At 43.0% G+C, this 69,035-nt stretch overlaps 5 protein-coding genes and 1 long non-coding RNA gene across 17 annotated transcripts in view; 4 read left to right on the plus strand and 2 right to left on the minus strand.

Moving 5' to 3' along the window:
* TPM4 (tropomyosin 4) overlaps nt 1-1,864 on the plus strand; it is a 19,307-nt gene extending 17,443 nt beyond the window's left edge. Inside the window, exon 9 of the mRNA XM_019484742.2 lies at nt 1,643-1,864. Within this exon, the coding sequence (XP_019340287.1) occupies nt 1,643-1,725 (83 nt within the window). The 3' untranslated portion in view covers nt 1,726-1,864. The remainder of the gene's footprint in view (nt 1-1,642) is intronic.
* A 2,321-nt stretch (nt 1,865-4,185) lies between these two features.
* Nucleotides 4,186-24,810, plus strand: RAB8A (RAB8A, member RAS oncogene family). 7 transcript variants are annotated; one of them, XM_019484743.2, is made up of 9 exons: nt 4,187-4,344; nt 4,503-4,563; nt 4,746-4,806; nt 5,328-5,405; nt 6,324-6,413; nt 8,849-8,914; nt 10,086-10,136; nt 21,743-21,842; nt 24,305-24,810. In XM_019484743.2, the coding sequence occupies exons 1-9, from the start codon at nt 4,221-4,223 to the stop codon at nt 24,349-24,351; spliced, it is 678 nt and encodes a 225-aa protein (XP_019340288.1). In that variant the 5' UTR covers nt 4,187-4,220; the 3' UTR covers nt 24,352-24,810. The 7 variants fall into 7 exon arrangements, with proteins under 7 accessions (XP_019340292.1, XP_019340288.1, XP_019340290.1 ...); XM_019484745.2 differs by having other exon boundaries at nt 21,743-21,821; XM_019484744.2 differs by lacking the exon at nt 24,305-24,810 and adding an exon at nt 22,991-24,229.
* CIB3 (calcium and integrin binding family member 3) lies at nt 12,332-34,051 on the minus strand. 5 transcript variants are annotated; one of them, XM_059719790.1, is made up of 6 exons: nt 32,378-34,051; nt 31,987-32,021; nt 29,044-29,155; nt 28,453-28,600; nt 26,680-26,875; nt 12,332-16,162 (listed from the first exon to the last, which is right to left on the minus strand). In XM_059719790.1, the coding sequence occupies exons 1-6, from the start codon at nt 32,426-32,428 to the stop codon at nt 16,147-16,149; spliced, it is 558 nt and encodes a 185-aa protein (XP_059575773.1). In that variant the 5' UTR covers nt 32,429-34,051; the 3' UTR covers nt 12,332-16,146. The 5 variants fall into 5 exon arrangements, with proteins under 5 accessions (XP_059575773.1, XP_059575774.1, XP_059575772.1 ...); XM_059719791.1 differs by having other exon boundaries at nt 12,332-17,102; XM_059719789.1 differs by having other exon boundaries at nt 12,332-17,238.
* Nucleotides 34,052-34,138: 87 nt separating this feature from the next.
* On the plus strand, nt 34,139-36,846 carry FAM32A (family with sequence similarity 32 member A). The gene is made up of 4 exons (XM_006259502.4): nt 34,139-34,246; nt 34,337-34,475; nt 34,738-34,791; nt 36,568-36,846. Exons 1-4 carry the CDS (start codon nt 34,170-34,172, stop codon nt 36,634-36,636), a joined length of 339 nt encoding a protein of 112 aa, XP_006259564.2. The 5' UTR covers nt 34,139-34,169; the 3' UTR covers nt 36,637-36,846.
* An 801-nt stretch (nt 36,847-37,647) lies between these two features.
* AP1M1 (adaptor related protein complex 1 subunit mu 1) lies at nt 37,648-51,810 on the plus strand. The gene is made up of 12 exons (XM_006259501.4): nt 37,648-37,754; nt 38,844-39,000; nt 39,383-39,450; nt 42,758-42,888; nt 43,282-43,429; nt 44,249-44,375; nt 46,436-46,578; nt 48,110-48,181; nt 48,604-48,762; nt 49,466-49,591; nt 50,278-50,353; nt 51,217-51,810. Exons 1-12 carry the CDS (start codon nt 37,713-37,715, stop codon nt 51,237-51,239), a joined length of 1,272 nt encoding a protein of 423 aa, XP_006259563.1. The 5' UTR covers nt 37,648-37,712; the 3' UTR covers nt 51,240-51,810.
* LOC132246564 (uncharacterized) lies at nt 38,680-49,468 on the minus strand. Of its 2 annotated transcripts, none has more exons than XR_009457939.1 (2): nt 49,033-49,468; nt 38,680-39,537 (listed from the first exon to the last, which is right to left on the minus strand). It is a non-coding gene; the product is annotated as an uncharacterized LOC132246564 (long non-coding RNA). The 2 variants fall into 2 exon arrangements; XR_009457938.1 differs by lacking the exon at nt 49,033-49,468 and adding an exon at nt 42,122-42,759.
* Nucleotides 51,811-69,035: the final 17,225 nt, after the last annotated feature.

The following is a 69,035-nucleotide window of genomic DNA, read 5'->3' on the forward strand; positions in this document are numbered from 1 at the left end:
CAGTAAAGACAAAAAGTAACAAATCTCTTATAAACTGTGCAAGTATCTGAAGTAAAAGGAATTTCAAAGTCTCTCAAAGATTAAGTAGGAGTGCTGTCAAGCAGATTGAGGGAAGTGATTACTCTCCTCTATTTGGCACTGGTGAGACCACATTTGGAGTGCTGTGTCCAGTCTTGAGACTACCACCCCCTTTTGCTACAGAAAGGATATGGATAAAGAGTAGAGCAGAAGGCAGCAAAACTGGTTAAGGGGTTGGGGCACATCACTTCTGAGGAAACTGGGCTTATTTAGTCTGAAGAGAAGACTCAGGGGAGATTTAATAGCAGCCTTCAACTCCCTGAAGGGTGGTTCCAAAGAGGATGGAGCTGGACTGTTCTCAGCCGTGGCAGGTGACAAAACAAGGAGCAATGGGCTCAAGTTCCAGCAAGGGAAGCTGAGGTTAGATATGAAGAAAAACTCTCACCAGGAGGGTGGTGAAGCACTGGAACAAGCTACCCAGAGAGATTGTGGAATCTCTACCTGTAAAGGTTTTGAAGACCCAGTTAGACAAAGCCTTGGCTCGGACGATACTTGCGAATGGTCCTGCTTTGAGTAGGGAGTTGGACTAGATGATCTCCTAAGGGCCCTTCCAACCCTCATTTTCTATGACTTTACAAGTCTAACAACTATTTGATAATGAAGGAATTTAGGCACTCGACACTATGAACAGCCACATACCTACGTAAGATACTTATGTAGGAAATGGCTTTGTGCAAATATGTAATTATTTAGTCATATTACCCTCATGGTTAAACAGCGAGCTATGAACTGGCTCATGATGATACCATCATTGTTCATCTCTTTCTGTTCACTTCAGTAAGGGAACATTCCTCTATAAAGGGCTTAGTCAGTCTGTCTGTGATTGGTTAGTGAAACGGGGGGGGGGGGGGGGGGGGGGGGGGGAGTTGCATGTCCTCATGCAACAAACTCAAAGAAATACAATCCTCCTTCAGTAACATTTTATGCAAACAATTTCTTATTTAGTTTAAACTTTAAAAAAAAATGTATCAAGGTTGTGTCAGTTAATTCTACCCCTGCAACTAACATATAATCATCTCCTGCTCCCTTCTCTGCTCCTCCTTGTCCTTGTCTCTTTTGGGACTGAGCAATGACAATCAAAGCCATGCAGGCTCAAAGTCATGCAAAAAGATAGCAGAGCTATCCACAAAGATGAAGATTTATGGTATGACAACTGTTTGCCAAAATTTCACAAAGTTTTTCAATGTTTGCTTTCATTGTCAAAAGCCAAGGTAACTACTTACATACCAAATGCACTTAACCAAGGGGCCTTTAGTACTTAATTACTAGGAACAGAGTTCACCCGATTTATTGATGATCACTAGAAAAAGCCAACTTCTACATCTCCTAAAACTCTTAAAACTGTTTAAGTCGAAAAGGTTAATTTTAAGAATTTCTTACATGTGTATAGTCTGTGCTTCATATGACTATTCTTCTCACTTCCCCCGCCCCCCTTCTGTTATTTTCCACTGTTCATCTTCACTTGATACATTCTGACTTTATCCTTTTTCTCTACTCTGTACCTTTCGCTGTGGACTGTTTTACTGCATCTCTCCTTGAACCATCTTTGGGCCATCCTTTGTAGATGAGCTGTATGCTCAGAAGCTAAAATACAAAGCTATCAGCGAGGAACTTGACCATGCTCTTAATGATATGACCTCTTTGTAACTAGCAACTCTCCTAGCTTTGTTCGATGCTCTTTAAAAAATCTTCAGCCTGTAATACCGACCTCTGCGTGCAATCCTTAACATCAAACTTGTAGCTTGTTCTGTAAAAACTGACTGAAATAAAAACAAGTTTATCTTGCTGCCTGTGAACAATCAGATGGTTTTATTTCTTTCCCACCATTAATGACATAAGTATGCTTCCTAGAGCTTCTTATTCAACCACAGTAACAGACTGTAGCAAAGCCCTGTATTTTCACTAGGATACTTTAGAAAGAGTATTGCATTACCTCATGAAACTGTTTAAGTGACACGTGCACAGGCATACACTCACAGTGCATGCGTGCACACACACACACACCCTGACCAATTTATCTGTTACTTTAAAGTGTACCCGAAAAGAAAAAAAAAAAAAAAAAAAAAAAAAAAATCACATTACTGACTTGGAAGTAAAGATGGTGCGGCTGGAAAAGTAAGACCAGCCAAAGGCTGCTGATATCATTCACAGAACTTAAATTGGATTATAGCTAATTATGTTTATGAAACAAGTAACACCTATCCTGAGATAGCAAAAGCCAGCTAAAAGGTTTAAGCATACTTACTATTTTCCACTTCATTTGAGAAGCTAACCTATTTCATTTGAGCCTACTATATAGTGAAACAAATGCACATACTGGAAGGAATCTTAAATCTGAAATTTGACTGATGTAAAATAACCAGAAGAGAATCAACGGAAGGGAAAAGCAATAACTCTGACAGAAGCCTAGGCACAGAGACGACCTTAGGAGGGCGCAGGCCCTGGGGCAAGTCAGTCAGCCTGTGTGAGGCCCCTTTAACACTGTGAGGGGCGGGGCCACAGCCACTCCGCCCGGCTCTGCAGGGCCCCCACACAGCACAGGGCTCAGGCCCACCGCCTCCACTCGCCCCCCCCACCCCCAAGGACCGCCCTGCCTAGGCATCACGAAGGGCAGAAAAACAAAATCTGAAGTGAGACGTGCAAAAGGGCCGGTTCTTCTTATAAGCGGAACGTGTGCATGCATTATGGGTGATGAATAATCATCGCTCTGCATGGAGTATTATTCCAGCCATCAATGTGCATTTACTTGGGGGCATATCGTTACCAGAGAATGACAAGCGAGCCTGAATTCAGAGCCGAGCATTAGCATGACTGGCACGCTGAAAAGCAATGCATCAGGAAGTGAAAGCAGATGCATCTCAAGCTCTAGACACAGGCCAGCCTCTGACAACCCAACTAGAGAGAAAACAGAAAGAAGTCTGCAGGGAAAGAACAAGTGTGAAAACAGGATGGGTTGCGTCAGCAAGCACATCACTTACAAATCAAGGGGAGCAATTCTTTTGCTGTACTCAGCACTGCCGAGGCCCCGTACTTCAAGAAGGATACGGACAGACTGGAAACAGCCCGGCAGACAGCCGCAAACACTGCTAGCAGCCAGGGAAGCACAACTCACAAGGAAGGTCTGAAAGAGGCAGGGCTTTTTAGTCTGCAGAAGAGAAAGCTGAGGGGGGGAGGGTGGTCACGGTCTTCAAGTACCCGAAAGGTGCTTCCAGAGCGGGAGGAGATGGGCTCTGGGCTCTGGCAGCAGGGAGAGGACTAGGAGTAGAGGGCTCAACATGCAGCAGAGGGAAGTGAGGCTTGTGATCAGGAGCCGTGCCCGACACCGGGCGGCCTACCTCGAGGAGCGGCGCCGTCTCCGTGCCTGGAAGTTGCCGAGAGCAGGTTGGGCAGCGGCCCGGCTGCAACGGATCCACTTGCCACACCCGGTCTGCGGTGGCTGCTTCTCGCGCGCGCACTGTTGCCGACTCCGGTTTTGCCCGCGGGCTGTGCTGGAGTGCAGGCAGGCTCGGGGAGGCTGGAGCGATGCTCGGGACCGAAGGCCGCGCTGAACGCGAGGCACGGAGCGCCCGGGCCGGGGCGGAGCTGGTCCCGACACGAAGGCGGCGCCCCAGACCCGGCCCAGCGCGGAGCGCGGCCCCGAGCCCCGCCCGTCTCGCCTCAGCGCCAGGTGGGCGGCGTCGCAGAGCGGGAGCGCGGCCTCAGAGCCAGCCGCTGCCGCCGGCTAACGGGCCTCGGGCGCACCCGGCACCCGCCGCGAGCCGGCCGGAGCCACGGGCGGGGCGGGGCGGGGCGCGGCCAGACCTCCTCACAGCGCCAGGGCTCGACGCCTTGTCAGGAGAGAGGGGCAGTGCCCCGCCACAGCGCTCCTCCTCCGCTACCTCTGCCCGCCAATCGGCGCGGTTCCTCGCCCGGCCCGCGCAGCTGGCCAATAGGAGCACGAGTGGCCCGGCGGCGAGGCGGGCCCTCCGCGAGACGCGTCGCCTTCCTCTTCCTGCTCGGCTGCCGAATGAGCCGGGAGTTGTGACGCACGGCGCGGCCAGCCAATAAGAGTGCAGAGCAGGGGTGATGGGCAGGCGGGCCCTCCTGTGGGGCCACGAGCGACGCGAGCGCTTCCGGAGGGGGCGGGGCGGGACCCGGGGAACATGGCGAAGACCTACGATTACCTCTTCAAGCTGCTGCTGATCGGGGACTCGGGCGTAGGCAAGACGTGCGCGCTCTTCCGCTTTTCCGAGGATGCGTTCAACGCCACCTTCATCTCCACCATCGGTCAGCGCGAGCGCGGGGCAGGGCCCGGGGAGAGGGGCCGGAGCTGGGGGTAGGGAGCCGGAGCCGGGGCAGGGGCAGGGAACGGGGCCGGGGCCGGGGCAGAGGCAGAGGCAGGGCCCGGCGCCGGCGCAGGTACTTACACTGCGGCTCCCCCCCAGGCATCGACTTCAAAATCAGGACCATCGAGCTGGAGGGGAAGAGGATCAAGCTGCAGATCTGGTGAGCGCCCACCTGCCTGGCGCCGCGGCCCCCTTGGCTGCGCGGTCCGTGGGGGCGCGGCTCGGCAGCGGGCTGGTGGAGGGGCTGTGCGAGAGCGCGCCCGCGCAGCCGGGGGCAGGCTGCTGGCGGCTGTCCGGTCAGGAGACGGGTGCGCCGTTCTCATGCGCTAACGTGTGTTTCAGGGACACTGCCGGCCAGGAGCGGTTTCGAACGATCACCACGGCCTACTACAGAGGAGCCATGGTAAGGGCCGTGCGGGCTTGGACCACAACTTAGGACTGTTTGTGAGCATCCAGGGCTTGTCATGGAGCCTGTGTGACCGGTCCTCGTTGAACCGCGCTCGACCACATGTCCCTTCTGGCCGGGTCTTCCATCCCTTAGTAGTGCAGTTGGTGACGCGAGGAGACGGGTGACGCGGGAGTCCCGCAGTCAGAATGCCGATAAGACTTGCTACGTACATCCGTGTATAAAGGCTTGTTAGTGAGAGATGAATAAAGGACATGTCTTGCCAAAGAAAACCCAAGCTGCAAATAACTTTAATTATATCTAGCAAAATGGGTTAGTTTAGCACGTAGGGGATTTTTCTTTCCATGACACTGTCTCTGGCAAGTTAACTTGGCTTTAGAAGTAATGCGTGCATTTGTTTTTGTTCCGTTCAACATTGACATAACGAGTTACGTTCTTTCTGTACTGGGTTTATTTAGCATCCTTGCTGAAATAAGCATTAGTTAAAATTAACTAGTCAGGTTTTCTTTAATCTATAGGGCATCATGTTAGTGTATGACATCACCAATGAAAAATCATTTGAAAATATTCGGAATTGGGTCCGGAATATCGAAGAGGTAATTTCTTTGTACCTTTTTTGTTTTTATTAGTATCTACAAAAAATATAGCTTCCATGCAGACTTTGGAAAAATAGCTGGAGTTCACATTTTACGTTCGTTGTCTACTTGTGGTCTGAGAGAATCTTAAGGAGAGTGGGAAGGAATGTAATTTTCATTTTTGATGCCAACTTGGCAACCCTTTCTGGAATTTACTGCTAATAATTCACTCTATTCATATCTGAGGTCAAGCTGGACAAACCATGGCCTTTCCTCTTACTTGGGTATTTTAACTGATAAAGGTTTCTAATTAACAATATTCTAACTTGGGAGTGGCCAATCTGCATCATGGGCAGCCTCTGTGTGCAGTATGCAACACGTTGAACAAGGGACACGGGGCCACAGGCAGAAAACAGAGCAGCAGATGTGGCAGGGGGGAATTTTATAATTCCAACTTTGACAGGTTCAGAATGGGGAGAGGAGCGAGTACACTGGTGGGTCTCAACATTTTGAGACTTAAGGCACCACCCCTTCATAACTTCTGTGAATTGAATGACACCCCATTTCAAAAATTAATTTAATTTATTACAATGTTTACCCTCTTTGTAGAGGGGTTGGGCAATGGGGGCAGGGGAGCAGCCAGGCAGGGAGAGCCTGCTCTATCGGCTTGCTTCCTTCCTCACGCCTGGACCCTGAGCCTTCTCTTATCTACTCACATCTCCTGTAAATGATCTTGCAGCTTTCTGGGGTACTGCAGCATGCTGTTTGAGAATCACTGGATTAGGCTGTGGTCCTGGCCTGCCATCCTTAACTGTGTACAGAACATAATGTTCTTTTTTAAGATATAATGTGTATTAATATGTTGGGTAAATGTATTTGTAAGAACCAGCAAATGATTTACACAAATAATTCTTAGTATTAAACCAATTTCCATTACAGCATGCATCCCCAGATGTTGAAAAGATGATTCTTGGAAACAAATGTGATGCAAATGACAAAAGACAGGTTTCCAGAGAGCAAGGAGAGAAGGTAAGCACTGCAGTCTACCTGCATCCTGCTCTTAGCGTGGAGGCCATCTTGTGTTTGGGTACAACCACTGAATCCTGCGAGCTTCTGAGCTTCCTGGAGCTGGCCTCTGACTCTTTTGTTGTTCTCAATCTCTAAAATTCACTTTAGATGCAGACCCTGTAACGTATCTGCCCTCAACCCTGGAATCTCGGGTGTAGCACTGCTGAGCTTGTAATTACTTAGACATGTAACCATTTTCCAAGCCCAGCTGGCTACGGAAGCTCGGCCTTCTTAATGTTTTGGGGTCAACTTGGTAGTAAAAAGGAATGCAGATTTAGCATGGGAGTTTCTTAACTACAGACCTTTTTTTTTTTCTTTTTAATTGTATCTGTGAAAAATAAAATTCTGGGCTGCTTACAGATGAGATGTAAAAAACCAAACCAGTGCTTTATTTCCAGCTAGGCACACCCCTGCACTGAGTGCAGCACATGCCCAGAAGAGGCATCATGTAAGTTTGCTCTGGCTCACCCAACATCTGTGTAGATCAGGTGCTTCAGCGGGGCTTCTTGGCGCTTTTATCTAATAGCTCATTAAATCATCTTTGGATAAAAGCGCCAAAAAGCCCCACTGAAGTGCCTTATCTATACAACAGTAAAGCACTGGGTTTTGGGATTTGTTTGTTTTTGGCTTGTTTTTTGGGGGGGGAAACGGCGGGGTTGGAGCATAGTTTCCACATCTGTCAGCACCCCTGGATGCAGTTGCCCTTTAGCTTCACAGCGTGCAGCTTAGATTTGATCTGAGTCTCTGGGCTGGGTCTTTTGGCTTGGTCATCTTGCATATGGCAGTAGAATTGTGCTCCGTTCTTTAGGGGAACATCTCTTTTCCAAAAAAAAAAGTGCATGTTGCTCTTGTTACGTTTGTGTATTTTTGCAAAGAGAAATTCCAGATTCAAGTTAGTAGTACAGTATTCCAGGAGGAAGGAGTAGTTCCAGGCTGATTCTATCTGGCTGCTCCCTTACGGACTGTTAGAGAAACTGTGCATTAGGAGCCATGCTTAAACAGATGCTCTCATCCACAGAGATTTCAATTATAAATAGTATTCACACAAAAATGGAATTAAATCAACAAGCATACACCTAAAACTGTTTCAGTGAAAACAACAGTGGTCTTTCTTTTATTCATTTTTATTTCTAGAGCTAACATTTGCAAGATTGATGTGTGATTCACTAGCAGACAATCCTTCTGGATCATGGTGTATGCATGACAGGTCACCAGGACCTTCAACATGTATGCCTAGGTAGCCGTATGGAGGAATGGAGGCTGCCTAGACCTTCCATTTCCCCCTCTAGACCATTGAGACAGAACCCAAAGGCCAGACCAATTCCACATGTTCCATTCCTCGATGGCTGTAGTTATATGCACATCTGGGAATTGAACACTGGACTCCTGTGTGGCAGACAAGGATTCTACCACTGAATTACAACAGCAGTGTGTGATTTGGGGGGGAACTGTAGCAAGTGTGTGTTGTTATAGGAAGGCTAAAACAATTCTTGTTTTAGTATAAATAACTTATTTCATTTACTCTTTTAAGTACAGCACTGTAAAATAACATACAACAAAGCCTCCTACTACCTAAATTCATCATCTTTAAAACTGATTTCTCTCCCCGCCCCCCATATTGTTGAAAATGCGATAGAGAAAATACTAGCCTGTATAACGAAGTTCTATTTTCCAGGCATGTTAGCAAATGTTTTTGCAATCTAAACACTTATAAGATTAGTTAAAGGAAGAAAATCTACATTCTAAAGATTGAGAGGCTTGAAGATTTCCCACTTTGCTGCCGTGCAACCAAAAGGGGTACCATGGTACGCACAGGTGGAAAAGACTCCCGCTTGGTATTTCTCTTGCTTGCCAAAAGGGACACAGAGTTGGCACTTACTCTGTCAAAACAATCTGCAATATCAGGCAATTAATCGCACCAATTAGAAAAAATAAAACCCTCACTCTTAGTGCCTATTTTTACAGGTTTTGTTTTTCTAAATCACATTCCTTATGCAAAAACATGAAATCTGCCTTAAATCTTTTTCATTTATTTAGGTATCCTGTCAGGTTTGTAATGTCTACAATTAAAAAAAAATGTGCATTTAAAAAGTGACCTTAAATACAGTGCTATTAATATTTTAAGAAACATCGCAAGTTAAATCAGTGTAACGTAGTTGAAGATCAGTTTTATTTAAGGAGAATTTTTCGTGAACTTAAAAAAAAATATATATATATATTAGTAGTATTACAGCATCAGTAGTTTTTCAGCAGCATAAGAAGTTCGGCTTAAAGCTGCAATTCTGCTTTCGCATTTTCCTGCTCAGTGCTACAGTAGGTTCTGTTTTAAATGCAGAACTAATACTAGGTGTGGCCCAAATCTAGCTAACTAATGGCACATCTTTATTTTTGTTTAGCTTGCTGCCAGTTTTGGAATTAAGTTCATGGAAACCAGCGCAAAAGCAAATATTAATATAGAAAATGTAAGTACTGAGACTTTCTTTTTCTGTAGGCAGCTATTCTGTTTAGATTTGCCCGAGAGAGCAGTATGAGCACCATTCTTTTAACTACGCACAAAGTCCTATCCAGAAGTTACTGGTGATGGTTTTTTCACTGATGTAATCTACCTTGTGGAGGTAGTATTCAAAGAACATACCATGCTAAATGGCTTTACTTAAAATGTGTAGTGTTTGGATTGAAACGAATCATAAAGCCAGGAGGCAGAATTGGTACAAAATAAGCCAGATATGTGAGAGTGAGTGCATGTTTCTATTAATACTTGGGGAAAATTTCCTAGGGAAGAACACTTGGAGGAAGCAGGTAAGTGGGATAGAAAACAAATCAGGGTTATGGCAGAGCAAAATGGTTCTGCTCCCTCCCCTTTGCCTCTCTGCAACACCTAGCTTGTGAAGTGTGCAATAAAATCCTGCTATAGCTCTACAGCATGAGATGGGGTGATAAGGGAAAGTGGTTTGGGGGATTGAGGCCATGGATGGGAAGACCTGACGACGGTAGAACATTCTAAAATAGTATGTTATTTTAAGTGCTAGTTAAAATGATATGATTCTTACTGTTATGGCTGACTTTATCAGTAAGAACGTTGTATCAAAGACGACAGTTTCTGTCCTGATAAATGGCTTGCTTGGCTGAGGCCACTCTCTGCTGCCCTAGGGAATTAAATCTGTCACCTTACCATTTAAATATGGCAAGGATGTTTTAGGTGGTATTTTGCTGCAGTTTTTTGGGCCAATGAAAGTTTCACTTGGGAAGCGTCTTGAGATGGTGGCGTACATTAGTATCTTTCTACATAGCAGGTATCCTGTATTATACTGACACCAAGTCATCCTCAAGTGAACTGCAGTGCTTTGTGCATCAAAGCAGTGTTTTGTTGTCTAAGTCTGGATCGACAAGAATCACCCCACGCACCTTTCCTAGTTAAAATCTGCTTTATGTGAAAAATATCTGAACATTTAATTCCGTTTTAAAGTGCCAGATTTTAACCTGTTGTTAAAGGCACTACGTGACATCTTACAGAAGTATTACCCTGCTGTAAAAGCTGACTTCCAGCTGTAGTTCTATGAAAAAGCTTTTGTTAAACAAAATACTTAACACTTAGGTGTCTAACAAAAACATTTCTGTATACTTTACTTGTAGGCTTTTTTCACTCTTGCAAGAGATATCAAAGCAAAAATGGACAAGAAATTGGTGAGTAACTAATAGTACATATAAGTCATTTAAAAGGAAGCACCAACTACAGTATCTGTTTTGACTACAGCATCTATTTTTGGCAGGTTTTTTTTCAATTGCAACACAGTGGAGATAGTAGAAACTGTACCTTACCTTGCAACCAGTTCAGGATGAAATCTGAACACACAATGATGGTTTTAAACCCCAGGAATGAGTTGTGCCTGGGTTTAGAGGTTCTCTAAAGTGACCTCTAACATTTGCTTGACTGAAAATGTGGTGAGACACAGTCCAGTAATGATCCTCATTCTTACACTCAGAATCACTGAATCATAGATATTAGAAAGAAGGGAGGCCCAGCAGCTGGTGTTACATGCCCAGTATCCTCCAGAACACCATCTATTCAACCTTAATCCTGGGACCAGCTATTATTATCAAATTAGTTCACACTGTGCATGGCTAAGATCTGCCCTCATATAGCAGACGAGACCTTATGGATTTTGTTCTTTTATTTATGAAACTAAAACACACCTGGTTACTTTCATTAAGCTGACTCCTCAGTGCGTAGTTTGGTAGCCACCATCATCTATCAGATATAATTGGAACATTTGATTTTTAACAAGACATGCAGGAGTCTCACCTCAGTAGTTTTTGAGACCCTTTAGGACACTGGTTCTCAACTTTTTAGAGTCACTGCACCTCTCTTTTGAACATGGCACCATCCCATGTTAAGAACCACTGTTGGTGCTACTTCAGCTTAACTTAGCATTTCACAACCTGGTTCTGCTGCCCCTGAAAAATATTGCCCTGTGCTTGCTGCACAGACAACCTCAGAAGGACTTTGGCAACGTGTGCGCTCCTGCCATGGCCAGGTCAAACTGCCCTGTACACACTCTTGCTGGATGAAGACTGTGTTCAGTTTAAGGCTGAACAGGAGCTGTCTCATGCTGTGCAGCTTATGCTGGTCTGACCCCTCCTGTGCGCCTCCTGGAAATAAGCGTGCAGGTGAAACCATCCTGTGTGCTTGTTTCCAGGTGGAGTTGGGGGGGCTGGATTGGAAAGGGCTACAGCCAAGCCAGCTCCTGCCTGCTTTAGGGTGATCACAGCCCTCGTGAAGCAGGAGTGTGCAAAGAGCAGTTTTTTTGACTGGCCACTGCCACTATCACAGCAGCACCTACATCACAGCACCTCTGATGAGGGCTGGTGGCATGCCCACTGAGAACCACTGTTTTAGGAGTAAAGAGAATATGCACAGTCCATGTTTGTTTGAGCCAAATTTAGCAGAAAGTATTTTTATTGTGTAATACATTGGCCGACCCAAGGTCTGTTGAAGTCATTGGAAAAATTACCGTGAATTCAGTAGGCTTTTGAATCAAACCCCTAGTTCTGAAAAGCTGAGATGGAAGGTAATCATTAATCACACTAGATGCTGTTAAGTATAAATAAATAACCTTTTTAAATTCTTTGCATCTTTAGGAAGGCAATAGCCCACAAGGCAGCAACCAGGGAGTCAAAATCACTCCAGACCAACAAAAGAAAAGCAGCTTTTTCCGATGTGTTCTTCTGTGAGGGACACTGCCTTAATTTGAGCATCTGCTCAATTGAACTGGACTGTGCCTGTTCTGAGTGAGATTTCCTCTATCTGTGGATTTAACACCTTTCGACATACCCTGTCACACTGTGACCATCAAAATAAGACCGAAAAAAATGTTTATTTTAGTAATTGTCTGATTCTTCAATTTTGGAGATGAAACAAGCTTATTTTTGTCACATTGCCATTTGGCATCTACATTGTTTAGTGGAGGGGGTACAGATCAGATGCGACCTGCGATAGCACCTTTACTGACAGGCTTCATTCTTTGGGATGGGGTTTATATCTGTAATGTCTAACATAGAAAATTAAGTTATGATCAAAATAACTCTAAATGGCTTTACACTGAAATGCCAATATTAATGAACTAATTATGTGTACATGATACATGTGCATATAAATGTCTGTAGATGCATATAGAACAATCATTTTGAAACATCAAATAAATGCACTTCTGTAACATCATGGGCATACACGTTTCAAAAGCTATGCAGGAGGTGTCTGCATATCCCTCATTTGGCTGCCACAGAACATCCTTTGTCTGCCTATCTCTAGTTCAGTTCCTAAGTCTACAATTAAAATAAAATCTCTTCAAAAAGTTTTTGAAACCAAAGCATGATGTAAATATTGTACATCCTCAACATGAGGCATTTGGAGAGAAGCTTTATTTTCCTGTGGTAGATATGACCACACATAATACATTTGATTATTTAGGTATCTTTAACTGGAGAGAATATTTTACATCTGTGCAATCTACCTGTTGGAAATACAGGCCATGGTTCAGATCTGTAGACCACTACATCAAAAATCACATCATCATGATGGACAACATAAGGTGTGTGTTTTGTGCATGGTTCTTTTTTCCTTGTTTAATTTCATAGTTGAGAATGACCTCAAATCTCATAGAATTGTTATTTCCAGTTTCTAAAAAACAGAAGGTATCAAACTGCATTCCAATCATGCATGTACATGTGCACATTTGCTCACATATGCAAAAGCACACTGCCTACACATACTTCCTGAAAATTCATGTTTATAAATGACATTTTCTTCCTGCCCTGCAGTGGTTACTTTACAATTTAAAGCAGCAGTGAACTTCTTGAATTATGTGTAGCAGTGTAAATACTGGGATTTAAGAAGCAGGAGTTGACTCTTAAAACTATACTTCTCTATAATGCATATTTTATTCTTCCAACACGGTGCATAACGTTTCAGTGAATAGAATTTAGTAGCTAACTAATACAAGTTATTATGCAGCTAGTTGCTTTCAGGTTATTGGATATAAAAATCAATTTTCCCTAATTGGATTGGGGGAAAAGACAAGTCTAACCTACTTGGAAGCCTGCTGTCATCGTCAACCACTCGGCATAACAGTAAAATAGTATATTTGGAAAGAATGAACATATTGGCAATGTTCTGAATCTCCCTGGAACTGTTAATGTGCTTTGCTTACCTTGACAACTGCACCTAAAGGGAAATGATTAAAGTTAATGTTAAAATTAGTTAACTCCTTTATACTGTGTCCTTCAAATTTGTGTGAATATGCCCCAGCCTCATTTCTTGTAATAGTACTTGCAAGTCCTAGGTCTGTCAAGCAGCTTCTGTATAAAAAGTAACTCTGTAGGTATAGGTACCTAACAAGAGCTCTGTCAGGCTCAGATTGAATACATGAGGAAGAAACTTCATTCTTTGTTATGTCTACCATGTAACTGAAAGTAAGTTTACAGCTAATGGCATATAAAAGGGTTTTCTTTCTTAGGGCTAGTGGATTGAATGTTTTAAATGAGCTGTCTTGTTCATTAACAAATGTTTATGTACCAAACTGTTCTGCAGAAAAATCTCTCAGATTTTTTTTTTTTTTTTTTTGAATGAGTTTTTTTTGGTGAATGTGTGCAGCCATCTTCTGCAATGGGTCGAGATGGTTTTAAAAGTAAAACAATTCAATCATGCCAACATATTTAGGGACCCTTTCAGTCTGTGCATTTAATGTTATAGCTAATGCAAACTACAGCATAGGCAATAAAGATTTTTTTTTACTCTGTATATTTTGTACACTTGAGAGAGAAGGAGTTCAGTGAGATACAGGAATAGTTTTGATAAATATATTAAAATGTTTAGAGGCAATGGTTTGTGTGGATGATATCTTTTATTGGACCAACTGCATGGTTGGGATAGACATAAGACAGGCTTTCAGATATCACAGTACCCTTGCTCAGGTCTCTGGGAGAGAAGCAAACAGCAGAGCTAAGTAGCAGATGGAACAGAAGCTTGTGTAAAACTCCATGCGTAGACAGAAACAGGATGTAAGATAAAGTATCAGGTAGCCAACAGAAAAAAGAGAAGCAGTGAAAACTTGACAATGGAGGAACAAAGTCATTCAGGAGGATCAGTATCACCAGTGAAGTGCAGAAATTTAGCAAGTATCAGCTAGATCAGTGGTGGGGGGCAACTTTTTTGGCAGACATGCCACAGATTACCCACGCACCCTCTCCAAGTACCACTCCAATCCCCTTCCTCTTCCCTGATCTAGTACACTTTCTGCTTCCTGCCCCCATCTGTTACTGTGCTGCCTGCCCCCTCACAGTCTTCTGTGTGCCCCACACAGTGGTTGCCTATGCCACTTGTGGTACACATGCTCCAGGCTGGCCACCCTTGAGGTAGATTATAATGGACCATGAAATCATTTTCTGTGCTAAGTCCCTGGTGCTGAACATGTTTAGTTTTTGAATTGGCCGCAGATAATAAATGTTCACCCTCCAGTATCAGCACACCCGGTGGTATTGGATGTTGCAATCAATGTGTGTGTTTGTTTGGCAGGTAAGTGAAAAGTAGCTGGTAATCCAATATGCTGCACTACTAGATGGTCTCTTACTGACAGCATCCATCTTCAAATTAATTGTGATAAATCTGGGAGGGCAGGGAATATTTACTTGCAAATAGGAAGGTTTGAAGGATGGAATTCTGATCTTCACTATGCATATTATTGATACTAAGATAGCCCTCTTTAAATTAAAATTTTCTTGTGCCATGCCCTCCCCATGTGAATATCCTTTTTTTACATTTATGTTGGTGGTTGCACATGTTTATATGTCTATTTAATAGGATTGTGATTTCCTTTTCATAATGAAACCACTTTCCTTAACGAACAATTATTGTTGCCTATTTGGTGGAAGTGTTATCCAGTTATTGCAAATTTTATGTTAACATGAGTGCTATGAAAGCATAATGACCAAAATTTGAGTTCTGCTACATCAAGTTTTGGAACAATGAAAAATGTATTAGACTTCCTAAGAGGAATAAAGTGCAAATGAGTATCTTGTAACTGTAAGAATGGTTTAGTAACAAGGTTGGTCTTACTTCAGAACCGAGTGGACTGCTTCACTTTTTATTATTTTATACATTCCCTTGTTCTGAGCACCCTGTTTTAGCTTCTTGGAGAAACTTGTCATAATGTCTGTTAATTTTGCCAGTTCCACCAATAGCATTAAAACTACAAATCTTGCAATTTAACTGACTTCTATATTAAATTATAGCTGTTTTGTTAAATACTGTTTGATTCAGTCCATGACTTCAGGTGCTTGTTTACTGCACCATCATTTTAAAATCTAATTAACAGGATATGAAATAACTTCATAAACTGAAATTAATATTTGAAATCAAAACTTTAGTTATGCACCTGATATTTATAGACTAATTACCAACTTGGTGCTAAATTTCATAAAACTGTCCCCCAGTAGTGTTGTGGAAGATGTCATTCCAGTCAGTCTCCACTTTGTTACTGGTCTTTCCTTTTTGCACTCCCTTCTGTTTTGTAATATAACCCTGTGTCCACCTCAGTCTGTGTACCTGACATGTCAAAGTAAAAACTGATACCTACTAACTCAACAACAGTTGGTATTTCTTAATCATAAAATGACTTTGTTTCAAATTTGTAAATAATAGGACTACAGACTTCCATGCATCTGCTACTGTACAAAGTACTGGTTCAAAAAATTATTCTGTAACTAAATGTATTAAGATGGCATCAATATGTAAAATCTAGTTGCTTATAATTGCAGGAAGTGAACCATGATGAGTATATACAAGTATCTGTGGTAAACTGGGTTTTGTTTTTTGTTTATTTTATGCCCAAGAAAATTTCTCACCCAAACACCTCTCCTATTACTTAAAGGTATGAATTCAATATGGCCAAGAGAAACTCTCTTTTTAGGTGTCCATTTCAGAGCACAGGGTTCTGGCACCCAAACCTTGAGCCATCATCATCATTTCCCCCACCCCCGCGTACCTTTCCTCCTGCATAATTCTCACCTGCAGGCCAGCATGCTTATTGCCAACAGTAGCAGCTCTGCTGCATAGATCACTGAATTACTGAAACTTGTTTTGCTCCTTCAGAGTGTTTAAACAATCACATTCTTCTTTCTTTGTCTGACATCCCATTAATTATCCCACTGGTTGCCTATAAAATAGATTAGAGAAATTGGTGCTTTACATTTCCACTGTATTTGACAACACAATTTTAATTTATTTGCAGTATATGGTAGTATTAGAGTGATGTTGTAGCTATGATGGGCCAGGGATTATGCAAGAGGCAAGGACTTCTTAGGGTGAATTCTTTTATTGGACCAACGGCATAGTTGGGATAGAGTTCGACAAACTTCTGAATGCAAGACATGCTTTGTCATTCTTCATCAGGTCCTGATGAAGGTGTCTTGCATTCAAAAGCTGGTAGTAGGTCCAATAAAGGATGCCACTAAAAAAAAAAAATCTTATCTATTGCAATATCTGGCAACAATACAGTGCAATTAACATATTATTGTCAATGAGTTGAAAAAGTGTTATGAGATAATCAGCTACAAATGATACCAGATCCTGACAACCAAAAATAATGATGTGCATATTGGTAAAATGCAAGATCATGTTTTGCAACCCACAATAAATATGCCCGCTCTTTCATCGTGTTACAGCTGCTGCTAGTCAGTAATGACCAGTTGCTCCTGAAGGAAATCACGGTTATGTTACACTTGTTTCATAGTGCTTAGGGTTGGAAGGGACCTAAACAGATCATCAGGTCTGACCTCCTGCCCCAGGCAGGAACAGGTGCCAGGGCCATATTGCCCCAGCCAAATATCTGTCCAGCCTCCTCTTGAAGACAAAAGAGGAGGAGCTTATTTGTCAGCATTAGTCTTAGCGTGCTTATCTGTGGATACTGATAACATACCTTTCTTATTTGTATTCAACACGTATCCTTTTTTGAGCCTGATAACACAAAACCACTGTCCCGCACCCTGCCTTGCTCTCCACACCGCAGTTGGAAGGCTCTGATTTCCCAAAAGGCAGCACAGTCTCTTGCTCCAGCTGGAATAACTGTAAGTCTCAATTATTATGTTCTTCGTTACCTATTAAGGAATACTGTAGTCAAGGCCTTAAATAGATAAGCCAAATTCTTAAACGATCGGAGGGAAAGGAAACAGTTTCCATAGCTAGCTGGAAGTTGTTCAGTGACAGTAGCCTTTTACTGTGGCAGCAGCAGCCCTGCATTCAGAAACAAAAGTGTAAAACTAAGTAAGGAATTTTGGATGTCCTGCAATTGGTCTGAGAGGTTGCCTATTATATATGGCATTGTAAAGAGCTTGGTCAAATCCAGATTCCTGGTGCAGCATACATGCTAATGAAGAGACGCAAAGAACAAAATCTGTAATATAAAGGGACCGTTTCCCTGGCCACCTGCTGCTTTGTTGTGCATCCATACCAGGTGCCCTAACTCTCAGCACTAGTAAGGAGTTGTCACGACACCTGGATATGGAATAGACCATGCTATTTAACAAACTCCATCTATTAAATACTGAATTTCCTTATCATGAATCCTCATTACTGTACATGAGAGCCTTTCAAAATGCTTTTCCACTTGAGCTGAAGAGAGCCTTTAATTTGCATAATATAGTTGATGGGGTAGATTGACTTTAGCAAGGCTATTGATACGGTCTTCCACAACGGTTTCACAAGCAAGCTATAAGGAAGTATGGGTTAGAGAACTAGATTGTAAAAAGGATAGAAAACTGGTTGGACCGTTGGGCTGAAAGAGCAGTAATTGATGGCTTAATGTCTAGTAGACAGCCAGTATCAAGTGGAGTGACCCAGGGGTCAGCTCTGGGTCTGGTTTTGTTCAGTATCTTCATCAACAACCTGGAAGATGGGATGGAGTGCACCCTCAGCTTGCAGATGTCACCAAGCTGTGGGGAATAATAGATATATGCTGGAGGGAAGGGCTAGGATTCAGAAAAAACCTTGACAAATTGGAGGACAGGACCTAAAGAAATCTCATGAGGTTCAGTAAGCAAAACTGCCAAGTCCTGCACTTAGAACGGAACAGTCCCATACATTGGTACAGGCTGAGGATTCCCTGGCTAGGCAGCAGCTCCCCAGAACATGACCTAGGGGTTATAGTGGACAAGAAGCTGAATATGAGCCAGCAGTGTGCCCTTGTTCCCAAGGAAGCCGACGGCATCCTGGGCTGCATTAGTAAGAGCATTGCCAGCAGATTGAGGGAAGCAATTATTCCCCTCTATTCAGCACTGGTGAGACCACATCTTGGAGTCCTGTGTTGTTTTTGGCCCCCCACTACAGAAAGGTTGTGGACCAACTGGAGAATCCAGCAGAAGGCAATGAAAGTAGAAGTCTGGGGACATGACTAGTGAGGAGAGGCTGAGGGAACTGCGTTATTTAGTCTGGAGAAGAGGAGACTGAGGGGGGCGGGATTTAATAGCAGCCTTCAACTACCTGAAAGGTGGTTCCAAAGAGGATGGACCTGGGCTGTTCTCAGTGGTGGCAGATGACAGAACAAGGAGCAATGGTTTCAAGTTGCAGCAAGGGAAGCTGAGGTTAGATATTAGAAAAAGCTTTGTCATTAGAAGGGTAGTAAAGCACTGGAACAAGTTACCCAGAAAGGTTGTGGCATCTCCATCCTTTGAAGGTTTTTAAGACCCAGCTAGACAAAGGCCTGGCTGGGATGATATACTTTGGGCTGGTCCTGCTTTGAGCAGGGGGTTGGACTAGAATCTAGATGACCTCCTGAGGTCCCTTCCAAGCCTAATTTACTAAGATTATTAAGGCCTATTATTGTAGGCCTTAAGTAGTTCAGGGATAGGATTGTATAGGATGGAAACAGACATTTTCTGACAACTCATTTGTGCTGCCATCTTTTTTTTTTATGGCTGCAAAATGGAAGCAAACACATGTTGCTATTTTTTGTTGTTCCACAGGAATGGAAAATTAGTGGTGCGATAAAGGTAGTAATAGACGCTTCCACTTTATTGCAGAGAACATCAATTAGCTCTGTGTCAGGAGAGCAGAGCAGCCTGAGATGCTCTCATTCTCCAGCCATCCTTGGCAGGTGCTCAGGGGGCCTGAAGGCCCCCCAAGTCCCTGGAACACCTGCCTTCCTTGCTTGTTTGCAGAGCAGCACCCCAGGGAATCCCAGCATGATTCTCCATAGTGGGAAAGCAGAAAGATTGCATTGCTCCTCATCCTGCAATGTCAAAAGTGAAACAAGGGGTGACATGTTTTGTCCAGTGAAGCGAATCAACTGTGCTTTGTTACACCGTATTACAGCTGACCCACTTCACTTGGCAACATCGTTTTCTAGTTATAGAGTTACTTGTATTTGCTTGATTGTAGTTTGGCTAAGAAATGAATGGGCAAAGGAAATGCTCAGGCAGGAGAATTTCATAAGGTGTGAACCACTTTAGAAAACTCAAGAAAGATCGATTGAAAAAATCAGAGTAAAGGTTGCCTCGTACATTTAGTGGTTTGGTGATAGTTGAGGCTAATTTTAGAGAAGGTAAATCGTATATAGGGAATAAGAATAGATAGATTAATATTAATTACAGTACCACCTATTGGGAATACTTTTTTATCTTTTTGCCCTATTTAGTAAGCTTTTTTTTTTTTTAATACTTTAGCCAAGTCATAGTATTTAAAAACCAGGTCCACTTTGGGATTTTTGCTCTTCAGTCTTGAACCACAGTTCTTGTTGAATTGCCCACTTGCAAGGATACCTGGTTAGAGCTATTTAGCAATGTGCTATTTGGAACCTAGGTATGCAGGTCCTTTCTGTAATAGACTGGCCAACCAGGCAGAGGCTTTTCTAAGATGTTATGACTTGGCAATTTTAAGATGAAAATGCTACAGTACATAGTATTTGTGCCCAAAAGCTTGGCAAAGAACCATTTTTCCAACTATTTGGTTGGTCTAATAAAAGATATCACATCTGCACAAAGAACCTTGTCTGCCTATATCCTTAGATCAACACGGCAACAACCGTAATCAGATTGTTATGCCTTTACATAAATGTACATACGTAAATTTTAATTGTTTGCTTGATATGCCTTGTCTGTACTGTTGTTATATTTTTTGTTATTAATTTTTCAATTAAAAGTTTAAATATTCTTATAGATTCATAGATGTTAGGGTCGGAAGGGACCTCAATAGATCATCGAGTCCGACCCCCTGCATAGCAGGAAAGAGTGCTGGGTCTAGATGACCCCAGCTAGATACTCATCTAACCTCCTCTTGAAGACCCCCAGGGTAGGGGAGAGCACCACCTCCCTTGGGAGCCCGTTCCAGACCCTGGCCACTCGAACTGTGAAGAAGTTCTTCCTAATGTCCAGTCTAAATCCGCTCTCTGCTAGCTTGTGGCCATTGTTTCTTGTAACCCCCGGGGGCACCTTGGTGAATAAATACTCACCAATTCCCTTCTGTGCCCCCGTGATGAACTTATAGGCAGCCACAAGGTCGCCTCTCAACCTTCTCTTGCGGAGGCTGAAAAGGTCCAGTTTCTCTAGTCTCTCCTCGTAGGGCTTGGTCTGCAGGCCCTTGACCATACGAGTTGCCCTTCTCTGGACCCTCTCCAGGTTATCCGCATCCTTCTTGAAGTGCGGCGCCCAGAATTGCACGCACTACTCCAACTGCGGTCTGACCAGCGCCCTATAGAGGGGAAGTATCACCTCCCTCGACCTATTCGTCATGCATCTGCTGATGCACGATAAAGTGCCATTGGCTTTTCTGATGGCTTCGTCACACTGCCGACTCATGTTCATCTTGGAGTCCACTAGGACTCCAAGATCCCTTTCCACCTCTGTGCCACCCAGCAGGTCATTTCCTAGGCTGTAGGTGTGCTGGACATTTTTCCTCCTTAGATACAGCACTTTGCATTTCTCCTTGTTGAACTGCATCCTGTTGTTTTCTGCCCACTTGTCCAACCTATCCAGGTCTGCCTGCAGCTGTTCCCTGCCCTCCGGCGTGTCCACTTCTCCCCATAGCTTTGTGTCATCTGCAAACTTGGACAGAGTACATTTGACTCCCTTGTCCAAGCCGCTGATGAAGACATTAAAGAGTATCGGTCCAAGGACCGAGCCCTGCGGGACCCCACTGCCCACACCTTTCCAGGTCGAGACCGACCCATCTACCACGACTCTTTGGGTGCGACCCTCTAGCCAATTCGCCACCCACCGGACTGTGCAGTCATCCACGTCACAGCCTCTTAACTTGTTCACCAGTATGGGGTGGGATACCGTATCGAAGGCCTTCCTGAAGTCTAAGTATACGACATCCACCCCTCCTCCTGTGTCCAGGCGCTTTGTAACCTGGTCATAGATGATTATGTTGTGAGTTAGCTTTTTTAACCTTTCTTGGTTCTCAGAATCCACCTGAGGGTCAACAGTGGTGAACAACTAATTGTCAAGATGTTAATAAGTGACTCATCAATATCTGGACCACAAAAAATAACTAGAGCCCAAAGTCAGTTGGTCTAGTATCTATTTGTTACAGCACCTAAATAAAGTACTTCAACTACCTTTTTTAACCTCTCCCAAGATTTGCATTTTGTTGCTTTACCTGGTGATGCAGTAAAATATGTTTGGTTAAAATGTCCCCTGGTTACTGTACCTTGTAACTTGACTATCTTATTCGGTTTGAATAAATTTGTGTGTTTAGATGCAAGGCAGTGGCATAATGACTTTTGTCCAATTTTTATGTGCAGAGAAATATACTTCCTGGAATTAACTGTTTTACCAAGGAAACTCATTGGTGCAAGCCCCAAGCCAACACTAACCTGAAAGGTAAAACACTCCTGAGAAGAGGTAGGATATGAAAACAGTAACATTTGCAACACTTTGAGGCAACATATTGTGATATTTTATATTCAATGTGTGTGCACATTTTCCCAGCAAACTTGGATAAAGCAATTTAATGAGTCCTTCCCCATTACTTGTTTGACACTTGACAGATGAGGACCAGCCAAATGGTTTGTTATAGAAATTATCTGTACCTAAATGTGCTGGCTCTTACATGACTTGCTTCTGCAAAGTATTACTTAAGAGAACACTGCTTGTTCTGTACAGTGACATTGCTGGGTGATGTGTTTTTTATTTGAAAGGGGTTGCAGCTGATGAGATGTGTTAGTGTAGCCCTAGATTCTGGAATGTGCTGCTCCTGTAGCATCTTGTTACCACATTCTGTTTACCTTCACCTAGAAGGTCTCCTGCTTTTTAAGATTTCTGACAAGACAAGATTTAAAATATTTAATCACGTCTGGCAGACCTGATTTACTATTGATTTGGTTTTTTTAATGAATAATTAGGAATAAAGACCAACCTTGGTGTAAGATTAACTAGAACAAAGTAATTTGTAATATTTATTTTTGAGTGACTGCACTTAAAAATATGAATAACATAAAATTTAAATGATATATGTGAAATGTTCTCCTCTTCAGTGGCCTTTGAATCGAGCTCAAGGACAAATCTGTACAATTTTATGAACAATTCAGCTTAATTATGCCAATCTGGATTTCGTAAAAAAATCCAAACTTGTTTACATAACACTTGTATAAAAAAAAGTGACAAACAATACATTGCAAACCACTTTAAAAAACTTAAGTGCATAAATTGCAAGCATATTCTTTTAACTATGAGGCATCCAGGTTGTAACCATATTGGTCTAGAGGAAAAGGCAATCAGGACTCGTAGTAGAGAGATCTTTTATTAGACCAACAAGATTTTTGCTTTATATATAAAAGCAATTAAAGAAATTTTATTTATTTGCAAAAATCTTGTTGGTCTAATAAGAGATATCATCTCTACTATGAGTCCTGATTGCCTTCGAAAAATGATGCACTTTAAAAAACCAAATATTTATTCTAAGATGATTTGTCTTAAGGTATTTTTTAAGAGTTAAACATATTTTCTTGTATACACTGTGCACCTTTTTTCTAAAAACTGTCTGCTTGAAGTTGGTGTGTGCATTTTGTGTGAAGAAATGCAGTAAGAAGTGTCTGCTGCATACCGAAGGAAAGGAAAAGTGAAGTCGGCAGAGATCCACAGGGAGCAGAAAAATGAACAGGCTCAGCTCCCTTGCTGCTGCTACTCAGTTACTATGAGGAAAAAATTTTTTTCTTCATTCTGCCTTTCAAAAGTATGGTGCATATCTTGATCCGGGGTGTGTTGTAAGCGAGAAAAATATGGCATATGAAAACTTATGTGTGTTGGATGTAACTTTTATAAATGTCTTCAGTTTTCTTCTTGTTTGAGAGTCAGAAATGTTTAAGTAAGGTTGGAGGGTTGTTATAGCCATGATGGTCCAAGTGAATATGTGAAAAGAGAGGTGTTTTTGGTGGTGTGTTGTTTGTTTGTTTGGTTGGGTTTAATTTTTTTTTTTTTTTTTTTTAAATATATACCCCTTTTACTGGGCGAACTGGGTAGTTGGGAGATGCAAGGACTCCATTTACAGTGAGACCAATCACTATCATGAGCGACTGGTGCTGCCTGAGTCAGGAGGGGTGTGTACCCCCCCTGAGACCAGTCCTGCTGACCGGGTGAGGTCCCCCATGGGCAATCCTCCTGGAAGCGGCCACAGCAATCATAGTGATTGGCTGGCGCTTGCAGGGGGGGCACCAGCGCTCCCGCCTGCCCCCCCTAACCATCACCTAAGAGGCGAGCGTGGCCAGTCAGGGGGCACTCTCAGGGGGTGCATGTGCACCCCCTACACATCGCCACTGATCACTATGCTTGGGATCAGGAAGGAATTTTACCCCATGGTTAGATTGGTATGGACTGTGGAGGTTTTTATCTAGTTTGAGTATTAGCCCTTAAAACTGTCTGAATTAAATAATTTTTATATGTGATTATAAGCTTAATTTGCAAAATAAATATCATCTTCATGATGGACTGTAGGATTAGCACATTCTTTAGTGTGCCACCCTAGTCAACAGAACAGCATGTCGGATCAGGACTATGGGAAATTCTTAGCCTACACTGTAGCATTTTTTGGTATTTTAGCAATAAATAGCAGTTGGCACCTAGTACTGAAATATGCAGTTTAGCATATGTCACAAAGAAAGAACTAAACTCCTTAAAAATTGTTATGTATATCATTCATTTACATGCTCTTTCTGATTCAAGGTCCAAGTACGACATGTAAAACATTTTATTACTTGTAAATAAATGTAAATGCACGGGTTTTATGCCCCTCAGTTCAATTTGTTCTTTCTTTAGAATGATAAAATATAGAAATCTGTTACTTGACAAAAATGTCTTCATCTTTTCAGGTACGCAGAAAATGACCAACAAAGTAACCTTGATAGTAAACATATAGAAAAGACTCTAAAGATACTCGAAAGCTATTGAATTTCAGGGAAAAAATGGGAGCTATGGATTTGATTGTCGGTTTTATGACGAAGAGAATGAACCAAACGTTCTGGTGATCATCTACCATGTAATAGAGAGAGACTTCAGATAAGGTCCCTTTTTTACAGTGCCTACTAATAATATGCCTGAGGATACCTGGCTAGTTATTCCTTACATACTGCAGAGAGTCTCACTGCAATGGAATAGAAAGTGTTTCTAAGGAAGCTGGTAGTAATTCTGGATCCATGCATTACAACGTACAATTCAATGTTCCAGACTTGAAAGAAAATTCAGCAAAACTTGCAGGTAATACAGATAGTGATTCAGCATCCTCTGTTCCTTTTTCAAGGAAAAAGCTTTTATTCAATAAATCTAGATCTGAGGTTGTGTGTAACTGAGATAAATCACATTAAAACTGTGAATGAAATGCCACAGTGCCATTCTGCTTTTTGCCCCAGTGTGGTACGAGTTTCTTAGTTCACTCAGCTTTTAGTCCTCTAACATCAGACTCAGAGGCTTTAAAGCTGCTTTCAGGTTGTGTGTTAAATTTTCATTAATTTTAATGGAATTTTGGCAGCTTTGAAAGTCATTCTACAATAGGTGGGGTGTTGAGTGCTTTGGGTTTTTGTTTAAGCCAATGAACTTGCAATTCAAGCTCAATAAACACCAGTTTATATGTTTTCAGTGCCTATAGCAAGATCTGTCTTACAAGGTAAAATTGCATAAAGGACAGAAGGAAATGTTCTAGGTTTTTTTTTTTTATGTAACTTCTACTTAGTGCCTAGCCCTTTAAAAATAAATAAAAAATACCCCCAAACAGTTTTTTCTGTTGGGAGCCCAGGACTAGAAGAGACCTCCCAAGACAGATGCAGACCTGTTTTCAGATACCTAGCTGAACAGTACTTAACTTTTTCAGACTCAAGGTCCACCTCAGAAAATGCCAGCTCTTCACTTTCACTCATTTTTGGATTACAGAAAAATAAATGAGCAATTCTTCTGTTTCAAGGAACTCAGGTCACAGAGTGTTTTTACCGCAGTGAATTCCTACTTGAAATCTTTGGTTTTATCTTGTGAATCATGCTTGCACACCTAACAATGCTAACATTGCATGGCACACGGCAGCACCCTTGAAAGGATCTCGAGGTACCTTAAGGTGCCACAGCATCTGCATTGAGAATCACTGATCTGGCTCAATCTAAAAAAACACTTCACGGCAATAATAAACACCTGTTATTCAAATTGGAAGGGTTCCTTAGGACCCAGCTGTAGTAGTGACCAAGAATCTCCTTCCAATTTCAAGTCAAAGTTTATTAATGGTCAGTTTATACATATTTGTTCTAGTGCCAGCAGTCTTTTACCTTAAACAAATCTTTTTATTTGCTAAGTTAAACAAATATGGATGTATTCCCCATTTCTTTGTTGATCAGATTTGCTGAAGCTGAAAATCAAAACAAAATTTGTACTGAACATGTTAACTGGCAAGAAAAACTTTGTACTAAGTTACTTAGGGAAATCTTAATGAATCTTATCCCTGAAGATTTAAACAGGAAACATAACTTGTTCTTCTCCCCAGCTCTTACTCCAGTTTCTGAAACTCGTGTTTGGTCCTGAAAACAGAACGGAATGATGTACATGGCGGAATTCTGATGAAGTTCCCGCTCTGTGTTTCACCAGATTCAGATTCGAATGTGAAATGTACTATTAAAAAAACAAAAACAAAAAATGCTACGTATGTCTCATTCACCACGTAGCACAAACCCAGTAATTTTTACCTTGTCACATTTGATTTTTCTTGCCTGCTTTGGGATTAAGAATCCTAAATCACTTAAATCTAAAGAGCAGCCTTTTGTTAAAAATACGTTTGTAAAGTAAATAGTCTTTTCAGTATAATGTTGCCAACTCTTAAGTTTTATATAGAATCCAGCAATATTTGAGGTATTCAGGCCTAACTGCTTGAGCTATCAGAAGGAGAAATGTGGGTTTTTTTTTCCTCTTCAGACAATTTCCTGGCACTCATGATCTTAGAGAAAAATTATGAAAAATGTGACTTGAAGTTCAAAAGCAACAGCAAAAAAACAGACACCCCTAAACTTTAAAATCGGGGGGGGGGGGGGGGGGGGGGGGTTTGGTTGGTGGTTTGTTTTTTAGTGAATGCTTTTAGTGCAATACTATGACTGATGGACTGGAAACATTGAAATCTTCAAGCGTGGAAGAGCTAATAAGCATACCTTTTAAAACACTTGTACTAGAGAATGAGGAGTGAATTCTCAATGTATAACAAAAGGGCCACTGTTACCTGAGAAAGTCTGGAGCTCTTAGTATCATGTGCTGAAAATCTTCTAGGGAAAGTTTGCCATCATTGTCCAGATCAGCTTCCTCAATCACTTTTTCACATACAAGGCTAACCTCTTCTGGAGTAAGTTCATGTCGAGTCAGTTTGTTAACAGTTTTTTCCAAGTCTGACTTGCATATATAATCATCATTGTTAAAATCTGTCAAAGGAAAGAGAAATGATGCATTCAAAATGCTGAAAACTGACTTCTCCAAGTCTGACTCCCAAGATCGCAGTGGGAAGGAATGTGTCTGACCTGATTTACAAACCCCAATATAACTGTATAAAGGAATTCCTAATTTAGAATTGAAGAATTGCCCAACGTTCACTGGATTGCAATTATTAAATTATTTCCAAAACACCCATCTACAAGTTTTGTGCACCCTGGTGTTGTTTGGTCATACACAATGTTAGAGTTCCCAAATAATCTCATCCCTAATGAAATCTGTCCATAATCAAATTATCAGCAAGCTAGTACCATGAACTAAAAGAACAGGGTAGGCTGTCTTGCTTTTTTTTCCATGTTGAACAATGTCCCCTTTGGCTTCAGAAGTGGAACTCTCTCTTATTAGGGCATTATATAATTGATTTTGCTGAGACCGGAAGAAAAAAATAATTGAAAACATATAGTAAATAATTGTAATTTTTAAAAACATCCTTTGTGAAAACGTGCTACAAGCCTCGGTTATTCAAAGAACCCTGTAGAAGATGGGACATTAATTCCCTTAATGAATAGTCAGACAGATACATTTTAGGGAGAACTTGCTATGTGTAAACAGCCTGGTTGACAAGTTTTGTGTGTCCAGACCTAGTCTGCAGTAGGTGGAACCACAGATGCCACTGAACAGGTGACACCAGATTAAATCCCCTTTACTTTAGAATTATTTGGTCATGTGCTTTAATCAATACTTTTCAAAGCATCTCCCATGGTCTGTACAGTTTGTTTTTAAATGTTATTTCCTTCAATTAACAAAATATGGAAGAGTTGCTTTGGATGCAGTACCACAAATTTTCCAGCAGATGTCAGAAACTGATGATCAGAGATCACCTTCAGTCTCAATAGGCGCATCAACACAAGACACTAAAAGTGCAGTAGATTAATTCTACTGCGCATTACTGCATCACGGTGAAAGCTAGAGCTGCCAGAGTTTAAGCAAAATATCTTTCAGTTATGAACACAATGAAAACCTTACAAGTGGCACAGAAGTTTCTAGGATAGCTAGGAAGCATTTAAATGCAATGAGAAGGGAGCCCTATTAAATATGTACCTATACAGTTCATAGCCAGGTGTGTATCTAATGTAGTGGTTCTCAACCTAAGTAGATATGAGTGATTAGACTCAAGGCACCCCCTCATTAGACAATAAAGACACCTCTGAAAATGCTACCTTTTAATTTTCACTTGTTTTCTTACTATGCAAAAAAAAAAAAAAAGATTAGTTTTTTTCTGTTGCAAAAAAATCAGGAAGACTACAACATGTTAGAATGCTTTTAATGCTATGGCTTTTTATTTTAAATGTCTGGGTTTATCTTGTGAATCAGGTTTGCACAGCTAACAGTTCTAACAATGCAAGGGACCATGGGGCACCCTACTAAGGTTCTCAAGACACCCCAGGGTGCCTTGACAGCCTAGTAGAAAATCACTGATCTAATTTAAGTGTGTTCCTGCAGTCAGTCTCTGGTCATGTGCAACTCTGTATTTCCTCCAAGCTTTACCATCCATGCTAGTTTCACTCACCATAAATTTTAAAGGCATAATAAGCTTTGAGATCTCTGGGAGCCATTTCACTCAACACTGAAAACATGTCTAAAAAATCATCTAAAGTCATATTGCCTTCTCCATCCTCTGAGAAAACCTCTGCTATCCGCTGGCGAAATGGATTATCCTGTTGAAAAGGGAAGACAAAATAAAGTGAAAGGCGGTCTTTACTAATATTTGTTTCACGTTAGTGCCTTGGCTTTATAGGGCACAACTTAGGCAGGAGTTCTATCCATATGAGCCTCTTAGCGGTGGACAAGACAACCCCTCCTTCCCCTTGCCCCCCTGTTTCTAGTTTTTTTTGTTTTGGTTTTTTTTGTCTAATGTTGCATCAAAAAACAGGTCCAGCTGCAAACTTCTCTGTACCTTTTTTGGACTTCAGTAAGCTTTCAAAGGAAACCACTGGCAGCTTCTAAAGGGACTTTGGATTTAGACAGCTATTCTCTAGATAGCCAGAATTCAATTATCTTTCAGGTCTTTTGACAATTAGTAAGGGATGAATTATTCAGAAGGGATAGATGAAAGTGAAATGTGGCACCATGTCTACCTTCTGCATTCCTTACACTGTACCTTCAGCTCTGGCATGCTGCTGATGAGTTCATAGGGAAGCATCACATCTGGTTTATCTGAGTAGTCAAGTGGGACTAGCTGTGGGGCCAGATCTCTGTACCTGTAAAACAGCCTGAAAATGGAATGTAAGGTTCATTTTGGTATTGGTTTGTTCTTGCAGCCCTGAAAAATACGTCCATCTTCTCTGTTTTATGATTCATCATTCAGATCTTGCATCAGAGTAGTGAACGTAAATATAACTCAGGAGAATCTGGGCTTCATGGAGGAAGAAGCAATTAGTATAAAAATACATGTACAAACTAGCCAGCAAAATTGTTGTTGTTTTTTGTGCAGCTGCATTTTCTTGTAGCCTGGGTGATCAAGTATTTTTTATTCAAAGTGATAAATAGACTTGTTATTAGTTCCTTGAAGTATTTTTCACCAGTAACTGCTTTCCATATTCCTTTGTTTCCCCCACCTGTCTTTATATACATACCTGAAGGCTGGCTTAGTTGGCAAGAACATGTCCCGTTAATACGTCAGAAAGCTGAGAATCCTTGTCTCATGCCTCCCTACAAAATCTGTGTAAAGGTATGTGTGATTCAAATATTGTTCATCAGCTCCAGCTGGCTGTAAATTTGGAATGAAGCAATTAGTGACCCTTTTCCACTGCCAAGCAACTGCACGTATAGAGGAAAGCGATGCCAAGACAGAAAAGATCCTATAAATTCAATGCTCTGCAAAAAATTCACTCAGTGAGGCTGCATGCCATTTCCTACAGAAGTCATTATGAGATAAATAGTACCCAATACCTCCGATTTAGGTGCCCAAATGTAGACATGCACAGCTTTAATAATTCTGGTCATAACAACGACGCACCAAGCAATCTTCAAAAGAAATTCATAAAAATTTTAATGTGTATTGTTTTGAGAAATATAGATTGTCATTTCAAAAGCAAATCTACAAATAGCAGAGGGAGAACCACTGAGCCATTTAGCTCAGAGGGATGGGAGACTACTCTACTAATCAGTTAGTCTTCCCTTGGCTACCTGTTACCTTCCTTTTCTCTAGTTTAAGGTTTAGAATAAGGGGAGGAGGGTAAGGGAGCAAATGTTTTGCTCTTCAAGTCTGCAGCCTTATCCTGCATTTTTGGCCCAGCAAAATTTCCACTAAACTGACTGTAAGGAGATCCCATGAGAACCAGAACATCTATAATGTGTCTTCAAACACATTTTAATTTTCTGCAGTACTGTTTACTTCCTGTAGATTAAGGATCCTTTTTTTTTTAGAGTTATCATTAGTGAATGTGGCTGAAAATCCTGTTCCATTGTTTCTAAGGGGCTCATTATCAATAATAAATGCCTTATTCATGACACAATTATCAGCGCATGAAAATTCAGCCAAGCTTAAGTTTCAGTTATAATAGACACTTGCTCCAATTACTTTCTGCTGCGCTACATTTGCAAGCAGGTTAGCAGAGTGCACATCAATGGAAGAGCACATAATTCTGCTAAAGGGCACATCCTCATGCAATTTTCTCCTCTACCCTGTTCTTCAAACGAGTCGATCCACTGATACTGGGCATGTCTACATGTTGTACAGTAACATGCAGCAGTAACCTCTGGCACATATTGCGCCAAAGTTTATTGCTCCTGGGTGCCACGTTTACATGTGCACCTGGGTCTGAGCTGGGTCAGAGCAGCCCTGGCTGGCAGAGGGTCCGGGATGGGGGGGAGGACCCGCCTGCCAGCCCAGAGCTGCTCCAACCTGGCTCAATGTGTTGCAGAGGAGCTGGCTGGCACACGAGGGGGCTCCAGTGTGAGGCTAGACAGCAGGCAGCCCCCACACTGAAGCACCCTCATGTCTCAGCCAGCCCCAACAGCATCTGTGTGTGTGTTGCTGCAGAGTAAAAAACTCTGCCGTAGGATAGTACTTATATTTACAAGTACTAACCTGTGGCAGAGTTCACTGATTTACCTCCAGCCTAATAGCCATGCACCTGTGGACGCTGACAAGTTTACTGCGGAGCTAATTAGACAACTCCACAGTAGATGTCTCGTATGTCAGCAGCTTCTCGCACAAAAACCAAGAGAGCCTCATGTTGTGTCAGTAAAAGCTTTTTAGGTTACTTTAATCCTAGCAAGCTGGCTGTGACTTTTTGTGAATATACTGGTTAATTCCCAATTCTCTTTCACATAACTTGGGCCTTGTGAATATGTCTCAAAAAATATTACTGTAAATATAAAAATAAGAAACAATAAGAAATTATACACTAGCAGCATATTACCAAGACAAAATTGAAAGAAATCCCTTTAAAGTCTACTCTGTTCTAATACTGAAGACATTCTTTACAAGTATTACTTGTCCTTTTCCAAGTCTCTCTGGCTCATTTTGTTTCTCTGTGAAAACAATCTCACATTGGTAAGTGGATAATCTAGTATTTTTGGACCTCTAATGTTAATAATATCAATAATTCAAAAAAATGAAATTATATCATACCATTAAAATAGAATTTAGACTACAATATAAATATATGAGGAAAAGAAACTCTAAATACAAGGTAGTTTTGGTTCTTTATTACACTACTGAAAAGTATGGCATATTTCATCAAATAAACAAAATGGACCACAGAATATCAATAATCTGTGTAGTAGTTGTTATAAAACAAGGTGGAAGGGCATGAAACCCTTTGAATGTGTATGTGGCAAAATCATTTTAGATAATTTGTTATATGAAAACTTAAGATGGAGGAACTGGCCCTTTAACACTATAGTGAGTTACACATTTTTGTCTCAGTTAATGCTACTTAACACAATTTTGTATCTATAAAAGTTGATGGGGCTTTTTGTCATGGTCATTCTTTTAAATCCCAATTTAAAAAAAAAATCTTGTAAAGATTCCTAAACTTATCAGATAAGAACCCTGTGTTCCGTTATTGCTTTCAAAGACAAAAAACAGGCTCACCTCAGAATTTCTTTCCTTGTAAAAAATGTGCAGTCCTGCAAAATATGGTGAGGTATAAATTACAGTGGTATTCATTTCTTTTTTAAACATACACTGGCCCAAAGTTTTCCCTAGTGTAAACAATGCTGCCTTTCTAGTTAACTTCGCCAAAGACTAACGTACTTCGTCTTAATTTATAATACAGGGCTTTATTTTTCTCTTTGCAAGAAAATGGAAGAGAGGAATTAAACAGCTATCAATAATATTTATTCTAAACACTTTTGCTAGAGTTTTTAATCCTGTTTAGCATCACAGAACTAAGACCCAATGACTGTTTTAGAGCAACCTCCCTTAACACGTATTATAGCTATTTCATCTTTTTTTTTTTTCCTCCTTAGCTTGGTGGTTTTACCTGATAAGCATCTAGCTGCTCTGGAGTAAAAATGGTTTGCTTGTTGCCCATGTCTGCCTCCGAGTCCCGATTCTTGTCCCATGGTTCTATCCCCTTAAATTACCTTTATAGGAGTCCTGAATATTCAAATTTGAAAAACTGCAACAATGAGGTTCAGACAGGGGGGATCAAGTAACCACCTTCTCTGCTCCGTGGATTTCAGAATCATAATAGGAGCATTTCATCGCATCTTTAGTCTGACTATAAGGCTCTCTTCCAGCATCATTCACCTGCCTTCCGTATGCTCTGGCAGAGTCATATTACACCATACAGCTAAACTCAAAACAGCTTCTTTGCCTTGTCTCTGAAATTGATAGGGGACTATGTGGATTTGTTGTTTGTGATTCTGCTGAAAAAAATGCAGACTGCTAAAAGCACTAGGAATATCTTCCTTCCTTTAATAGTCAGCGTCAGCAGGAACCCTAACAAAGGATTACAGTATCATTGAATCATAGAAATTTAGGGTTGGAAGGCACGTCAGGAGGCCGTCTAGTCTGACCCCCTGCTCAAAGCAGGACCATCCCTAAAGTCCAAAGTCTTTTTCTTTTTAAAAGCCACTGTAAACAAAACCAACCCCCCCCCCTCAAAATCAACCCCATATGTGCTAGTAATTAGAGTTTTGATTGTCTCCATTAAAGAGCATTTGAAATTAATTGTTGCAGAGTCATAATTGCTAATTTATAATTAAGTTAAACCAACAAAATAAATGCAACTATCTCATTTCCCCATGAAAACCAAGGATCATGTCTTCAATATATTTATGACATGTTTGCTAAAATGGAAAAGTGTAAATTATACACCCGTTATTTAACAATTTATAATATTTATCTGGTGGGCATAATTTTGAGAAGAATTTGCCCCACTGTTGGTTTTAACAGTGTTAACTAGGCGTTATCTTGATACTCTGATCCCTCTCGGCCTTTCAGGTATAAAACTGAAAACATACTGGGAGGGAGGGAGGGATATAGGAAACTTTCCTTTGTTAGAAGAGGGAAATGCCCTCTGGCTCTGGGTGCAGAGTTGGACACAGACCCGTCGGTTACAGCAGAGGGTTCGATGGGGATGTCAGGAAAAACGTCTTCAGTGTCAAAACAGAGGCAGCGGACCAGACATCTGGGGAACCTGGAGCCTGTCCGCGAGGCTGATGGGCAATGGTCGGAGAGGACCTGTGCGTGCCACGCCTGCGCTCTGCTGTGGGGACTGCCCAGGCTTCAGGGCTTTTCTGGGCCCCATATGGGGCCAGGAGGGAATTTTTCCCTCAGAGGCGGAGAGCCGCTGCAGCCAAGGCTGCGACTCACGGAAAGTCTTGGCCCTCCGCGGGTCAGAAAGGACTTCCCCCCAGGTCTCTGCCGTGTCCCTGGCCCTCTCTCAGGGATCCCTGCAGCTGACTCTGCCTTGCAGCCAGCCGCAGGGCGGTGGCTGCTGTGGGCTGTCGGCCTGCCCGGGGCGGGCACTGGAGGGCCCAGACGGGGTCTGTGGGGGCTGGCCGTGCCCCACAGCTCCTCCTCTCTCCGGGACTGCACCCAGGACGGTCCCCGCGGGGAGCTCTGCGCGCCCGGGGCTGTTGCAGGTCCCGGGAGCCGCGGGCTTCCCGCCGGCCGGCGCCGCGCGCGCGCTCCCTCACTCCGGCTGGGCTGGTTGCCATGGCGCCCCGCCCCGCCGCGCAGCGCAGCCTATCCCGACGCGCCTGGCGGGCGCGGCCCGGAAGTGCTCTCCACCCGTAACCCGGAAGTGCCGCGAACTCGGGGGAGCCATGGCGGAGTACGAGGGCGTCCAGCGCGGCTCGCTGCGGCTCAAGGCGAGCGGCGAGGCCCCGGCGGCGGCCCGGCGGTAAGCACCTCCTCCGGCGAGGGAGGGCGGCGGGGGCGCCCGGCTTCCCGCGCTACTTTTCATGCCGCCGCTCTGGCTCTGTCCCCGCAGGAAGAAGAGGAAGGACAAGGAGAAGAGCAAGATCCGGGACCAAACCGTGAGCAGCAAGAAGCAGGAGGAGGAAAAGAAGCGCGGCCTGGACAAGCGCACGCCCGCGCAGCTCGCCTATGAGAAGATGCAAGAGAAGAGGGTACGGGCCGGGCCGGGCGGCTCCTGCTGCCGGCACCGAGCGGCGGGGCCCGGGTCGGGTGGGTGGGTGGACGGGCGAGTCCGCAGAGCCCCGGCCCGCCCGCACGAGTCCGCGCTCTGCGGGAGTCGGAGCTGCGCACTCGCAGCGGCCCTGACCCAGGTTACTTCCCCGAAAAGATAAAGTGCAGGTTAAAAGGGAGGTGTTTTGTTGCGGTGAAAGGAGCTAGCATGACAGCGACCTGTGTCTGTTTTCACTTTCTCAGCAAATGGAAAGAATCCTGAAGAAGGCTTCCAAGACCCACAAACAAAGAGTTGAGGTGAGGATACGATTAGCCTTGTTCACAGTGTGTGTTCCCTTTGCTGTCTAGTCCAAATTATCCACCTGTCAGGATATGCAATTCAAATAGTTATTGTTCTAATATGTTTGTCTGGAAAAATCTCTTGCCATAAGTAATATGAAAGCTGTAACTTGCATGTTCTGGGCTCTGCTTGCTTTTTTAACAGGAATCAGTGGTGGGTGATTAGCAGGCATCCTGGTTTTCTGTTTAAAAATCAGTTTCTCTGATAAGAGGCAATGTTCTCCAGTTGTAACCTGCAGTCAGCATTTTTCCGTGATTAAAATGAAGTGCTACTATCTATATGGTATCAGTTCAACATCATGTTTTATTGATATATTTACTTTTTAAAGCAATTTGGAGGCCTACCAGTGCCTCAGTCATAAAATAAATTCTAAATACCTATATACTTTAGCATTTGATTTTGTTTTTTTATCATGGAACATCTGAATTCCCCCTGCCCCCTTTGCTCACAAGATGTAGGCCCAGCTGTGGCTGTCCCCTCCACTGCTTTGTAGCACTGAGATGACAGTCCCCGGGCCTTGCTGGTGCACCTCACTCCTGATCTGTTGCCCCCAGCCCCCCAGTGCATAAGGAGGGAGTGGGTATAGGCAGTGTGGTGGGGTGTGGGCATGTGCTGCCCAATTTCTGTGCCCACAGCAGGGCATAGAGTGCAGGGCTGCAGCCTGACCATACCAGCTCTGGGCAGGAGCCACCTATGCAGCCCGGCAGGTGGGACCCAGCATGGGAGAGAGCACCTCACTGCCAAGATGAGGCCCCCTGCCTCCCCAGCAGCAGCAGGGGGCACAAGTCTCTGCCTCTGCTGCTGTTGTGCCTCACCTTGGCAGCCATGGGACTGCATCGCTCCCTCTCGCTCTGGGACCCGCCTGCTGGGCTGTGGAGGGAGGCACCTTCTGCCCAGAGTTGGTCTGGCCCAGCTGAAGCCCTGTCCCTCCGCCTCTGCATCACCTGTACATTTCCCCCACGACTGTTGCCTGTGTCCCCATAGACGTACCTGGCGGGAGATGCTCTCTACCACACTGACTAGCTGATGCATGCATTTCTATGCGCACACATGCATGTGACACCCTGTGTCTTGCTTCCCACAGCCCCTTGCAGGCTGGAACTGTGCCAGCCTGTGAAGGAAACCCATGGCTTCCCAGGTTTTTCCAAAAGCTCTTGGAACCAAAAGTTCTTGCCATCAGATATTGGAATATGTACCAGACTAACTGAGGCATGAATGTAATGAAATGTGATGGATTAGGATAATCTTTACAGAAAGAAAAGTTGATAATAGAGGAACACATCAAACTGGTGGGCTAAGAAAGGTAAATTTGATTGGTATCGTGTATTGTCTTTAAATACAAGAACACAGAATTATTCAGTTAAATTTAAAAGGCTACCAATTGAAAGCTGCTAAAAGGTAACTAACCCATATGGTTAACAGCCACAGGATACAATTAAAGCCTAGAATTCAGTGGGTTTCAAAAAATGGATTAATCATTTTATAATGAGAGGATGTTAGAGATATAAATCCACATGATTCAGATCAAAAGCCAACTGGGCTATCCATTGCATAACTGTCTATTGTACAGCTTTTTGGCACCTTTCTTGGTGGCACCTGGTACAAGATGCTGACTAACGGGATACTGACCTAAATTTTCAACTCATTTAATCTGGAATTACTAAATTTAAAGTAGGCAGAAAGCATGTTCAATATTCCAGAAAGTTGACACACACTTTTTTTTTCTCTCCTAGGATTTTAACAGACACTTGGATACTCTGACTGAACACTATGACATCCCCAAAGTCAGCTGGACTAAATGAATAGCTTTTCTTACTCGGTTCTGGATTATGAGAAGCATTTATATTGGGAGGATTTGCCTAGCGTAAATTTCTGTGATCTCTGCATTGGATACCTAATTCATTTTTTAAAAAACTTTTGCATGCTGGCAGTACTCTTTAAGTGCTTGTTTAGAAATATGTACAGCACACCCCCACCTTTACTGAACAATGAATAAAGGCCCTAATCCTCCATTTATCTGCAGAAGTCCCCTTTTTTAGAGTTTGTAGGAAAACTTCTGGAGAAATTTCATATGTAGGGTGTAACGATCACTGGTTGACAGTGCCTTCTTTTGAAACAAATGTTTTTGACAGTCTTTTTTTAGATGCAGACAAGTTACCTTATTGAATTGTTCCTCCCTGGGTACTATAAACCTGTAATCTGTTTATAACTTTTCTAGAAACTCTAGAAGGTCAAATAAAAACTGCATTTAAAATAATTTTTAAAAAATGTACCTGGTGTAGGGGATGAGGAGGGGATCTTGACAGCACTTTTCCTCTGAGCTAGGCTGTACCTGCTAGCCTGTGTTTGCCGTCTTTAGCGGAACCATAAATGCAGCTCTGAGCACCTTGTAAACGCACGTTGGGGTTGTTCCCTCGCACGTGAACGGTGCCCCTTTCTGAGCCCCCAAATCCTGCTGTGCACTTTGACTTCCTCGCTGGCCCCCGAGCTCGTGTACAGCGCGTGTAAGACGTGGCACAGAAGAAGCGGCAGTGGGAATTCAGTTACTGCTCTCGGCTGTCTGCTGCCTGTGCTGGGCAGGGCCCGCCCGCGGCTCAGCACAACGCAGCGCGGCTTTCTGGGGACAACTGAGCACCGGAGCGGAAGGCTCTGACCCGGCGCCTCTTTGCCGAGCCTTCCCGGCACCGGCACCGCCCCCGCTGGCCGGCCCAGGACCTCACAGCGATGGCGGCGCGCGCGCGTCGCCAACCCCGGAAGAGGGGACGAGGCCCCGCCCCGCGCGCCGGGTCGAGCTTCACAGCTTCCGGCGGGGGCGGAAGCGGGGCTACTTCCGGCCGGAAGTGCGCGGGCGAGGCCGCGGGGGGCAGGAGCCGGCAGCATGTCCGCCAGCGCCGTCTACGTGCTGGACCTGAAGGGGAAGGTAGGCCTGGCTGCGGGCGGCTCCCTGGCGGCCCGGCCGCGCCTCCCCATGTCCTGCCGCCCGGGGCCCGCAGGACAGGCCGGCTTCTCTCGGGCCGCCCCTCCCCTCCCCTCCCCGAGGGCTGGCAGCGGCGCTGCCCGAGGAGCACGGGCCGGTGGGAGCCGCTCCGCTGCGCGCAGGCTTCCCTGAGTCCCAAGGGGCGTGTTTCGCTTCTCTGCCGAGCGGCAGCGCAGGCTCTGTGCTGTCTGACGGCGGGTTTGTGCACGTCTCTAGCTGCCAGGCGTCCGCACACCCTCCTCACGGCGGAGCAGTGCCGTTCTGTCGGTGCAACACTTCTCGGTCCATGTATACAATCTAATTGGAGAGTCGCCCCAAACTTGTTCCCCCACCCACCCAGCTGCAGCAGCAGATGGGGGGGGGGGCAGCCAGCGGGGGTGGACTGGAGCAGCTTGCCTCCTGCTGCCGGTCGTTCACCCCCACCACCCTTAGCCCCCTGCATCCTGATCCCTTTGTGCCTGTCGCCTTCTGGCGAAAGGCTCCCCACAGGCACGCCACCTCACTTCCCACCACCTTGGGGCCCTGTCTTTGCTCCCTTCTGGCCACCCCTCCCTGCTTACCCTGGCTCCAGAGGGCTGCCCCTGCTCCATCCTGGGGCAAGAGCGCCGTGGCCATGCGTGGCGTCCCAGACTGGAGTGGGGACAGCTTGCCACAGCAAAGGCGATTGGGGGGGAAGACAGCAGCTGCAGCTCTGCCCAACCTCCAGTCAGGGTTGCAGCCACAGCAGCTGCCTACTCTTCTCCCTCCATGCCTCCCCCTCACAATAGTTGATCCCAAGATAAGGGTTTTTTTCCCCATGTTAAATGGGAAAAAAATCTTGTCTTGGTATCAAATACAGTGTGTTGTAAATAAAAGATTTCCACAAGCATTTTGTAATTTAAATAACCAAGTGGTTTGTGGTTCCACCATACAAGTATCAATTTTAGTCACTCAAATTAGTTGACCTCCATTTCCAAAGGTCATGTATGTTATTCAGATGACCACTTCAGGTGTGTTGTCCATTTGGTTCTCTATTGTACTCATCCATTGCAGGTCCTCATCTGTCGAAATTACCGTGGAGATGTCGATATGTCAGAGGTTGAGCATTTTATGCCGATCCTTATGGAAAAGGAAGAAGAAGGAACACTTTCCCCCATTCTAGCTCATGGAGGAGTTCGTTTTATGTGGATTAAACATAACAATTTATATCGTATCCTTTGGAGTATAGGCTACTTAATAGGGTGGAAATGTTGACCGTGTGAATTTTCACAATGGAAGTCAGCATGGCGGGGGAGAGGGGGGGAAGGTTTTGCAGAGATAAAAAACAGTTAAGGTCAAATTCCCATTAAATACCCTATGAACCAAAAATATATATGTTTAAGTGCCAGTGCAACCAGTATTTTCTCAATGCTTACCTGTCTTTGCTTTTCAGTAGCTCAGCATTTAGAAATGAAATGGCATACCTAATGAATGGTTTCCTGAGTTTTTGGGTCAGCTACAGTGCCTTAGTAAACGTTTTTGAAAAGGGATTTAAAAATAAAATTAAAAAAATGGGAACTTTGAACAAACATTCCTAAACTTACTTTTTTCAGTTGTTGCAACTTCTAAGAAGAATGCTTGTGTCTCTCTGGTGTTTTCATTCCTCTATAAGGTGGTTCAAGTGAGTACACAATTGATAAAGTACTATTGTTCTTTCAGGGAAGTCATATTGTTGTTTACAGCTTTAGAGGTCTTTGAATTCTTACTGCTGCGTAGAAATAGTACATCTAATTATGCTATGGTTATATTTTGGTGATCCTTTTGCATTAACTACTAATATTTTATTATTGCACATCAGAAGGGCTTTGACAAAAACAAAAATCAATACCTTCCTCATTTCAAAGAGCATATAATCTAAAAGATACCCAGAAAGGAAAATAGGAAGCCCAAAAGGAAAGGTCATCTTTGGGACAACTGCTTTGTATGCACAACTAGCATTGGAAAGATTAGAAAAATGTAGTGGCATGGTGAGCTGAAAAAGGATATAAGGGGCAGGAACAGGGAAGGAAACAAACATAACAGTTACTGTAGAGGAAACCAAAAGTGGGAGATACAGGAATATTGTTGCACAATTACTTGCAGTCAGCCTTGAAAATATGGATGTGACTAGGGGTGCACCGATAAAGACTTTCTTGGCCGGTACCAATAGGGGATTATTCAAGAGGCATATCGGCTGATACCGATCCAATAACCGATTTCCAGGAACACAGCTGGGCAGTGTCAAGAGCAGCTCCCGACAGGTAAGTCTGTGGAGGGAAAGGGACATGGTGGAAGGAAGGGGTTGGGGCAGATCAAAACCCCCACAGTGTGGGAGGCAGCAGGGTAGAGGCTGGGGCTGGAAACACTGCCCAAGCAGGGCAATGAATGGGACCCTGGGGCTGGGGCAGTGAGCAGGATGGAGCTGCAGGCAGCTCATTCAGGGGATGAGCATCTCGGTGCCTAAAAATGGCAGCAGGGGTGCTTGAACTAAAGCTCATTAAATGAGCTTTAGTTCAAGTGCTGCCGCCATCATTTTTAAGTGTGGGGATGCTTTTAGGAGTAGGGTGGAGGTGGGCTAGCTGCTGTGGGCTCAGGGCTTTCTACCCTGCTGCCTTTGCCCCAGGAGCTGTGCACTGGCCATGTGTTCCCTGACCACCTGGCAGCAGGAGGCACAACTTGCCACCCCCACTGCTGGGAGATGGGCAAGGGACATATGGCTAGCGCACAGCTCCCTGGGCAAAGGCAGCAGGGCAGAGAGCCCTGAGTCCATAGCAGGCAGCCCGCCTCCACCCCACATAAAAATCCAGAGGAGCATGTGCCCTCCCATGCCTGAGCATGCATGCAGCAGTGGGGAGCCACCACCTCCTCCCCCACGCACCCTCTGGATGAGCGGCCCACAGCTGTCACACTTCCTGGCCTGGCCCCAGGGTCCCATTCACCATCCTGGCTGGGCAGCCCCTCCAGCCTCTGCCCTACTCCCTCCCTCACCGAGGGAGCCCCAGTCTGCCTTCCCCCATGCCCCTTTCCTCCCCCACACCCCTTCCCCCCCCCCCCCCCCACAGACTTACTGCAGGGTGCTGCTTTCCACACTAACTGCATTCCTGGCCAGGTGCATGCACATAGAGTCTGAGGGCCCCTGCCAGAAGGCATATTATATTTATCAGTTAACATTATTGGCTGCACCAGCCACAAAGAGCCGTTAGCCAATAATGTTAATTTTCCTTTTATCGGTGCTGATCCAATATGGCACCAATATATTGGTGCACCTCTAGATGAGACTTTTAAAATCAATGCCATGTGCAAGTAAAGGCTAGTAGAAAGAGTCAAAATAAGAATGTGATGCTTAGAATGAAAGTCAAGGAAGATGGATTTGTACTTTATTAAAGAGGAAATTTTGTCATTTTCCTATGAATGTGTTTTGGAAAAAAGTAAGCTTTATTTCTTTGACCTTCCTTGGGCATGTGACTTTGAGGTATCTGTCCCTTTGGACTAAGGCTGATACTGATTGTGCTTCATCAGTGTTGTATGAGACAATGTAGTCTCTGTGCCTGGTTGGCTGGTTCTTGGTGAAAGGCATGTTTCCTGGAAGAAGAATGTTTTCCTTTGTAGCTAGGCATCTATCTTGCGTGTTATGGTTCACTTCAGTTTTCAGGGATTGTTAAACTAATTAGCCAAGTCAAATGCATGGAGGCGCATTCTTATTACTAATAAATATGCACATCATTCAGTCTGGAGCATTCCAACTACTATAAAAGAGTTGCTGTGAATTGGGGAAAGCACTCCTCCTCAGTGGGCAGGTTGAAAAAAGGGCTTTTGTGGTGTAATTGTATCATTGTTCCGGCGGCATTGGTTTACTGAAGATTTCTGAAACGCATAAATGTAAGGGACCATTAAGAGCAGCAGAACAGTGGGGAAGACGGTCTGTTAGTTGAGACATGCTCTGTGTGGGACAGAATTGCATTATTTCAGGAATTTTCAGAAGCTGTAGTAATTTATGTCCAAACAAAAAACTGTCTTAAGATGTTAAAATAAAAAGCATTATTCTAAGCAATGAGGCTGAGGGAACTGGGCTTATTCAGTCTGAAGAAGAGAAGACTGAGGCGGGATTTAAAAGCAGCCTTCAACTCCCTGCAGGGGGGGGTGCAAAGAGGGTGAAGCTGGGCTGTTCTCAGTGCGGGCAGATGACAGAACAAGGCGTAATGGGCTCAAGTTGCAGCAAGAGAAGTTGAGGTTAGATATCGGGAAGAACTTTCTCACTAGCAGGGTAGTAGAGCACTGGAGCAAGTTACCACAAAGAGGTGGAATCTCCATACCTGGGTCTAGACAAAGCTTTGCCCAAGATGATAGTTGGATGGTCCTGCTCTGAGCAAGGGGTTGGATTCAATGACTTCCTGAGGCCCCTTCCAACCCTCATTTTCTATGACTTTAAAAAAAAAAAAAAAAAAAAAAAAATTGGAAGTATTAAACAACACCTTGAATGTTAGGAAACTTGGGATTTCAGGTTCCAGTGGCCATAACTCTGTGTAATGTCCAATCAGAACTTTGTTCTGCTGTGTTATGGAGGTTTGTAAGTAATGTGAATTGAATTTAACTTTCTGGTATCATTTATAATAAGCCCCTTCTGTTAAGTTTTAAGGCAGTGGTTTTCAAGGATTTTGTCCCTGTACCCCTTTACCTTTAAAAAAACAAAACAAAAACCAAAAAACTGCAGCCTGTGCCCCCTGTCCTCATTGCATCTCTTCATATTCACCGATGTCAAGGTGCAGCATGCGTTTTTATTGGCTGTGTGTTGAACAGTCAAAAGCTCTGCCACTATTATTAAGAATTTGTACATGTACCACTTGGCAAAAAGCTGCATATCTACATGTACACTAGTTTGGAAACCACTGTTTTAAATGCATATAATTGAAGATCTAGGACTTTACTCTTTTCTAACTTGAACATTTCAGGTATTTTCAGAATATTTCAAGGAGTTGGAAGAAGAAAGCATTCGGGATAACTTTGTTATTATTTATGAGTTGCTAGATGAGCTAATGGATTTTGGTTATCCCCAAACCACTGATAGTAAAATTTTACAAGAGTAAGTATCTGTGTACTGGTACTTAAATGTCAATATGGTAGATGCTTTAAAAATATTTAGGAGCATACAAATGTTGGCCTGAATGATCTGAGAAAGGCCTCATTTTCCCATGGCTCGGGAAGTTGAAAGATTAATTTGTTCATTTTCCTTAACCCCCAGGTGGCTGAGGAAACTTGTTAGTCTTATGGTTTTTGTTGAAAGATAACTGCAGTATCTTACCAGAAAATAAGCAAGCACGTAAAATGACAGGAGCTGGCCCCCCCAAAAAAGTTGATCTCTTCTTCTAGTTTTCCCTTGTTTACAGTTTACATGCTGATATCAGTGTTGCTATACTAGTTGTGAAGATTACAAAATGTATTTTTCATATCTTTCACTCAACTTCTGTGATGGAAGGTACATCACTCAGGAAGGCCACAAACTTGAAACTGGAGCTCCACGTCCACCTGCCACTGTTACCAATGCTGTTTCTTGGAGGTCAGAGGGGATAAAATATAGGAAAAATGAGGTGTTTCTGGATGTTATAGAATCTGTTAACCTTTTGGTGGGTTTATATTTTACTTCTGCTATACCTTTTATATTTTTTTAATGAGAAATATAGTAGTAAACGTGTAAAGAGCTATAACATGCAAATACAAAAGATGGAACAATTGAGATTATATGCATGTGTTTATACGATCACAATTGAAATCACTTTTTAATTATTTAATATTTAATTATTTAATACTTAATTAAATATGTCACTAAGGTTGAGCATCCAATAAAGTCAATGGCATAAATAGTTGTATCTAATAATTCTTATGAATCTCAGTGATATTTTTTATGGGATTTTCATTTGTCTGGTAACTTCCAGACTGAACTACCTAATCCCCCTCTATGCATAAATCTTAACTGTATCATTCTTATAGAATGACTTTGAAGAGGGAGAGAATTCTGGAATTTTTTTAAATGAGAAATCACGAGAGCCAAGATCAAGGAGAAGATGCTAGCATTCTGTGCATTTAAAAAATAATTTGTGTTGGCTGTGACGTGAAACGTTTTTTATTACAAGTGGTGTGTGTAGTAGAATCTGTTTCATGTACTGTACTATCCTTCAGTTTAGGGTATCAAATGTTCAGTCTCCAGAGGTCTGCCATCTGTCCTGTGGTGCTGCCTCGGGTCTGATCGGACCCACCTGGTGTATGGCACATGCCGGGTCAGGCCCACAGGCCCGCCCCCTTCCTCAACATACTTTCCGGTGGCTCCTCCAGCCTGCCAACCGGCCTCACACTACTCATCTGGGATGTGGGGCTGCGTGCATTTGACATTTATTTTCAAGCAATAATGATTTATCAGAATAACTCCACCTCTCTTTGCTCTTTAGGTTAGTGCCAATGGCAATGTATTACGGAGTGAGATAGTTGGATCCATTAAAATGAGGGTCTTTCTCTCAGGAATGCCAGAACTTCGCCTTGGTTTAAATGATAAAGTACTCTTTGATAACACAGGACGTGAGTATGTATGCGGTGTCTCAAATAGCACCAGTATTACCTGGTTTATTACTCTTCTGATGTGTATAGGGCTAAGATCAAGTGTTGTATCATTTCAGGTAAAAGCATTTGTTCTTTAATGGTGTGTCATGTTGCTTTCCTGTATAGGAGTCAAGCAGTGGGGGCCACCTGTTTTTAGCCCCCATATCCTCCCCAAGTGCCAACCCAATCCCCTTCCTTTGCCCTATTTGCTGCTCTGCTTTTTGCTCCCTCCTCTCTGTTTGCTGTTGTGTTGCTCATCCCCTCCCCAGTCTGCTGCATGCCAGACCCACTGCCCGTACCAGTTGTGGCATGCCTACCACAAGTTGGTGAAGACTTGGGAGTAGAGAATTGTCTGTTTCATAGCAGGAGCTCTTTTAATGTTTTATTAGTTCAGAGACATTTTTCAGCTTCAACAATTGGAAGGGGGAATGCAAATGAAGTTTTACCACATTCACTTGCTTTGGGCCCAAAGTACCTCATACTATTTAATTAAGCAATTCTCCTACATCTGTCTTAGCTGTAGTTTTTGTAAGGTTTCTGTTGTGGAGGCCATGTGTTTGAGCAAACCTCATTTCAAGGATATTACTCACTTTAGTCTACAAATTTTCTATGTTCTACTTATTGTTGACCATAATTTACATTGCAATATTAGGAATAATAAATTTGTAACAGTTTATTACATTAAATGACTTAGTATTGCCGCTTAAATACATCATGATCCTCATTTCTTGATGGTTATAAACCTCTATTTAAAATTTAGGCTTTGGCAGATTGAGATGTAAACTGCAGGCATGTATTCATAGACTATGAGCAAGAGAAGAGGTAGGTAAAGGGGAATTCAAGGGGTACTCAAATATAGAAAAGTCTTAAGTCAACCAAGATAGATAAAGTGGTATTAGCAACAGCACCCTGCCCCATGTAACATCCAGGGGGGAAATGTATTCTTTTGGACTTGTAATGCATTTCATAGATTTCATAGACATTCGGGCTGGAAGGGACCTCGGAAGATCACCGAGTCCAGCCCCCTGCCTAAAGGGCAGGAAGTCAGCTGGGGTCATAGGATCCCAGCAAGATAAGCATCCAGTTTGCTCTTGAAGGTGTTCAATGTAGGCACTTGAACCACCTCCAGTGGCAGGCTATTCCAGACCTTGGGGGCTCAGACAGTAAAGAAATTCTTCCTTATGTCCAGCTTGAAACGGTCTTGTAGTAGTTTATGACCATTCGACCTAGTCGTCATCCCTTGGGGTGCTCTGGTGAACAAACGTTCCCCCAGATACTGGTGGTCACCCCTGATAAACTTATAGGTGGCCACCAGATCACCCCTGAGCCTGCGTTTTTCCAGGCTAAAGAGCCCCAGGGCTCTCAGCATGTCACCGTAGGGTCTGCTTCCCTGACCTCTGATCATGCGCGTGGCTCTTCTCTGGACTCTCAAGCTTCTCCGCATCCTTTTTGAATTGTGGAGCCCAAAACTGGACGCAGTACTCCAGCTGTGGCCTCACCAAAGCCGAGCACAAGGGGAGAATGACATCCCAGGTTGGGAGCATAAGTCTTACCAACTTTCATGTGCCTAAAAATGGTATTAATCATAGTTCGGGGCAAAAAATCCCAAACTCAGAGGTATATTCCAGTAAAGACGGCTGTATTATTACATTTTTGCTAGACTTCTCTCAACTATATTTGAAGGACTTTTGCTCACCACCCTTACAGATTAAAATATCTAAAATGACACTGCTAGCAGAAAGGTTCTTGTCACCTACAGATTTCTTCCCTTCAAGACTGGAATTCCAAGCTGTGTGTGTGTATTGAGCAAAACCAGAACATCACATTTTATCTTATTACCTTCAGGATTCCCTTGTGTCCTGTTCAGGCCCATGTGTGTGTAATTCTAAATTTTCAGTGGTGAGTTAGAGTAGTCCTAGTTCATGCAGGGAATATTACAGTAGAGTATTTCAGTTTTTCATAAGGAGCTGTGTTTGGACTCTGGATGTAGGCCTTCAAGTTGTCATGTTAAACAAATTAGTATTTATCTTTCCTGATAGGTGGCAAAAGCAAGTCAGTGGAATTGGAAGATGTAAAGTTTCACCAGTGTGTCCGTCTCTCTCGCTTTGAAAATGACCGGACAATTTCTTTCATCCCACCTGATGGGGAGTTTGAACTCATGTCTTATCGTCTTAACACTCACGTAAGTGTAACAGATTCAAAGGAAAAAGGTATTGAATTGCAGGCAAAACTGGAAAAAGGTTTTCCAGAATCACTCTCATCCTTTTTTTTTAATTGCCCTGTTAACAGTGAAGTTTCACGCTTACGTATTTGGGAGAAATAACAGATTTAGGATGAATAACTTAACAATAAATATGTGTTCTTAAATACTAGCAAAACAGTTACAGTTACAAGAATTGCCACTCTGAATCAAAATGCAACTTCATTTTGACACTAAAATATTTCCTTTTAGTTTTATTTGCTCAAGATACTGTTACTTTCCCATAGTGCAATAGGGTGTGCTTGTCATAGCAGCTGAAAGGATGCAACTCATTTGTAAAATCCCCTTTATAGAAATATTTATTTGAACTGCAAACAAGATTCCTTCACGGTTGGTGGAGCAGTTCTAGTCTACCGTGTTGGTCTCTACGTGTATGTGTTTACTGTCATCGTAATTGTAAATGCAGCTGATCTTAATGTATTGGGTAGAGAAAAAGTAACTGTCACCTAGATTTTAGTCGGGTGCTTTGAGAAGGAGGTATAGCACATTAAAAAATACTGATATAGTAAAATCTCTATGTTTACTACTGCCACCTAGTGCAGGTGTGGCCATCACACATGCCACAAGTGGCATGGGCAGCAGCTGTGTGAGATGCAAGCCTGCAGTGCTCCATCAAGGTAGGCACTGGAATGGAGGCAGGGGCAAGTGGATGAAGTGAGAACAGGGCCTTTCTGCGAGAGGTGTCAGGCATCACTGCCAAGAGCCAGGTTAATACTTCTCTGCCTCTGCTCCCAAACTCAGGGCTTTGCATCCTTGCTTGCCATATAAACACTTCTTTTTTTAGTTATAAAACCTTTAAAGTCCCTTGTACGTTAACCTGTTCAGAGCAAAACATTGTAATCGGCCTGTCTGGTCACACTGACCCCTCTTCTCCTGGTCATACTGTTATGGAGATAAGGAAGTCTGCTTCATCAATAAGAAAAGGTAACATCCAAGAATGAAACTGGCTGATCACATATCTGTATGTGGCAAACCCAGAATGTGCAATCCTATGGCAAGAGACAGCAAACTGGTGAACTGAAAAGATTATTAGTGATGATGTGACACGAATGAATTACTGAAATTTAACAGAATATTTTAAAGCCAAAGCTGGTGGCTGTTTTTTAGCCTATTGCATTTTGAGTTCCTAATGCATTCAATTATTACATTTTGTTCTGGGAGACATTGGATGTTTCTGTCATTTGAGAATGTTTCTGAGACTAAATTAAATCTTAAAACTTCAGGGTGATTTTTGTTGTTCTTTTGTTTTTGGCATCTTGTTTTTGTAGTCAAAACTTGATGTTTTCTCATCTGTATTTCTGAATCGCATATATAGAACTTTATTTTTAGTGCCTGGGTCTAGCCGAAGCAAAATGCGTATTAATTAGATGTTTCCTATCTAACATTTTTGGAAGCTGATGTACCATAACTACTTTTTTCTCATCGCTGTAAAAACTTGTTTGTTTTCCAACAGGTAAAACCACTGATCTGGATTGAGTCTGTGATTGAAAAACATTCCCACAGTCGCATAGAGTACATGATCAAGGTTAAAGGCCTCTGAATGTGTATCTTCACCTTCAGCCCCTGAATTCTGTTACTTAAATTTTCATTTTTTTAATATGTTTGTTTTCTGGGAAGTAGTTCTTAGCTTTGTGTTGGATGGATTAAAGTGACAGCATGAGTGTTCACAGAAGCATTTAAAAATCTACAGTTTTATAGAAGTGTCTTAAAATCGCAGGATATCATGTTTTGCATGTTTGATTTGAAAGTTGGTTCTGATTTCTGTATTATACTTCTGTATGTGAATCTTCTAAAACCCTCCTGACAAACAGGGCATTTTCTAGCTCCAAGGTCTTTAAAATATCCAGATAAGATTTTGTTAAATATGAAAACTGGAAGACCAGGGAGGGAGGTTGGGGAGTATGAATACTAAACAAAAAATAAAAAAATTACCTCTCACTTTCTTAGGCAAAGAGTCAATTCAAGCGCAGATCTACTGCCAACAACGTGGAGATTCACATTCCAGTTCCAAATGATGCAGACTCACCAAAGTTTAAAACCACAGTGGGAAGTGTCAAATGGGTTCCAGAGAACAGTGAAATTGTGTGGTCCATTAAATCTTTTCCAGTAAGCAGCAATATTATAATAGCTCTGCTAATCGCTGAACACCTCAGCATTGTAGCTTTTAATGAAAGTGAATCTATTTAAGAAATCTAGAACTTGATTAAAATTTGCTTAACACACAATCCTAACATTGCACGTGTAATACTGGCCGTTTTCCCCCCTGTTCTCAATGAAGTATTGTAACTTAAGACCACAGATACTTAGAGGTAATTCTGTAAGCAAATCCTGCATTTCACGTTTAGATCTGAATTACTCTCTAGTTTATGTTCTCACCTACTTCTGTTGTCCTTCACTTGCCATTCAACATACCTGTTGTGAGAAGAAAATAAGGTTCAATCACTGAAGTAATTATAACTGTCACATCTTGAGTCTCTATATGAACCATTGGCAGCAATCCCTTCCAAACACTAAAGGGATACAAGTACAGTTTCCCGTAACAATTTTACATATAATAACAACAAAAAAATGACCTAGCTCCCTTTGTCTTTAAAAGGGGGTGGGGTTGTGGTATGACATTTGGAGCCATAGGTTTTTTTCTAGTTTGTCCTTAATCTGATCTGGAGTTCAACTTGTAAGAACTTTTTAAGCAAATGTGTAATCACTCCATATTTATAGCTGGAGAACTTTGCCATACCAGAAGCACATTTGTTTTCCCAAAAATGTTTTCTTTTGAAATGACTGACTTTTTCACTTTACTTTTTGGCAGGGGGGAAAGGAGTATCTAATGCGAGCTCACTTTGGGCTTCCAAGCGTTGAAGCTGAAGATAAAGAAGGCAAACCACCCATTAGTGTCAAGTTTGAAATTCCTTATTTTACCACTTCAGGAATCCAGGTTTGTAACAAAAAATGGAACTTCTAGAAAATTAAATGATTAATCTTTTTGTTCATTTAGCTGCTGGGTAACGCTACCTGGGTAGTAAAGCCCAAAGCTGATGGTGAGGCTTTGTTTACCTTAGTTCTACTAGCCTCTTAATTGAATCTTATGTTTGCTTAAGAAACTAGGAAAAAGAACATTTCTTGTTATCTTTTCTTGAAACTCATCGTGTTTTTGCTGAAAGTTTCCCCTACTGTTTCAAAAGAAGGCTAAGAAAGCCTCTGACTGGCTTTGTGTACACTGCTCACTGTATTATACACCTCTCTCTTATATTGCCTTTTGTTTGTCTCCTCTAAACAGTTTTTTTTTCTATTCCTTATATGGAAACAGTTCGGTTCGTCTGATTTTTATCCTCAGCTCTTGCTTCCCTGGCAGTTCCAAGAGGAATGCCTTTTTTTTTTTTTTTAAATACAGGTGGTGACCAAAACAGCACATGAAGTTGTGCTCCCACCTTGAATATTTGTGGTGATGTTATTTCTGTTCTATTTCTATATATCCTGGCATTTTACTCACTCTTTGACTGCTGCTTCCCATCCATAACTATGTCCAAAGCTTTTGTTTAATATGTCCTCAGTTAAAATGTTGTGCGCTCCAGTAAAAAAGTTGCATAAGGTGCTGTGTGGCTTGTTTTTATTTATTTAAAGGTCCGCTACTTAAAGATCATCGAGAAGAGTGGGTATCAGGCTTTACCATGGGTTCGCTATATCACCCAAAATGGAGGTAACTTTAAAAGATATCATCTGTAAACACTGAATTTACACATTATTTTCTTACATCATTGGTGCACAAGCACTCATGTTCGTTCTCTCAGTAATCGTCTGCATCATGCCTAGAGACTACTGGAAGCCAACCCTTTTGGCAGGCATGCCATAGATCGGGCTCTGCGCCCTCCCTGAGTGCCACTTCAGTCCCCTTCCCCTGGCCAATCTGCTTCTCTGCTTTGTGCTCCCTGGCCAATCTGCCACTGTTCTGCCTGCCCCCACCCCAGTCTGCCATGTGCCACACACACAGGCTGTCTGTGCTACTTGTGACATGTTGCCACAGGTTAGCCACCCCTGCTCTAGACTGCTCTCACTTTTCAGTGTGAAATGGTTCCATGCACTACTGCTATAAATCCTTTTAAAAATACATGCCTCTTTCTAAACACCCTATTGTTGCTGTTATGGAAGTGCTAGTGATGGCTGTACATTGATGAGCAAATTGAGTATTTTGCAGCTAAAGAAAGGGTTCTGCCATTTGAAGTTGATAACTGTCTTTTGGAGTATGTCTCTCAAAGCTGACAGTATCACTGTTAATACTGAAGCTGGTGAGTCAGTTGGACAGTCAGTTTGGGTGAACAAAAGTTACTCTTACCTGTTACTTGTTTAACAGTAAAGGAGCAAAACGTTTCTCTTCCAGATGCAACTTTGGAAACAATTCTTTATATATATATTTTTTTTTTAAGTTGACTGAACTCAATACTTTAGCATTAGCATTTCCTAAATATACGTGGTCTGCTGTAATTATTTTTGTTTGGCAATGAAAGATGAGCTAATGAGTTCTACTGTGTTTTGGTTTTTTTTTCTTCTCCCTCTTTCTTGCAGACTATCAGCTCCGAACACAATAAGAATTTTTGTACCCGACAGACAACTGTACTTCAGGCCTAAAATTTGTTTGCAGAAATCTTTACTGTATTGAAGACTGCAGACTCGTTTCCAGACGTATTGTTTCAGCAAACTTGAACTGAGGAGAAGGAATTGGTTATTTACTATGTTCAACAAGCAGTGTTTGGACCATTAGAACAGATTGGGTAGATGTTTATTTCATTCTTAGAGCACATTAATTTTGCTGCTAAATGTTGATCGTGTTGGGAGTAGCAGGTTTTCCTGAGAAGCCAGGCATGCAGACTGAATCCCTTGATAGTTAAATGTCAGAGTTTCCAGCGTCCAAACTTTCAAAAGAATACTAATGCCATCTGTAAAGCCATTAGCAGAATCATATTAAAAACAGGGAAAATGATGGTGCCACTGAAATGACTGCTAAGCATTCTTAGTTGTGCTAACCCAGGATATTTATTCCGCTCAAAAATCCATCTGCTGGGTGATGATTTCTTTAATTAAGGCTGTATGAGCTTGCAATGACTTAAAGATGGATCAAAAAATTGTCATAGATTCAGAATAAAAGTTGGTTTTATTTCAGATGTTTAGGTCATGTAATCTTTGACAACTTGAAGTGGTGGGATTGTGCACAGTTTTAAACATACAAATACTATAACTGCTATGTTACGTCCAAGGTGAGAGATGTCAAGAAAAAATGTCCGTGGCCATCGCTGCAGAATCAAAATGAATGCTAGTGGCTAGCAGAGATTGCAAAGCTGAGGCATTTAAACAATTAGTGCCAGCTAGCACAATGCTTGCTTGGCTTTGATATTATCAAAGGAAAAAGAAAATTAAAACTTGGATTAAACAAGCTGAGACTTATATTTACATTGACAAGGTCAAAAACAATATGGTTAAAAGAAAACCTCAGTAGGAAGACACTTGATCATTAGAATAATTCAGGTCCTTCCTGATTCTTTCCAATCTATTAGCATCTCAGTGGATAACAATCAGAAACTGCATCCCTATCACCCAGGTTAGTTTCAGATCAATTTTCTCATTTTTTCAACATGTACGTTAAAGAACTTTAAACTTGCTCCAGCTTGTCTTGAAAAGTTGTTTTCTTTTCCTGTCTTTTTTCCATTTAAGTAGTTACCCGGTTCTTTGTTCTAAGCTTGTTGACACACACTGCCACAGAATGTTACATGGTCAGGGCAGATCCCCTGCCTGGGTTCGTGTGTGTTTCTTTATTTTATGTTTGTTTTTTTTACATACTGCTGTTGTTTTTGAAGACAGAGCTGAGTTGCTTCTGTTCTAGAAAATGTTCAACAAATAATTATAGCAGGGTTCTCTTCAAGAAGGACTTCCAAACACCTTTATTTCTGGTGTGATGGTAAACCTGACAGCTGTTATATTGAGATTTGAAGACTGAATGTTTCTGCCCACAGATGGATGCCTGCACTGCCCTATTAAATGTCCTGAGCCCTGTCTCGAGGGTGAGAGGATAACTCAGCAACTGTAACCCTCATATTCTGTTGCATATATTATTAAAAAAAAATCAACCAAATTCCCTTGAGTAATGTAGCTTTATATTAAAGGAGGACTTATCTCAGAAAAGAGTCCTGCTGATGTTTGTCACAGTGCTAACATAAAGGTGTGTCTAGAAGACAGTATGGGGGAGAGAGGGATGGTGAGGCAGAATACTAAGTGTGGATGCATGTATTCCAAAGTAAGTGATGTCTGTTACCCAGCAAGTCTGCTGACAAAAATTATTAAATCATGTTGTCCAAGATTTTTGGTGTACTTTGATTTGGGGGGGAGGGGGGTGTTAGCTCATCTTGAGATCTTTTATTTAGCTTTTTATGTTTATAAATTTAACAGGCTGGCTGGCCACTTACCTTAATCCATCAGATGTCTTCATTCTCTGTTTTTTTTAATACATATTTGAATTAGTCATCTGTTTAGGTTGGTTCTTATAACAGCTTTATATATTTGTTAATTAACTTATTGAGGCTTGTACTTTGCTAGAGCAGTATTTTTCTTTTCTGCCTTGCAACTACTGGAGACTTGTGTTGAATAGTGGCTGTAGGCCATGGTAGTCCAATACATTAGAAAGACTGCCTTTTTTTCCCCATGCTGTAATATAAAAGGCTGACTGGCTGGGTTGAAGTACTGCCAGTCACATAGGGTCACTTCTAGGTAAGTGGAATGTTTGATAAATGCTAAAAGTTAATGTAATCTGATTAATTACTGCAATACAGCCGTAATGTAGCAGAAGTGTTCACTTACTATTTAAATGTTAGTTGTTGGGGGTGGGGAGGTTGTTTGTTTCTTTCTTTCTTTCTTTTGGTTTTTTTGCAGGGGAGGTGGGTTGCCTCCTGCAACCTCTATATATGCATAGTCATCAAACACCACTATCAAACTAATTATATTGGGAAGAATTCTAGTTAGGTAAAAGTGAACAAATTTAAATAATACTTAATACCATTGAAAAGAGTGATTTAATCTATTAGTATTATTTCCCAGGTATTGTGTTCCTCTATACTGCAAAGTAGGTCTAAGTGCTTTCACATTAGTCTAGGGTCTGTTTAGAGACAAATATATTCCTTTTGTGGCCAGATATTAAATTTCTTAATTTGAAGACGCAGCTTTCATTTTGCAGTGTATCTCTGACTTGCTGCTTCAGTTTAGCAGTCATCATTATACTGTAGTGTGGCTGTCTTAACAGAATTTTCTTTTAATCGTTGTACATTTGAGTAAAATATTTCATCAGGATTTCCAAGTGCATGTGGTTTATAGAGCCTTAGACTTTGCTTGAAGTATTTAATATTAACAGCTTAGAACCTCTGCCATTTTATTTTGAAGTGTACATTTCCCTTCACCTTGATTCAGCCATGAACTTTTTGTGAGAATGTTCCAACAAAAAAAAGGGTCGTTCATAAGGGCAAAACCAACCTGCTATCTAGAAGTACAAATCTTGGCATTCACAGGTACATTTGTTTGGAATTTGGTGTTCAGTACTTTTCCTGTGTTGTGGAAGGTGTCTTACTTCACAGAAGGACTCCAGCCTTCCAAAACTTTGCCCTGAGTTGTTGCAGCCCTCGGGGAGAGAAGATAGGTTTCTTCTGAACAGCCTTGGAGGCTTGCTTTGTAGCTAACGCTGCAATTTTGGCTTTGGCCTTGAGATGCTGCTGTTTCATCAGTATTAAAGGCTCTGGAGAAGGAACAACTAAAGTTGTTCTTGCCTGCTGTTTTCTCTCCCTGCTTTGGAAAGTTCAAGTTAGCTGGGAGGGAGGGGGAAAGAGCACAGATGAATTTGGAAGAGGGACCCAATTTGCAAGGAGCCCACTGGAAGGAAGTGATGACTAATAGCCCAGGAGCAAGAACAGGGGAGAAGACGATGCCTAGAGAATGGATCCAATAGACGTCAAAGATGAAAGGGAAGGGAGAAGGCCCTTTTATTCCTCCATCAAGTAAAATGGATATGTCACTCCCTTGTCTGCAGGAGCCGTGTGTTTCTGTACATTTCATGTTGAGTTTTCCTATTGGTAAGTTAGCCTTGAAGTGAAATCTGAAAATACTTTAGTATTAAAAAATATAGAATAACTGAGGGAAATGCCAGTGCTATCAACTTGCTTGTGATGCAAAGGAGCAGTGGCAAAGCAATTTAAAAAATCTTACTGTTGCACAGGAGGCATGAGTTCAAGCCTTACGCTGGACTTGTCCCAAAGACTGTCTCTAATTGCCCTTTCTCTAAATAGATACTTGGGCTGGTGAGTCAAATGCAGTGTTACTACATTTTTGTCCTTTGTGCCACTGACAGTATGACTTCATGTGCTTTACCACAGTAGCAGGACAGGCCATCCAGGTGCAATCATCTTTTGACTGTTCATAGTACAATTCATGGCATAAACTCTTGTGCAGTGTCCTTTTTTGGTACCAAGAAGGAATATGCTGTCATCGTACAATTACTGGGTTTCAGACTGGATTGTTCCAGCTGAAGGGAGGAAATTTAAAAGGCTCAAAAAGCAGATGTTTAATTCATGTTTTCTCTGTGGGGTGCAGTCAAGGCATGGAAGTGAATGGTTCCTCACTGCATTGATGTGTGGGGCCAAGTGAGTAAATTGAATGCTCTTCCATATGGCTACTTACTTTGGGTTCCTTTCAAGCTTGCTCACAAATCAAGCAACAGTTCCACCTAAATTGGGGTATTGTTCTTCCTTCTAATCTAAGACCAATCTGCTCTTCATGAAAAGAGGACTAAATCCTGCCACTATGACATAGTGTATATGACCTGTTCCATTAGACACTTCATTCAGCAAATTAAAATTAAATATTTGGAATAGTTACTAGAACGTAAAACTGGTGCCCAGGCTGCCTAAAAAGAAATCCTGTGACTTCTCTGTTTTACAGAACTAATTGTAACCTATAGCTGACATCCTCATCCTGCTTTTTAAATTTGATTTTCAGTTCTTGGCCAAGCCAAGCCATGGCAGATCTCACCTTATGATTACGATGACCTGTTCATACGCTTTTGGAGTTCACTGACTTACCTCAGCAGCTCCCCCTCTTCCTTGACTGTAGTAATACACCCAGGCAGTTAGCAGAGATAATCAACAAGAAAAGGAATAAATGTATCAATATAAAATGCTACAGAGCAGCACCAGCCACTAGGGGGAAGTGCTTGAACACAAGTAGATTGCAAAGTAGGATGTCTGTCATCACACAACAGTGATGATTTATTTTCAGTGCCATCAGTAAGGGTCTGCCAGGGTGTGGGAATGTGACTCAGCGGAGCCAACAGTAAACTTGGGGCATCAGCTCATGGCCCAGCTGTAAAATCTTTCATAGATTTATAGATTGTAGAGTCAGAAGGGACCACAAAGGATCATCGTGTGTGACCCCCTGCCCCGGCAGGAAAGCGGACCGAGGTCAGATGACCCCCAAGCCTCCTCTTGAAGACCTCCACGTTAGATGATAGCAGATTCTGGCCACCCTTACTGTAACAAAATGTCTTCCTAATGTCTAACCTGAATCTACTCTCCCCTAGTGTGCACCCATTATTCCTAGTTACTCCTAGGGGCGCTCTGGTAAATAGCGCATCTCCAATTCCCTGTTGTCCTCCCTTGATAAACTTAGAGGCAGCTACAAGGTCTCCCCTCAGCCGTCTCTTGTGAAGGCTGAAGAGGTCCAGATCCCTCAGCGTCCCCTCGTAGGGTCTTTCACGGAGGCCACTAATCATGCGAGTGGCCCTCCTCTGAACCCTCTCCAGAGTCTCCGTGTCCCTCTTGAAGCGCGGCGCCCAAAACTGGACACAGTACTCCAACTGCGGCCTGACCAATGCTGCATAGAGGGGGAGCATCACCTCCCTTGATCTGTTGGTCATGCATCTGCTAATGTATGACAAGGCATGATTGGCCTTGTTGATGGCCTCGTTACACTGCTGGCTCATGTTTGTAGCAGGACTATGAGAATGCCTGGGGTTCTGTGAGAATACCGTTCCAGATAAATGAAGATCCATGAATTAAAGAAGCCAGAACCACCTCCTCTGTAAAATAGAGAACTTTTTTCAACACTTTTAACATTTCCTTGCCTAGATTAATCTTTTGTTTCTTTTGTTTGCTCATATTTCCCCCTCCTCCCTCAGTTCCTTATGCCATATGCTTTTTGGTTTCCTTGGCTTTGCTTTCTAATGGCGTGCATCTAAATTATCCCTGGCTTTGAAATGTCTTATAAAGACAGACCATGCACCTCTATCCATGGGAAGAATAGGCTGCAATCGGACCTAGACAGGTCACAGGGGTGGGCGGATGAAAACAGGATGGGTTTCAACACTGACAAGTGCAGGGTGCTGCACTTGGGGAGGAAGAACCAGCAGCAGACCTACAGGCTGGGGAACTCCCTTCTCATCAGTGCAGAGGCAGAAAAGGATCTTGGAGTCATTATTGATGCCAAAATGAACATGGGCCGACAGTGTGGGGACGCGGTCAGGAACGCTAACCGTACCTTGTCATGTATCCATAGATGCATCTCGAGCAGGGCCAAGGAGGTGATCCTCCCCCTCTACGCGACACTGGTCAGGCCGCAGCTGGAGTACTGTGTCCAGTTCTGGGCACCCCACTTCCAGAGGGATGTGGACAGCATGGAGAGGGTCCAGAGGAGGGTCATCCGCATGATCAGGGGGCAGCAGGGCAGGCCCTACGAGGAGAGGCTACGGGACCTGAACCTGTTCAGCCTCCACAAGAGAAGGCTGAGCAGGGATCTGGTGGCCATTTACAAACTAGTCAGGGGGGACCAGCAGGCATTGGGGGAGCCCCTGTTCCCCCATGTACTCCCAAGAGTGACAAGAAATAACGGTCACAAGCTGGCAGAGGGTAGATTCAGGCTAGATATCGGGAGGCGCTACTTCACAGTCAGGGCGGCTAGGATCTGGAACCAACTTCCAAGAGAAGTGGTGCTGGCTCCTACCCTGGGGGTCTAAGAGGAGGCTGGATGAACACCTCGCCAGGATCATTTGACCCCAGTACTCTTTCCTGCCGTGGCAGGGGGTTCGACTTGATCTGCTCAGGTCCCTTCCGACCCTACCAACTATGAAACTATGATGATTTACTTCTTCTACTTTATACAATTATGATGATTTTATAAACTAGAATTAGAATCATGCATTAGAAGGCACATCACAAACAGGTCTTGATACTTCCTCTATATGCGGCATTGGTAAGACTGCAGCTGGAGTACTGCATCCAGTTCTGGGCACCGCACTTCAAGAGGGATTTGGATAACCTTGAGAGGGTCCAGAGGAGGGCTACCCATATGGTTAAGGGCCTGCAGGCATTTCCTGCGAGGAGAGTTTGAGGGACCGGAATCTTCAGCCTCAGCAAAAGGAGGCTGAGAGGGGATCTTGTGGCCACCTACAAATTCATTTGGGGGCGGGGGGCAGCAAGGAATAGGGGACACTTTGTTAACCAGGGCGCCCCTTGGGGTTACCAGGAACAACAGCTATAAACTGACGGAGAGCAGATTTAGATTGGACATTAGGAAAAAATCTTTATGGTGAGGGTTGCCAAAATCTGGAATGGGCTTTAAAAGGAGACTGGACAAGCACCTGGCTGGGGTCATCTGACTCCAGTGCTCTTTCCTGCCCAGGGCAGGGGGTTGGACTTGATCTACTAAAGTCCTTTCCAACCCTAAAAATCTATGAATCTGTGATTGCACCTGTTTGTTTTTTTTTCCATGAGCTTTCACTGCATGGTGAGAAAAAAATGTACTGAACTTTGCTTTGGCAATACTTAACTTTGTCAAGTGCCAAGTGCAGTATGTGACAATTCCAGCTGTTAAACTTCTTCCTCTGAAATGAACACCCTGTGTTCTTTATACGTATGCAGTGTCAGCAACCCTTGCTGAGGCTGGAAGTCCTTGCAGAACCTAACAAGAGAGAGCAAGACAAAAGACAACAGATGAGCAGAAATCTCCAGTTTCTTTTACCATTAGTTTTTAATATAGCAAGTAACTCTTGCAAGAATGCTGTCATGAATTCACATCAGTGGAAACTTTTTTCCACCCCTCAATTGTATAGTGCTCTGAAACTAGGCCATTTTGTATTCATGCAGCAGTTATAAACATAGGGTATACTCTGAGAACATCCCATGAGTACAGCTTTACAAGGAACCTTCTTTTCTTTTCTTTTCTTTTTTTTTTCAGAGTTGGGTCACTTTGTTTTTATTGCTCCCTGGGTAGCATTGAGGGGTAAGGGAATTCATTACTGCACTTTAAGCTGCATAACTAACTTTCAAAATGGCAATGAGGTAAAAGGTCATGGCTAGCAAGTGTCGGTTTTCATAGAATCATAGAAGCAGGGTCAGAAGGGACCTTGTAGATCTTCAAGTCCGACCCCCTGCCTGGGGTTTCAGAGAACAGCAACCTGGACTCTTCCAGCGCTTAGCTCTGTTCTGGCCTCTCATGGTTTAAGCTTACCCCTCCTTCCTCCCCCACCTCCTCCAACCTTCTTGGATAGTGTTCTAAGTATCGGGCCACAAGGCAGGTATCTAGCACTTACTCCAGCCCTTGAAGGTTGCCCTTGGGACAGCCAAGTGAGTGAGATAAATGCAACCAGGAGAAAGAAAAGCACCTAGAGGATGTGTGTGACTTAGTGAAATTATACTGTTCTGCCAGGGAGCAGGTCTTGTACTCTAGCCTGGACTCTTGCTCCCCAGTGGAGCAGCTCCACAGTTACCCTAGTGCCATAAGATCTTTGCTTGTACCGCCTTGAAGAAAAGAATGACTTGATGGTGGAGGTGTAAGGGAAGGTTAAAACCACTTTACCCCTTTTAATTATTCTGCAAAGAACAAGATGTAAGCTAACAGTGGGTGTGTGTCTACATGTTCTTTGCCTTGTTATTGACATTAATACCAAAAATAGTATCCATCATCATTGGCAATCCCTCACAGTTGAGGATGATGGTCTTCCATGACTGCCTTATCTGTGGGTCCAAAGATGATTTAACAAGGCCAGTTTGGGATCAACAGATTCTATTGCAACTCAGGCATGTGTTTCCATGTAGGATGGGTGGCTCTGGATTCTTGCTTCAGTCTGCGACATGCTGTTTCTGCCACTCCCGCTTTTCCATCTCCCATTATTGTCACGAGGTTTCAAAGTACTGAAATCCTTGCAGCAGATTCTTCCTCCATTTGGGGTTGTCCTGGGCAACAGTCTCCCATGAGTTGAAGTCAAGGTTGCATTTTTCCAAATTAGCCTTGAAGATGTCCTTGAAGCACTTTCTTGGCCCTTCTCTTGAGTGTATACCTTGACTGAGCGGGGACAATAAAACTTGTTTCAGGAATCTGGAATCAGACATCCAGATGACCTGGCCGGCCCAGCAAAGTTGATGTTGGATGATCATGGTCTCAATGCTCATGGTGTTACTTGTGAGAAGACGCTAACATTGGTACATCTGTCTTTGCACGGGATTCAAAGGATCTTCCCCAGGCAGCTATAGTATTTCTCCAGTGACTTGAAGTGTCTCCTATATGTTGTCCATGTCTCAGCTCAGAGTAAGGTAGGGGTACAGCTGCTTGATGAAACTAAGTTCATGGTCTGAATCTGTTACAGTCTTCAAACACCCATTTTCTTAGGTATCTGAAGGCTGCACTTACACATTTCAAGTGATATCGGATTTCTTCATCAATGTCAGTCTTTTGCGAGAGATGACTTCTGAGGTGCAGGAAATGCTCAATGTTCTCCAGGCTCACCTGGGGACCAAACTAGTATCCAACCTAGCAGTTCTATGCCCAATGTCTTTCCCCAGCTGTAAAATGCTACAGATTCACTGTTTAACATCAGCAGTGATGGAGAAAGGAAAATGACTGCTTGCAAATAAATACACCTTGTTTTGACCATCCCTGAGTATTTGACAAATTGCTTTTATTGGCAGTATTAACAGTGCCCCATAAAACTTACCCGCTTGAGTCTGGCACTAGGTGCTAATAAAAAAAACAAACCATATCTAAATACCAGTGAAAGTTTGAAACCTCCATCTGATTTATGGTATGTTGCATGATCTATACTTTATCCCTTGATTTGTGTAGTGTGGGGCTTGCCAATTCATTTTACCCAACCTGAAACTTCCCCAATGGCTCCTTCAGTTTGATTAATTTCTGAGCAAAACCAAGTATGTGAGTGCAGAAAGCATATTTATTTTCTTAGCTGTTAAGCAAAAAATCACAAGACACAAGTGCTTTTAAATGCTGTGAACTCTACAGTTGGTAAGGTTTCTGAGAGGTCAACAAAGGTCCCAGATATCATTAGCAGCTAAGTGCTCTGTTGTCCCTTCGCGCTATCAACAGGAAACATCTTTAACAGCACAGGAACTACAGCTTTGTAATTGGCCTGGTGCAAGAGCATGACAGTATTTTTCTCATCCTATCAGGAGTCAGATATTTTGGGAACTGGTATATAAAGCATGCAGCACACAGTGTCTTTTAGACAGCAGGAACAAGTTTATGTAGGAAATTCATTGGTACTTTGCTATTTTAGCAGTAGCTGTTCCTGTAGCACTAGTCTGCTATTTCACAAAAAATCATACTTTTATTACTTTTTGTGACTATGCCCATAGGTTTAGATGTACTTAACGCTAATGCAGCTGTTAAAGAAGGATTTAGCAAATAACTAACAATAAAATAGCAACAAACAAACAACTTTGTTCAGTTCTCATCATGTGTCCATTGACTTCAGTGATGCAGAGCTCAGCAAAATGTTAAATATCTTTAGGTGGCGCTATTACAATCCACTGGTTTCTAGTGACTGACATAGCAAGAGGGTAACACTGGTTTCTGTTCATACAAGGAAGAGTGCCTTTGCCATATGCAGTTAGTGAACAGGCAAATTCAGTACAAATATATCTCACTTAAGGCCAAATAAATGTTTCTTAAATGGGGCAGCGAGATGGGACGGAAGGTAACCAGTACTACAATCAATATTATGCACAAACCCAAGACCTTTTGTGGCTGTTACAAACCTAATTTTGACTCATTGCTGAAGCTGATAAAGTGTGCATCAGATCCATAGTAACTTAAGCTACCAACCTAGAAAAATAATTTCTGCAAGCGCACTAGTAGACAAAAAGTTGATACTAAAGATTGTGGCATAAGAAGGGGGGGGGGGGGGGGAGGAAAGAATCTAATTAGTGGGGGGGCCCCCACAAACACTTTTAACAATTCAAGCCTAGTATTACAAACTCCTTATTCAGCTGCCTTTTGGCACTTAGATGTAAGAGCATTATTGCAGTTTGCCTAAATATTGTTTCAGAATTGTCTCTTTACTTTTCAGCATTTTCCAGCAGTTTCTTTCACAAGCAGATTTAAGTTAGATGCACAGGATGATTTAAATGCTGATGCTGTGTTGGGCAAACTTGAATGTCAGGCTTGTTTCTGGACTGTAACACTGGTGCTCATGAGGAAGGTCAGGGTTCTCTTTTGTTTTGAATGGTGTCTTTACTTGTAGGTTACCCAGAAAGGATAGAAGTCACACAACCTCTCAAGCAGGCTTTACCGCTAGGGTATGCCAGCAGCAGCTTTTGATGTGATGGTGGACAGCCCATTGATAAGTCAGGTGCCCATACCAGCAGCACTTTCCAAGTGCTCATGTAGTACTAGTCTGGCTTGACCTCAGGCACTGTACAAGCAGAATAGTTCTGGATTCTCCCTTAAAATTTTACTATGCAACTTGAATACAGAAAACTGACTGTAATTAATGCACTGTATCCACACTCACAAGGCAGGAGCAATGGTGAGGTACAGTTATTTCTAGCTGGTTAACTTGCACAGGCTGCACAGATGTAGTATTTCAAATTCTGCTTTGCTTCATTCTTTTTCTCCCCCCTGCCCTTCTTTGTTTTTATAATCCATTAAAAAGGGTAAAACAAAGCCATCAATGTAGCATCTTTCATATGATACCCAAAGAAGTTAGCTCCATCTTCTTCCCCCAACATGTGGCTTGCAGGGTCCTGGGAATCCTTCCTGGAGATGTGAAAGGTTCACTAACAGCTGGGGTCTTCAAGCCAAGAGTGGGTCTCTCTCTTAACAAAAACATACATCTCAGCCTGCAATCTAAAGTAAAATAATAACTGAAGAGGAAAGGAATTGTGTGGTATACTATATAATCACAGTAGTCCTGTCTAGTCTTTAAAATCCAAGAGCAATCCCCAAGTGCTGTGTTGTTTTTTTTGCTTTTGTTTTTAGTTTTTGGGTGGGTTGGTTGGTTGTTTTGGGGGGAGGAGGGGGTGTTGTGTGTTCCTTAGAGAGAGAGAGAGTCTACAGGAAACTGCCTGGGATGCAAGCAGAACCCAGGTGCATTTATTGCAGGTGCCATGGGATGTCCACAGCTAAAACATGGGGAAAAATCAGTTGGTACGAACTGAGTTAAGCTCAAAGTGAAAGCAAACAAAAAATTCAGAGAGAAGCATAACAACTTTACTTCCCTCAGCAGCTAGCTAATACAGCAGGATCCACATCTGCTTAGAGAGAACGCTTCACCTGTACTTCCTGCTTGACACCAGGGCTAGAACAGCAGCCACCAAGGAGAACAGATGGGAGAGTGCTGAGGGGGAACCACTGCACATGGCAAAGCAGAGGCTGTGCATATGGGAAAGGCACTGCTCCCAGCTGCTGCAACAGCTGGCAATATGCAAACTGCATCTTCTTACCTGTTACTAGAAACCATTTTTCTTTGGCCAGAAGAAACCTCTGCACAAAGAACCAGCAGGAGTTTGCAGAACAAACTGACCATTCAAACCTCATACAAAATTAATCCCTCCTTTATCAAGCAGTCCACTCCACAGACAAATCGTACAATGTTATGTATGCATTGGAGCAGGTCCCTCCCAGCCGCTTCCACGAGGGCCTCTCATTCTGCGTACGATTCTTAGATGGTGACTAGGTCCTGCAGAGTAGCTGTTGCAGATCTGTTCCCCCATGAGTCCCCGGGTTCTTTCTTTCAGAACTGCAGACAACGCAGCCCAGTGGGAATAAATAGGTCCAACATGGGGCTGCCCCCCAGCCATTGTTACCCGAGTTTGGTGTCACAGGCTGAGGAGAGGAATGTGCAGAGAGAGGCTTGTTCGCTATTCAGACTGAATAGGGATAGCTCATTGGAACGAGGGGAGGCATCTCATGGCATTATCTTCTGTGCAGATCTATGGGTATAAATGCAAAGGAGAGGCTGCTGGAGCTTGGAAGCCTCCACTTTCTCAATGACCTTCTCAGGAAATGTATGGTTAGAAACTGGGTGGAAGATGTAAATGCTGTTACCGTTACATCTTGCCGCTTCTCCAGGCTGGTTGGTTGGGTGTTCTGCGAAGGAAGCTTCAACGATTTCATTACTGAGGCCCAACTATTCTTTGACTGAAAGTGGGCTAAGGCCTGGTTTAGGTGGGTAATTCTCAACCAGGGTGCCAGAGCACCCTGGTTGACAGCTCTTGTGGGTTTTCTAAGGTCTTTGAACATTTTTTTTTCCTGTTGCAACTATTTCTCTGTAGTGAAAACTAAGCTGGCATTTGCCTTGGGTCTATTAAGGGGTGCCTCAAGTCAAAAAGGTTGAGAACCACTAGTTTAGCTACAAGGATTTGTATGTGCTGCAGCGCTTCTTAAAGAAGAAAGACTCATCACCCCTCACCTAATTATGAGCAAGAGCAACTTCTGAAGATTCTGTCACTGGCTGTGGTTGGCGATATCTAGTTATTACAGCATGGATGGGGATTGCCAAATTTAGAGCTCTGTATCTTGGAAGGCATTCTTCCTCTGTTCTGGGCCCCAGTTTCCCCATCTGTAAAATGGAAGGGATGATATTTTTGTCCAACTCTCAGGAGTCCTGAGAAACTGATTTAAGTAAGCTTTTAAGGCTGTTTTTAGATCCTTGGAAGGGCACAGAGCTGTTATTACTGTCATCAGTGTGTGGTTGAAAGTGAAAAGAGTGAAGGAGCTTTTGCCCCGTTCAGGGGAGAAGCAGCTTGCTGTTTTTCTTATACTTTTGAAACAAAACAAACAGCTGCTGTTGACTTTAAGATGTTAACCGATTCAGCCCTATCTTGTGGCTAGCATCAGGCTCAGTGGTAGTGCTCCTGCAGCACCCATGACAATGCTGCACCAAGCAGCACAAGGAACTAGGAACAATCACAGCTGCTTCTGGCTCTGGCTGGAGTCAAATCACAGAAATAGCTGAGGACAGAATTTAAATGGTGGGATTGCAAGGCATGATGATTAAGCTATAGGAAGCCTCAGGACTCAAGCACGGCATTATATTTCAGCAGTATCGTTCAGCATCAGAGCAATGAGAACCACCAGGCAGGAGCCGATGCATGGAAATTCATTCACATTCTGCTACTGATAAATGAGGGCATACCTAGCTTTCCATCCAGGAAGAGCACACACCAACTGCTGCAGCTTCCTTAGCCTGACGAAGGGTTTTTGAACCCGAAAGCTTGCTTAATAACTATTCTCCAACCATTTAGGTTGGTCTAATAAAAGATATCAAATTCACCCAAGGAACCTTGTCTGCCTATATCCTTAGACCAACACAGCTACAACCTAAACCCCTGCTACCTAGCTTTCCTATTTTTTAACTAATAAGCAGTGAATACTAACCACTATGGTGGGGAAGGATAAACCAGTGTTATTTTTTTAGCACTTGGCTATAAAAATACTTTTTGGCAAAACAGATTATTTTGAATTTGGACAACAACATCATTCAAGAAACACTGTACCACAAGTTTGGTCTGAAAAAAACCACACACGTTTTGACTCTCTTTATCTTAGATCAGCGGCGGAGAGCTCTGTGTGGTTACTGTTCTTTCTGCTCCTCATTTCTGAGAAGAGAGGATCATATTTAATCATTGTGTCAGTTGGCACAAACACCATGTTTGTAGTAAAATACTAAAAAAACAGTGCATTTTATCTCTCCTTTAATCAAGATTCATATGATTTGGGCTCTTAACGTTAGAACCCATCAGTAATGAAACCTGTGAAGGATTAATCTGCACAGCTTGTTTACTGTAACTCCATTTAAATAATGATGTGACCTACCTTGCTTAACATAACAAACAAAACCTCTGTAATCTGTACCAAAAGGCAGTTGTTAACTGTCAAACCTCTGTTTTGGCTCTCACTTATTATTCATTGTCACATGAAAACAGAGTAGCAGATATGTGGATTGCTCAACTAAACCCCCCTGAAAAGTTGCAAAATATAAAATGCTCATGTAGCTTGCACGAGAGCACCTTCACATCAGTCACGGGAGCTGGTTTGCCAAGTGATAGCATCTCATAGATACATTTTAAGGACAGAAAAAACTATTATGATCGCTCCTCTGCCCAGCATTACACAGGTGAAAGAGTTTAGCTCAATGTTTCCTACAGCAGGTCTGTATCTTCTAGTTATGCTACTTTAGAGATTTTAGGTGTATAACATTTCATGTGGTTGCATATCACCATATCGTATTCAACTGAGCCCAGCTAAGCAAGTGAACGAGATCATTCTGTTGACCTGAACTTCATGATTGTCATCATTATTTGTGTTGTGGTGGTGCCTTGCCCTCACCCTGGCTTTGACTCTGTGCGGGCCGGGAGCGGTCCGAGGCTTTCAGGGGCACGCGGCGGGCTGTGGCCAGCAGCCCTGGCACGTGGGTCGGGGAATTCGGCACGGCGGACTAGAATTAGGCACGGATGCGTAGAGGTTGATTAAAGATTATTTTACTTACACCGCAGATGGTCGCGGTGCAGGCAGGAAAACTTGCTTGCGTTGCAGTTACAGATAGGAAAGAAGAGCGGACAAGAGTTCTAACCGCGAACTCTGGTCCAAGGCTGGCTGAGAGCTCTAGAACCACGAGCCTGTCGAATCAACCGGACGAAATAACCCGAGAAGAGCTCTGGATACCACGATGAGAGTCTGAAAGGCGACTCTCCACGAGCGCGCAGGGAAGGGTACGTCGAGGGATCAGGCAGCAACGGGGAGAGGCTAGAGGTTGATCAGGCCCCTGTATCCTTCTTAAGGCACACACTGGGTTCGTTAAGCTCCACAGCGCGCTTAGAGTTCTTCACAAGATGTGAAGTCCTCCTTTTCCTCCTCCAACTTGGGCGGAAACCGCTCAAGCCTCTTATACGGCTAGCTAGCCAATCGCTAGCCGCCACGTGGGAATAATTTAGAAACAGCCACTAGTGGGACACAAATTTACATACGGGTGGCGGGAACTCCTTTGCACCGGGGTTTTCTCTATGCAACTGAGAATTGCACCCTGCAAGGAAAGCTCCTCGTGGCGGGAAATAATTCTGCAGTGCCGAAGCGCACACAATCATACCCTTTGGGTCATGACAGACTCAAGGAGGTGCTAGGTGCTGTAGAAACAGCATGCAGTGGTCCCTGCCACAGACAGCATGTGGTGTTGTCTACCCAATAGCAGTTTTTGTCACCTGCAAATTTAAACCACACTGATATTTTTTCCCAAAGCATTGAAAAAGATAACGAATCTTGGCATACAGGCCAAAGCAAAATAATTTGGGACCCACTGGAATCATCCCCAGTATTGATGATTCCTCCTTACAATTACTTTTTGGTATCTATTGGTGTTTAGTCCCTTCCTTAATGGTACAACCTTACTCTGAACTATACAGAATGGATGTGAAAGCCCTGTGAGGAAAACAAGTGAAGCAAAAGTCAAGTATCAGTTGCACTAAAAGCAATAGGTAGCTCAGGGAGAGCAAGAGCAGAGAGTAGCTGAGAGACATACTAGCCAGATGTGCAGAGAAGCTGAGACGCATGCCAGGCAGATGTGCAGAATTAAATAGCAATTTCAATTCTGAAAGCAGAAAGATATATTTGACATTTGAGTTAATTCCTGCCTATTCTGCCCCCTGCTCCCCACCCCCATGCCCCAACACAGGAAGGTGTATAAATATCTTTCTTCTCAGAAAGCCAACAGGAGGAGACTATTTTGGAGCATGAGCCTGGCCACAGGTGTAAAGTACTGAGTAGCCAAGAGGAAAGCTACAGGGTTATGGTGATATGGTTTAACTTGCAAAGAAAGCTGCTGGCACCCTAACCTACAGTGCTACAAAAGACCTTCTCTCGCCTTATGTATTGCTTTCTGCACATCCTTTCACAGCATCTGATTAAATGAACTTGTGCTCTGCATGTGCGCATGTGTGCACATGCACACACACACACTTACATAAAGTTTTACATACACAAACACACACATAGTTTTACACGCATGCATGCACGCACACGCACACACACGCACAGTATAAAAGATGCAAATCTACCTTGCTAAATCTTTTCCTTGATTTCAGCTAATGCAGCTAACTACATCTCCCTTCCTTCCCCAATGCCCCCCTCCCCCCTTGCTCTCTCTTTAGAAACAGCCCGTGGTACACAACTGAGCTGGAAGGCAGATGCCAACAGCTGACCTACATTAAAAGGATGGACACATGAAGGAAAGAAGGGGCTATTTATTGAAGTGCTTAGTGGGTGCCCCACTTTTTCTGGGACATTAACACCCAGCCTAAATAAAACACTTGCATGTAACATGGTGGAGATGAGGCCTGACCATATAGCAAGAAAGACTGAATGATTTAATAGCACACAGTTGAGATAGCTCAGTTGAATTAGCCAAGTTACAGGCTGCATTGGTATATCAGCATACAGGTAGTGTTGGATTCAATGCCATTTTGCCTTTAACCTGCCAAATGCAACTACTGCCGTCTTCCGTGTAGCCTTACACTGTCAGGGGATAGGTCACAAGACACAAGCAGATAAGAAAGGGGCCACAAGCAGCAATAGTACCAGAGGTGCCTGCCTAAGGAGGGAGTCTCAGCTTAGCCAAGCATATAAATGTCTGAGCTCAGAGCACCGCCTTACCACTGCTTCTCACATTTAGGCATGACCGACCCTCTGCGAAGCACTAAGCCCTGCTAAACAAGGCTACAGTAGCTTTTGTTGCTGACACTGATGCCTCTAGGAAGGCAAACAATGGCTAGTTTTGAAACAAATAAAAACACTGGTAGCTAAAAGTCTGTTAAAACTGTTATTTTAACTGATAGAAGCAACATTTGTAACTGTAGCACACATCAGCACCCTTCCTCCTCAGTCACCAGCCACAAGGGTTAGGCAGGCACCAGTCAGGTGGCTACTGTGGATACGATGCCAGTCCTGAGCCTGAGTTCCCACCGCCCCCTCCCAGCCCTTGCGGGCTGGCTGCTGTGTGGTTGGGCAGGGGGGCACAGAATTGATGACCCCCCCCCACCCCCGCAACAGGGCATGGAGGAGCCGGGGGGGGAGGG

This window comes from Alligator mississippiensis, chromosome 16 (assembly GCF_030867095.1).
Source record: "Alligator mississippiensis isolate rAllMis1 chromosome 16, rAllMis1, whole genome shotgun sequence".
NCBI lineage: Eukaryota > Metazoa > Chordata > Crocodylia > Alligatoridae > Alligator > Alligator mississippiensis.

Bases quoted from the DNA above. Each gene is read 5' to 3' on its own strand.
- FAM32A (XM_006259502.4), top strand. From the start codon at position 34,170: ATGGCGGAGTACGAGGGCGTCCAGCGCGGCTCGCTGCGGCTCAAGGCG. The intron at 34,476-34,737 runs GTACGGGCCGGG...TCACTTTCTCAG, and splicing joins AGAAGATGCAAGAGAAGAGG to CAAATGGAAAGAATCCTGAA. The intron at 34,792-36,567 runs GTGAGGATACGA...TTTCTCTCCTAG, and splicing joins CCCACAAACAAAGAGTTGAG to GATTTTAACAGACACTTGGA.
- RAB8A (XM_019484743.2), top strand. From the start codon at position 4,221: ATGGCGAAGACCTACGATTACCTCTTCAAGCTGCTGCTGATCGGGGAC. The intron at 5,406-6,323 runs GTAATTTCTTTG...TTTCCATTACAG, and splicing joins GGGTCCGGAATATCGAAGAG to CATGCATCCCCAGATGTTGA. The intron at 10,137-21,742 runs GTGAGTAACTAA...TTTTATGTGCAG, and splicing joins CAAAAATGGACAAGAAATTG to AGAAATATACTTCCTGGAAT.
- AP1M1 (XM_006259501.4), top strand. From the start codon at position 37,713: ATGTCCGCCAGCGCCGTCTACGTGCTGGACCTGAAGGGGAAG. The intron at 48,182-48,603 runs GTTAAAGGCCTC...TCACTTTCTTAG, and splicing joins GCATAGAGTACATGATCAAG to GCAAAGAGTCAATTCAAGCG. The intron at 50,354-51,216 runs GTAACTTTAAAA...TCTTTCTTGCAG, and splicing joins CTATATCACCCAAAATGGAG to ACTATCAGCTCCGAACACAA.
- CIB3 (XM_059719788.1), bottom strand. From the start codon at position 32,428: ATGGGCAACAAGCAAACCATTTTTACTCCAGAGCAGCTAGATGCTTAT. The intron at 28,601-29,043 runs GTACAGTGTAAG...CCTTTTCAACAG, and splicing joins GCAGCATGCCAGAGCTGAAG to GATAATCCATTTCGCCAGCG. The intron at 25,822-26,679 runs GTAACAGTGGCC...TTTGATTTTCAG, and splicing joins AGAGCTCCAGACTTTCTCAG to CTTCAGCAAATCTGATCAAC.